General features: G+C 40.0%; 3 long non-coding RNA genes across 3 annotated transcripts; all 3 read right to left on the reverse strand.

Moving 5' to 3' along the window:
• Nucleotides 1-541: 541 nt before the first annotated feature.
• On the reverse strand, nucleotides 542-1,730 carry LOC139153321 (uncharacterized). The gene is made up of 3 exons (XR_011556792.1): nucleotides 1,401-1,730; nucleotides 855-968; nucleotides 542-651 (listed from the first exon to the last, which is right to left on the reverse strand). It is a non-coding gene; the product is annotated as an uncharacterized lncRNA (long non-coding RNA).
• A 5,062-nt stretch (nucleotides 1,731-6,792) lies between these two features.
• LOC139153322 (uncharacterized) lies at nucleotides 6,793-10,177 on the reverse strand. Its single transcript, XR_011556793.1, has 3 exons — nucleotides 10,106-10,177; nucleotides 9,231-9,257; nucleotides 6,793-6,813 (listed from the first exon to the last, which is right to left on the reverse strand). It is a non-coding gene; the product is annotated as an uncharacterized lncRNA (long non-coding RNA).
• Nucleotides 10,178-39,777: 29,600 nt separating this feature from the next.
• Nucleotides 39,778-42,329, reverse strand: LOC139153731 (uncharacterized). Its single transcript, XR_011556875.1, has 3 exons — nucleotides 42,243-42,329; nucleotides 41,517-41,543; nucleotides 39,778-39,816 (listed from the first exon to the last, which is right to left on the reverse strand). It is a non-coding gene; the product is annotated as an uncharacterized lncRNA (long non-coding RNA).
• Between the last annotated feature and the right edge of the window lie 29,760 nt (nucleotides 42,330-72,089).

Genomic DNA, 72,089 nt, shown 5'->3' on the forward strand with positions numbered 1-72,089 from the left:
GGAACTCATTACTGGACTCAATTGTGTCAACCCCTAACCCCCAACATTTCTCCCTTAGACTCCCCATGATTGACCTCTCCAGGTTCCTAAGAGGCCTGTAAGGGGCGTACATAAGTGCACTAGTGTGCCTTTCGTCCCCTGTCCAATTGTCTTCCTTTCTTTCACCTATCATATATATTCTCTTCCTTTCATATATCCTCTCCTCTAAGTTCACTTTTACCCTTATATATATTATCACATGTCTATTTTTCTTCCTATGTATTTGTGTATTGGATGAATGAATGAATGAATGAATGAATGAATAAATAAATAAATAAATAAACAAATAAACAAAAATAAGGTAAGTCCTGTCTGCATTTAAGAGTTAGAATTCAAAAGCTCTAAATCCCATCCACATCATTCCTGTTTCTCCACGACAGTTGAGTGACACCATCAATAGTGGGGATAAAACTTGGTTTCACTCTTCTAGGTAAACAGACATTTAAACATAAGCTTCCCTGCAGACCCTGGTTAAGGTCACCCATGAATCCACACCAGCTACCTTGACAAGTGAGACAGTAGCTGCTGTTGCTGCTTGAGGCTCCATCACTTCAAAATAATTTCTTTCCTCTTTCTTTTCCCTGAGCTGCAATTGTTCCTGGGATGATGATGCTTCCAAGGGAGAAATAATAATAAAAAAGAAAGGTTAAAATGGCTTATTTCCCTCATCCTCACATATTCTTTCCCCCTTTCTCCCAAGTCTGGCTCTCCTTTCCTGCCTTCCCAGAGAATCTCTCAGTTAACATCTCCAACCACCTCAAGAGCCATCTAGACCTCCAGGTAAGGGAACTCTTAAACCTAAATGCTTCACTTACTGCTCTTCTTCTTCCAGCAATAAAAAGCAAACAGAAAAGGCAAGATTATTAAGATTATAAGAGGAATCGCCATCCAGAAATATCTCTGTATAGGATCTGAATCTTGGGTCCAAACTGGTTTGAATAACAAAGAAGAAAAAATAGTTTAGTAATTCTCGACAGAATATTTTTACACTTCCGGTTCTTGAAGGTTACATTTACAAATGAAACAGACCCCACCCCCCTTTTTAAATCAAGCTCAGTTCTGTATTTTTCATGGACGTCTCTGTGGAGGTAGTTAACAATCCCACAGAACCTACAAAAATGTAATTTTGTAATTATAGGTGTATATTTTTAGATGTATGCAAGATATATGCATTGATACTTGTATGAATATACAATGGAAAGAAAATGTAATAAATGTAATAAATGTAATAAAATGTAATAAAATTACAAAAATGTAAAATGTAAAATGTAAAAAAATCTCATTTGCTTTTATCCCAGACTTTGTCCTTCCTAGTTTAGCCTTTCATGGTGGTCTCAAGATTTAACCAAATCTCTTCCTACCTGGCTCAACTGCAATGTTCACCACTTGACTCAAAGAAGACATGACCCATCGGTCGTGTCTCTTTTCTTCATAACTGCAAGCAAATTCCCCACTGTGGTTGAATGAGGCATGTGGGATTCTCAGAGAGGCCCTTTGAAGAGGATCTATGGGTTCACTGGAGGGTTCCAGGAGACCTTCTTCATTGGAGGAGATCTCCACCCCATCCTTGTAGAAATGGAACTTCTTCTCTGCATTCTCTCCTTCCGTTGAGCAGAGGAAGACCAAGGGGTCACCTTCCTTCACCCTCCGGGACATCGGATCCACTTTCAGCACTGGGGAAGGGAGGCCATCTGCATAAAATGTTCAGAAGGGAGAGATATTAATCTCTATTTTGAAGCAGAGGAGTTTCTTCAAATCATCCAGAGTAACTCCGTGTATCATTTTTATCAGGGAAAAGCCGTGATATTTCAGGTAATGGATGTTAAAATGGAAAATAAGGAAGGAGAATGAATTTGACTTTAGCTTAGAGTAAAAAGAGCAATAGTAATAGCTTTTCTCCAAGACTTCTTTGTCCTTCCTAGTTTAGACTTTCATGGTGGTCTCAAGATTTAACCTGGTTTGATTGAGATGATCTCAGGATTTAACCAAATCTCTTCCTACCTGGCTCAACTGTAATGTTCACCACCTGACTCAATGAAAACATGACCCATCGGTTGTGTCTCCTTTCTGTATAACTGCAAGCAAATTCCCCATTATGGCTGATTGAGGCATGTGGGATTCTCAGAGAGGCCCTTTGAAGAGGATCTGTAGGTTCACTGGAGGATTCCAGAAGACCTTCTCTGCTGGAGGTGATCTCCACCCCATCCTTGTAGAAATGGAACTTCTTCTCTGGGTCGCCTCCTTCCATTGAGCAGAGGAAGACCAAGGGGTCACCTTCCTTCACCTTCTGGGACAACGGATCCACTTTCAGCAGTGGGGCAGAGAGGACATCTGCACAAAATGTTCACAAGGCTTATATTAATGCATGCAGAGGAGTTTCCAGAAATCATTCAGAGTAACTCCATGTATCATTTCTATCAGGGAATAGCAGTGATATTTCAGATAATGGAAGTTAAAATGGAAAATAATGAAGGAGAATGAATTTGACTAACTTAGAGTGAAAAGAGAAATAGTAATAGCCCTTGGACCTATATACAGCTTTACAGTGCTTTACAGTCCTCTATAAGCAGTTTACAAAATCAGCATATTGTCCCCAACAATTTGGGTCCTCATTTTACCCACCTCAGAAGAATGGAAGGCCGAGTCAACCTTGAGCCGGCGGGGAGATTTGAACTGGCAATTTGCAGTCAGTCAGCAGAAATTGCCTGCAGTACTGCACTCTGATCACTGTGCCACCGTGGCTCAAAATAACACAAAGACTTCCCCTTCCCCTTTTCATAGAAGACTGGACCAAGACTGGCGGTTTTGGACTCCCTGATTTCAAACTCTACTATCAAGTGGCTATAATAACTTGGCTCAAATAATGGATTTCATTAAAAAATAAAAGACTTCTCTTGCTTGAGGGACATGACCTACACATGGGTTGGCATGCATTTCTAATAAATGGAAAGGATAAAACTCATGCATATTTTAAAAGACATAAAGTTAGAAATGTAATTTATGAAATCTGGACAAAAATTTAAAAACACCATTATCCTCAAGTCCCAGGATGGTTTTCAAAGTATGAAGGCTAAGATGCACCCCAATACGACAGATACTAAAAAACTGGTTACATACTATGAAATATTAGATGAGAGAGGAGAACTTAAAACAACTATACAATTAAATAATGCTGGAATAAAGATTGGCTGGTGGCCATTTATGCAAATAAAGACAAGATTTGAGGAAGATAAAAGGAAAATAGGAATACAAAAAAGGAAATCAGAATTAGATCAGATAATATTAGGACAAGATAAAAAATGATATCTAGAATATATATTTTTTTTGTTAAAATATAAGATGTAGGATCATATCTAAAAAGGAACATCTATAGCTGGCATAAAAATTTGGGATACAATATAAACTTAGACAATTGGGACACAATATGGAATAAAAATTGCAAACTAACTAAATCTGTTGCATACAAAGACAATTTGTACGAAATGTATTATAGGTGTCACCTTCCATCAGCACGACTGGCGCAAATGTATCCCACACTCAAACCGAATTGCTGGAGATGTAATGAGAAAACAGGGACTTACTTTCTCATGTGGACATGTCCACACATCAAGAAATTTTGGAATAAAGTACAAAATTGGTTAAAGGAATTGTCAAAACTCGAAATTAACAAAAAGCCAGAAGCATTCTTATTAGGCATTATTGATCAAAAGATGAAAAAAACCCAGTATTATTTAACATTGCACATATTAATGGCAGCCAGAATTTCAATTGCACAACACTGGAAACAAAGAGAACTACCAGATGATTCTATTTTAATAAAGAAAATTATGGACTGAAGCAGATATGCTGATGTTTAAAATAAACAATAAGGAAGACTCAGAGTATTATAAAATTTGGAACAATTTTTATGAGTGGTTAGAAATAAGAAATAAGAAAAGAACAAAATTGATATATAAATATGAGTTAAATATAAAATAAGAAAAGATGAAGTTACCTAACTTTCAAAGATAAATTATAAATAATTTGATTTGTATGAATTGTGATATAGCAATGTTGATTGATCTTAGGTGGTTGAAAGCATAACAAATATGCAAATGAATTAAATAACTGAAATTAACTTTTTTCAAAATATCATCATTCGTAATAGGTGTAAAATCATTCGTAATAGGTGTAAAATAGTAGGCGTTATGTTTAATAGATGTATATACAATAATTGATTGAATTGATTTTTCCGCCTTTTTTCTCTCTTTTTTCCTTTTTATGTACATGTCTGTGTAAAACTGTTTGTTTTAAATGTTTATATGTTTTGTTTTTAATGTGAATATTTCAATAAAAATTATTTATTTTAAAAAAGAATTCATTATCTTTATCTTCCCATCAACTGAATCTTCCAATTGAAGAAAAGCAAACTTCTCTATTATTATTATTATTATTATTATTATTATTATTATTATTATTATTATTATTATTATTATTTAGATTTGTATGCCACCCTTCTCCGAAGACTCGGGGCGGCTCACATACAGTACAGTACAGTAATATACAGTACAGTACACAAAATAAAGTATATAGGTAGCTAGGTATGAAGCATACAGGACTCAAAAAGGTTTAGTTGTTTCTGTAACTGCTCACACAATGTTGTTGTGACACTATTGTCCCATATATTTTTCTCAAGGAAAGAACATCCTGCTAACCATTTTCTTACACAAGGTGTTATTTATTTAGCGATGAGTTGGCTTGTTTGGTCTTTTGTTTACTAGTATTTCATGCTTGTCTCAACCAAACCCAAATCTCCTCCTACCTTGCTCAACTGTGATCTTTATCATCTGGCTCAAAGAAGATCTGACCAATCGGTTATGTCTCTTTTCTTCATAACTGCAAGAAAATTCCCCATTGTGGCTGTACAAGGCATGTGGGATTCTCAGAGAGGCCATTGTGGGCTTACTGGAGGGTTCCAGAAGACCTTCTTCGCTGGAGGTGATCTCCTCCCCATCCTTGTAGAAATGGAACTTCTTCTCTGACTTGCCTCCTTCAGCTGAGCAGAGGAAGAACAAGGGGTCACCTACCTTCACCCTCCAGGACAACAGATCCACTTTCAGCACTGGGGATGGGGGGCGATCTGCAAGAAAGGTTCACAAGGAGCAGAAGTTATTGTCTCCTCTGAAGCAGAGAACTTTCTTGAAATAATCCACATTATTTACTTGAAACTAAGACACCATTTTTGGGAGACGACACAATGACAGGGTTTTTTTTAAAAATGGAAAAGAAGAGAAGCGAATCAGTGGGATTCAAAACATTTTTTATTTAAGTAAAAGGGAAAATAAAGAAATATTCATTAGACAAGAAACGAATTTAGAGAAGATATTAAGGGAAAAGAGCAAGAATATAAAAGCACAAACAAGTAATATGTATAGAGAATTATTACAAGCAGAGGAACAAGTAGATTGACGAGATACTGGCAGGATGAATTAGAAATTGATGAATGGGATATGGAAGGTATAATTGAAAATATTAAAAGAATTAAAAACACAAGAATAAGAGAGATGAGAAGAAAAATATTACATAAATGGTATTATACACCAGTACAATTAGCACGCTTTCAAACAACGAGGAAAGGAAATTGTTGGCATGGCTATAAGGAAAAAGGAGTATTTATGCATATGTTTTGGGAATGTAACAAAGTTCAAAAATTTTGGAAGCAAATTCAAATGGAAGTGAATAAAATTATGAATGGTAATTGGAAAATAACCAAGGAAGCAGCATTATTGATAAAAAATAGTGAGGTAAAAAGGATATGAAGAAATTAAAACTGCAGCGATAGAAAGCGCCCAGGCAACCACAGTGCTTGGGTGGAAAGACGATAATAAATGGACGATAAAAAATTGGTGCAGGTACATGGTGGACCACATTCACTTTGAAATTATGGAAATCAGATTTCATAATTATAATGAAGAGAAATTAGCAGCAACATTGAGGCGGTGGGAGAAGCGATGCAAATGTAAAAAATAAAATTCAATCACTTTATAATGAATGAACAATGTAACCCAGAGACGAAGCAAATGAAGGATAAAAAATTGAATCTTCCCTGGTGAAGGGAATTTTTATTTTTTTTTGTATGGTTATGGTACACTTTTATGTTTTATGCTTTCATTTTGTTTTTTGTAAAACATTTTTAAAAATCAATAAAAATTATATATATATATATATATATATATATATATATATATATATATATATATATATATATAGGGATTCAAAACATTTTACTACTGTTCTGTGGGCATGGCTTGGGGGGGCTTAACAGGGAAAGCTGTTATTTAGTGATGGGATTGCTTGTTTCTTATTTTGTTTGCAGCCATTATTTTAAAAGTCGACTATACAGTTTGAACATTATGATCCCCTGTGATATGAATATTTTGGGGTAATAAATATTCATCTTACCAATCACTGAAAAGGCCAGCTGGTTACTTTCGGGAGAATAAGGTGAATCACTAGGTATTTTCTTGATTCTGCAGATACAAATTATTTTTATTTGGCGAAAGCTCAGATTTTCAGTCCTGAAGTTGAAGGTGTTTTCAAAAAGTAAGTGATGTCCAATGGGTGAACGGGATTGATCCCTACAAAGGAAAAGGAACTTTATTCTTTGAGATGTTTCAGGACTCCACGACTCAGGGAGGGAGCATTTCAAGGGAATTTCTTCTCCTTTAATAATAAAGTTGTGTGGAAGAGAGGAGGAAAGGCTGGGGGCTGGTAGCCATGAATATCCCCGTGAACCTGAGAAAAGAAAGAGACGCCATTGAGTCCTTCCCTCTGATCAATGCCTGGAACCAAATCTCTTCACCAGAACATCTAACCTGATTCCCAGAATGGCTCCCATCCATAATCTGCTTTGGGGGTCCCTGATCTGTTCTGAGGATTCATTGCTTCCTCTTACTAGGATAGAAATTGGACAAACTGTCTGTCTCTGTGGTTACCCCGGCTCTATGGAACCAACTCTCTTCCCCACCCACAATGTCTGTACTATTCCTTTATATTATTTATTTATTTCTATTTATTTATTCATTTTGTCCAATACATAATACACATTGAAGAGAAAGATATGTAATAATATAATTAAAGAAAAGAATAGAAGAAAAGATATAAAAGTATAGGTGAACATATTTGAAAGGAAGAAAAGATAAATGAGATAAGGAGAGACAATTGGACAAAGGACGGAAGGCACACTGGTGCACTTATGCACGCCCCTTACTGACCTCTAAGGAACCTGGAGAGGTCAATTGTGGATAGTCTAAGGGAAAAATGTTTGGGGTTAGGGGTTGACACTACTGAGTCAGGTAATGAGTTCCACGCTTCGACAACTCGGTTGCTGAAGTCATATTTTTTACAGTCAAGTTTGTAGCGGTTAATATTAAGTTTGAATCTGTTGCGTGCTCTTGTGTTGTTGCGATTGAAGCTGAAATAGTCATTGACAGGTAGAACATTGCAGCATATGATCTTGTAGGCAATACTTTATACTTATAGTTTGTATTAACATAACAAACATACAAACTATAACTCTATACTTGTATGACAAATATATAAAAATAAAATAAATAAAAATAAAATATGTGTGTTATTTGATACGATTATATGGTAGGTTTTATAATGGGGTTTTATAGTGGAGTGTTTATACTTTGGTATTATATTTGATTTCTTACTATTGTTGTTGTATTGCATCTTATTCTGTTGTAAACCACCCAGGGGCCCAAGGGGATTGGTGACATAGAAGTCGAATCAAATAAATATATAAATAAGGGAGCAACACTGCAAATGAAAGATTCTCCTACCCTTGATGACTTGGATGAAAGTCCATCCAAGATTTCAACCCTCCCTGATCTTTTAGGACCTTTAGGATTTTCCTTTCAGCTCTCTTTGCTTTGCAGACCCTTCTTCATTTTATATTGGGAGATATTACTATGATTTGTTCTGCTGGGCTTCTCGGCACGAGCCCTCAATTAAGTTCAAAGGTAGGAATTCAGACACACACAGTTGTAAGTCAATAACAATGTTTTTTATCGAAAGTAAAAGAGGAGCCGCACACACATTTAGTCAGGCAAAATGCTCACCTTCAAATCAACCGCCTTAAGTGCTGTGAAAAACAATAAACAAACACAAAGCAGATAACAAGCAGCTGTGAAGACGTCACAGCCACTCTCCTTTAAGAATTCGCGAAGTCACAAACGTGACTATGATTTAGTTCAAAAGTCCTAGAAACAGTTCAAAGAGAGTCCTTGTAGAATCCTGATACAAAACACACGCCCTTCTTTACCAAACAGATAAACTCCCACACCCAGAGGCCAAAAAGCTGACTATTTAACAGCAGCCCCAATTAGTCTAATTACACCCAGCCACAGGTGATCTCCCTTATTTCCTGTAGTATTTACGCAGTTGCTCTTTCCTAGACATTGCCTTGCGCCTGTGTACATCAATGAATGTCTCTTTTTCCGAATCCAATGATGATAATGATGATGAGTCACTCACGGGGCAACTCTTTAATGGACTGTCTGCCATTACCCCCTCTGAGGATCCCATTTCACTTCTACTATCTGCTTCAGACACTTCGCTGTCAGAAGCAGTCGGCAATAAAACTGGCCTCTGACCCTGGGAGGATTCACCCACATCCACCCCCACAGTCCTTGGGGCAGGAGCTGGCCCAGAGCCAACAACAACATGATTATATCCTCTGAAACCTACATTATGTAGTGGACAAAATAAATAAATAAAATAAATAAGAGGTTGAGGTGGAAATTTTTAGAAAAGTCCATCTTAGACTCAAAAGGCATGCGAAGATAATGATTTTTAGGGTTTTATGGTTAAAAAAAGCTATTCAGTTTGGCAAACCAAAGGTTAAATGATCTTGTGTTGACTCTTTGTGGAAACTTAATGATATATCTCCATAAAGGGAGGCATCTCAACAGAGTGGATCATGGTCATCTGCAGATGCCTTCTGAGGAAGCAACAAGGACTGGATTTGCCCATTGCACTAACCCACCCAAGTGGAAAAGAACAGCAGAGTAGCTGCATCCACAGAGATGGACTTCTCTCCTTCTAAACCACTCTTCAGGATGTTGGTTTCATTGGACTTCTTCCCTCCTTCAGAAGCCACAAAACTCACAGTGAAGACATAGAAAGTATGCATGAGGGTCTCTTACCTGGTCCCAGGAGGATCCATGAAAGGACTGAAAGAGAGAAGGAGAGAAGATGGAATTAAGAGAAGCAGAGATGATCCCAGGCTGGGCAAGACTTTCATTCTCAGGTGAATCTTCTTCCATGATTGGGTGCAACAGGTGAGGTGCTGCCATGAAGGAGGAAGAGGAGGAAGGGTTTTTCCTATACCCATGTTCTGGCTATTGAGGGAGGTGGGTCATAAGAGTCCCTTTTATTCGTATCTACATGAAGTAGATACGAATAAAAGAGAACATTAGGACAGAAACCGTAGGAGTGTTGGTGCACTTATGCACACCCCTTACAGACCTCTTAGGAATGGGGTGAACTTACTAAGGCTGGAATTATAAAGAGATATGGAAACCTTCAAGGATCCAAGGGGGCTTTCTCTCCAAAGTTCAGCTGTTCTGATCTCGTCAGTTCTCAGTCATTTTGAGAGCAGTTGGAGGGAGAAAAGGGAGACCTCTTATATTCAAAACGCTTCACTGTGACCCACAGGATGATCCCTTTCCTTGCTCATCCTTCCCCCAAATTCCTATCTCTTTTATTGACAGTGGAGCTGCAGTTTTGGGTCTTGTCTTGAGTGTTTCTGAAGGTGGGAAGAAGGAGACTGCTCTCCATCCTCCCAAATGCCCTTTAATGGAGATGGCTCTGAATCATGAGACCTGGGGACAGACAAAATGGGGAGGAGAGGCAGGAAAGTGCCCCATTGCTCAAATGATTCCTCCCCCGAGGAAGAAGAAAACCCAGATTTCTGAGAAAGATCTAGGATAAGAAAAGAGTGTGGGAGTAAAGCAATCCACTCAGTGGAGGAGAAGAGCCGGATTGAGATGGGAAGTAGAAGGAGGAGGAGGCCCCAAACCTGTCATCCAAGGGATGGTCCCCATCTTCTCTTCAGGATTCCTGGGAAAGTGGTCTTGGCTTCCGTCACTCTAATCTTCCTTCCCCAGAGAGACGAAGAGCTGCAGATTCTCTTGAGTTAATCCTCCAACTCAAAAGCCAAAGGAGGAACTGCGTCATCCCCACCAAGGACATCACACCCACGTTCCCCAGCTCAAGACGCAGCTTCGCTCCCCGGCCTTCTTCACCACACCAAAGCCTTTCTCAGCAGCAGAGCACTGGCCGCATCCTCCCGGACTCTCTGACTCAAGAGAATTGAAAATAGCAATAACCATCTAGTGATGTGAGGTTAAGAAAACAAAATTACGAAGTAAGTTTACTCAGCAGCAGGGTCTAAATGCCTCCTGACATGTTCTGGTTCCTCTTCTTATCGTGAGCCACAGAATTTCTGCATTGGAGCTATAGGCACGTAGAGCAAAACAAATGATAAAGTATGAATTATTTCTGCCTTCTGCCGCACGAATCCCAGTGACCACTTAGGTCCCACAGAGTGGGCCTTCTCCGGGTCCCGTCAACTAAACAATGTCGGTTGGCCGGACCCAGGGGAAGAGCCTTCTCTGTGGTGGCCCCGACCCTCTGGAACCAACTCCCCCCAGAGATTAGAATAGCCCCCACCCTCCTTGCCTTTCGTAAGCTCCTCAAAACCCACCTCTGCCGACAGACATGGGAGAACTGAGATATTCTTTCCCCCTAGGCTTCTACAATTTATGCATGGTATGTTTGTATGTATGATTAGTTTTATAACAAGGGTTTTTAGCTGTTGTAGTATTGGATTTTTACATTCTGTTTTTTGCCACTGTTGTTAGCCGCCCCGAGTCCACGGACAGGGGCGGCATACAAATCCAATAAATAAATCAAATAAATAAATAAATAAATAAGTTATGGAAAGTTTAGATTTGCAAAAGAGCAGTTTGTTGTGCCAAAACAGTTCTGAAAATTGCTTTTTGAGTCTAAACTTCAGAATGGTTATCCTTATTGTGAGCTGCCAGAAGGGCAACCATGTTCTCATTTCAATCAATCAATCAACCAATTCACCCATCCATCCATCCATCCATCCATCCATCCATCCATCCATCCATACCGTGTTTCCCATATTACTTCCTGTTAACTGGGACATAGTGCATTCCACCCATTTATTTGTTTATTTATTGGATTTATATGCCGCCCCTCTCCGTAGACTCGGGGCGGCTAACAACAGTAACAAAAACAGCATATAATCCAATATTAAAACAGTTAAAAACCCTTATTATAAAACCAAACATACATACAGACATAGCATGCATAGAATTGTAAAGGCCTTGGGGGAAAGAGGATCTCAGTACCCATGACTTCTCTGGTTCTTCTGGGGACCATTAATCTGCAGAGGCCTTCATTCTCCCCCATGGACTCATCCACAACTCATCCACAACCAGACCAGTGGTGCTTCTCTGTTCTGGCTTTTATTTTGCTTTATCTCTGATATTGAGCTTTACTGAAGAACCCAACTCCAGTCATCAAAAAAATAAATAAAAATAAGGGCAGAAAAAGGGATTGTGGACTTAATAAAAAGAAAACTTATTTCTCTAAGAAAATGTGATGATGATGATGAGGGGTCATCAATGAAGAGACTCAGAAACACCCCACAATCTAAAGAAGCACGTATAGAAAGTGCCCAAGTGGTAATAGTTTTAGGTTGGAAGGATGCAACAAAATGTACAATACAAAATTGGTACCGGTAAATGGTGGAACACATTCAGTTTGAAATTATGGATGGATATGGTTTGTTTATTTATTTACTTATTCATTCATTCATTCATTCATTCATTCATTCATTCATTCATTCATTCATTCATTCATGAGGTCTTTTTCTGCCGTCAGTCTTTTATGTTTCTATTCATTCATTCTTTCATTCTTTCATTCTTTCATTCATTCATTCATTCATTCATTCATTTATTCGATTTTTATGCCGCCCTTCTCCTTAGACTCAGGGCGGCTTACAACATGTTAGCAATAGCACTTTTGAACAGAGCCAGCCTATGGCCCCCACAATCCGGGTCCTCATTTGACCCACCTCGGAAGGATGGAAGGCTGAGTCAACCTTGAGCCGGTGATGAGATTTGAACCGTTGACCTTCAGATCTACAGTCAGCTTCAGTGGCCTGCAGTACGGTACTCTACCTGCTGCGCCACCCCGGCTCTTTAATGAAAATAAACTGAAAGAACTGATGGGAAGATGATGCAGGATTGATATGGTTAGTAGAAATTGAGAACAAGGCATAAAGAATAAACTGGAATCACTCTATAATTTGTAAATATTGTAATGTTCTTGGTTTAAAATGATATAAAAAAGGTATACCCTCATGTTGGTGGAGGGGTCTGAATGAATGATGTTGGGTGGTGGGAGCACGCATCACTGTGCACTGTGTTTTATGTAGTTCGTATCTGTTATTATTAAAAAATTAATAAAATTTATTTTTTAAAAAAGAAGCACCACACCACTAAAAAGTCCCGAACTTCCCTTCATATTGAGAGAGTCAGATGTGAAACCTCCAAAGGACAAAGACTTTTTTATACGATTGCAAGATTCAAGAGTCGTTTCAGGGTTGGTACTGTCCCTGGTCTAGTCCTCCCTGCAGCTCTTTGATGCATCAGATGTTCCTCTCTCTATGTCCACATCAAGATCTTTTTTTGCTTCTATTATTGGCTTTTGGCTGAAACAAGGATGGAACTGAAAGACCTCAACCATTGAGATCCAGAAAAACCAACCAATCAAAACCCATTGGGCCATATAGGAGAAAGATTAGCTTGTCCCTATATTTTAAAATACCAAATATGAAAAATATTTTTTAAAAGCATGTTATTGAAATCTTCCAGAAAGCCAAACTATACTGAGATAGAACTGAGACTCTGTTAACATATTAAAATTTTGTAGCTGCTCTCACTTTCCTCTTTCATAAATTATCATTTACTAAATAATCATCAGGCTGAAGTTTCCAAGCTTCGTGCTGTTGTAAAATGGAATGTTTGCAACTGTCATTTCTTCCTAGTATATAGTGTGGGGGTGGAGATTTGCTTTGAATGTAGCAAATAGATTGGGTGATTATGTTTCAGTGATCTGATTGGTTGGTGTAATCATAATTATTAGAAGGATTGACATGGTGATTTTTATGAAGTGTTTTTTGTTTAATGCTGGTTTCCAAATTTCAAAATTCCAAATTCATAATTATTAGAAGGATTGACATGGTGATTTTTATGAAGTGTTTTTTGTTTAAGGCTGGTTTCCAAATTTCAAAATTCCAAATTCATAATTATTAGAAGGATTGACATGGTGATTTTTATGAGGTGTTTTTTTTGTTTAAGGCTGGTTTCCAAATTTCTGGTAGGCGGGACGTGTCATCTCTTTTATTTATGCAAAGGGGGCTCCTCTCAATTTCTATGGCTTCTAGAGCAATTCTTCTATATAAATTCTCTGTTTTGTGAAGTAATTTAGTTTTTTCAAAGTCAATTTCGTGCCCTGTTTTTTTAATGTGCTGGACAAGGGAGGAAGTCTTTTCTTCTTTTTTAACTGCATTCACATCTACATACATATACCCGTGAAAATTTACGAAAACAAATATATATATATATATATGTATGTGTGTGTGTATATATATATATATATATATATATATATATATATATATATATATATATATATATATATATATATATATACACACACATACATACATATTAGAAATTGGAATTTAATTGGAAATTAAATGTATAAATTACAAATATAATATATGATATAAATGGTAATAATAAGGATATCTTTTATTTACATAGTTTGAGAAATATATTATTGATACAAAGAATTTTAGGTATTACTATGTATAATACTATCACTTCCCCAAACTCCTTGATTTTGTATCCTTTCCCCTTACCTTTTTTCTCTTCCTGTTTATACTTCCCTTCCCCCCTTTTTATTAATAAATAAACTTTTTTTTTAAAAAAAATGTAGCTGGAGCTGTGAGGTTTGTACAGAGAGCAGAACACACATTTATAGTTGATTGATTAAAGAGCGCTGGCTTTAATGAGGCAATCTGCGCTGTGATTGGTTCCTGGGGTGTGGAGGGGGAGGTTCTCTGCTCTCCTTGCTTTACCAACCCTTATCCATTTTATACTGGGAGAATGTGGTCCATCTTAATAGGGACCTGAACAGAAGGATGTTTAGGGTTACACGGTAAAAACAGCCAATCATTCTTCAATTTGGAAAAAATTACGAAACCAAAGATTAGATGATAATGCATTGGCTCTTCATGGAAACTCAGTTATGTGTCTCCATGAAGGGAAGCACCTCAACAGGGTGGATCAGAATCATCTGCAGATGCCTTCTGAGGAAGCAACAAGGACTGGATTCGCCCTTTGCACTAACTAACCCAAGTGGAAAAGAACAGCAGAGCAACTGCACCCACAGAGATGGACCTTTCTCCTTCTGAATCACTCTTTGGGCTTTCAGTTTCATTGGACCTCCTCCCTCCTTCAAAGGCTGCAACAATCACAGTGAAAACAAGGAAAGTCTGCATGATGGTCTCTTACCTGCTCCTAGGAGGATCCATGAGAGGACTGAAAGAGAGAACGAGGGAAGGTGGAGTTAAGAGAAGGAGAGATGATCCCAGGCTGGGCAAGACTTTCATTCTCAACTGAATCTTCTTCCCTGATTGGGTGCAGCAGATGAGATGCTGCCCAGAAGGAGGAAGAGGAGGAAGGGTTTTTCCCCACCCACGCTCTGGATATTGAGTGTGGTGGGACATAAGAGTCCCCAAACCTTATTTTTCAAGCATGTATTAGATAACAGATGTAAGTATGAACATGGTTATTAACACATGAAATGGATATGAATAAAAGGGAACATAAGGACAGGGGACGTAGGAGCATTGGTGTGCTTATGCATGCTCCTTACAGACCTCTTAGGAATGGAGTGAGATTATTATGGCTGGAACTATGAGCAGATCTGGAGACCTTCAGGATCCCAAGAAGGTTTTCTCTGCAAAGTTCAGCTGTTCTGATGTCCTCAGTGATTTGAGAACAGCCAGAGGAAGAAAAGGGAGGCTCCTTATACTCAACACCCTTCACTGCGACCCTTTGCTCATCCATTCTCCCAAATCCCGATCTCTTTTTTTGACAGTGAAGCTGCAGTTTTGGTCTTGCCTTGAGTGTTTCTGAAGGGAGGAAGAGAAACTGCTCTCCATCTTCCCATATTTATTTATTTATTTATTTGATTTCTCTGCCGCCCAATCCCGAAGGACTCAGGGCAGCTCACAACAATATAAAAATTACAAAGCCAATAAAAAGAAGTCAAATATAACAACTAAATTATAAAATCTTAATTAAAAACCATAATCCCGTTAACATGCATACATACAAATCCCCTTTTGTTCAGATGGCTCGGAATCATGAGATCTGGGGGTCCAAAATGGGGGGGGGGGGGAGGAAATTGCCCCATTGCTCAAATGATTCCTCACCGTGGAAGAAGAAAACCCAGATTTCCTGAAAATGATTTAGAATAAGTAAAGCACTCCTCCTTTCAGGGAGGAGAAGAGCCAGGTTGAGATGGGAAGTAGAAGGAGGAGGAGGCCCCAAACCTGTCATCCAAGGGATGGTCCCCATCTTATCTTCAGGATTCATGGGAAGCCGGTCTTGGCCTCCGTCACTCTCTTCTTCCTTCCCCAGAGAGACAAAGAACTGCAGATTCTCTTGAGTCAATCCTCCAACTCAACGGCCAAAGGAGGAACTGCGTCATCCCCACCAAGGACATCACACCCACGCCCCACAGCTCAAGATGCAGCTTCTCTCCCCGGCCTTCTTCACCACACCAAAGCCTTTCTCAGCAGCAGAGAACTGCCCGCATCCTCCTGGACTCTCTTGGACCAAAGAGAATTGAAAATAACATTTACCATCTAGTGAACTGTGAAGTAAAAAAACAAAATACCCAAGTAGGTTTACTCAGCACCAGGGCTTAAATGCCACCAGACATGATCGTCTCCTCTTCTTATCCTGAGCCACAGATTTCTATAGTGGAACTATAGACACTAGAACAAAACAAATGATAAAGTATGAATTATAGAAAGTTTTGATTGGCAAAAGAGCAGCTTATTCTGCTAAAACAGTTCTGGAAATTGCTTTTTGAGTCTAAACTAGAGAATGGTTATCCTTATTGTGAAGTGCCTGAAGAGCACTCAAACCATGACATCATTTCAACAAAGAGAAATAAATAAACAAACACATACATACATACATACATACATACATACATACATACATACATGTTGTGGTTGGCTCTGGCCCAGCTCCTGCCCCAGGGAATGTGGAGGTGGATGCTGGGGAAACTTCAACATGTCACAGGCCTGTGTTATTGCCGACAGAGTCAGTTCAGAGTTTAGTTTCCTCGGACGAAGAAGAAGGTGGGAGTGACTCGGCAGAGGAGGGCTTGGCACACAGCCCAGGCAGTCAATCCCCCTTATCTTCCATTGATTCGGATGAAGACGTCTTGGACCCACGCAAGCGCAGAATTATGCGTAGACGAGACCAAGTAAGGACATATTACAGGAGATAAGAGCGGCCACCTGTGTTTGGGTGGGGCTCCAGTAATTAGGGCTGCTGCTATAAATAGCAGCATGTGGGTTTGGACATTGTGGAAGAGTATCTGATCGCAGTTCATCAGGAATCGTGTGTTGCTGTTTTTCTGGGCTTTGCTTGTTGCTTTTCCATGCCATTGAAAACAAAGCAGAGCAACGTGTGCGTGTGTCTCACTTCATTGGAAGAAGAAGGGGTGTGAAGTTTCTTCACAGCTGCTAGCTAAGTACTTAATGACTGCTTAAGGGAAATTGTACAGACTACCCGGTTGTTTTGGGACGAGTGCTCTTTGCAATACAAAAAGAGTGCTTAGTTTATTTTGAATTTTGTGATAAAGAACATTGTTTTGTGTGTGTCTGAAATAATTGTACCCTTGAATTTTCGCGAGGCTCCTACCAGAGAGCCTGGCAGAACACCTACATACATACATACCATGTTTCCCTGAAAATATAAGACTCCGTCTTATATAATTTTGAACCCTGAAATAAATGCTTGGCCTTATTGCCATGCACTCAAAAACCTGATTGGGCTTATTATCAAGTAATCCCTTATTTTAGGAGAAACAGGTTACATACATACATGCACATATACACACATACATGATTTTAAATAAGGGCAAAGAATATCATGCACTTCTCAATTAACACCAATAGCTCCCTCCAAAATATCAGGCACAAAGTTTATTTTGGCTTGATATTCAAGGTAAAATAAATAAATGCATTACCCCCAAATTATTCTTTGATTAAATCTATGATTCTGCTCTTGAACTGCACCAGCAAATTTACAATTATAGGAAGAAGGGATTCATTCCACTATTAAAGGCATATTATTTCAGTACCGTGTTTTGTTCTAGTGCAACCTGAGATACTTTGCTGATTCTGGTTGAGTTGTTGTTTTATTTGTATTGCTTTAGTTTATGTTGCTGACTTGTATTGACGTGTGTCAGTTCTTGTGCATGTCCCAGAATCTTTAATGATTCTTGTGCCTGAGAAATATTGCAGTAGAAAGATCACAAAGTGTGTCTACTTTTGAGCTTTTATTTTCTCTTCTCTCTGAATCTTTACTGAAGATCCCATAATCGGGATCCCCATACACCATCCATCCATCAAATACTGAAGCAGAACAAAAATAATAGTGGGGCTAAGAAAAAGGAAGTGTGAAATCTTTGTGAAAATGTGACAATGGGGGGAAGTCATCAGCTAGGAGACTCAGCTAGCATTGAAAGGAAACTGCCTTTAAACCATGATGACGAACCTATGGCATGTGTGTCACAGGTGATACACTGAGCCATATCTGAGGGCACACAAGGAGTTGCTCTGTCACTTCCAGTGTGCCTGCATGCACTGGCCAGCTGATTTTTGGCATTCCAGAGGCCCCTGGTCTTCCCTGGATTCACCCTCCCCAGGCTTCAGGAAATCCTCCAGAGCCTGTGTATGGTGAAAAACGGACACATCGGGCCTCCCAGAAGTTTAGAAAAGAACTTCCGGTTGGGCTGTTGAAGCTGTTTTTTTGCCATCCACAGACTCCAAGGGCTTTCCTGAAGCCTGAGAAGGGTGTAAAACGGCCCAACGGGGCTACCAGAAGACCGGAAGCTTCATTGAACTCTGCACACATACGCAGTGGGAAAACACAGAGGAATTGTGCACACGTGCATGAGGAGGAGAGCATTGTATTATGGGTGTGGGCATGCACACATGTACTATGATTTGCGGCATACAAATCTAATAAATAAATAAATAAATCATACACACATGCACCATTTTGGCATTTCAGCAAAAAAAAAAAAGGTCATCAATGCCCTTTTGTGCACCTTAAAACCAATAATATTCTGAGCATAGACTGGTTACAAGTGGTGTGCCACAAGTGTCTGTTGTGGGTCCTATTCTTTTAAATATGTTTGTGAGTGATATAGGGGAAGGTTTGGTAGGGAAGGTTTGCCTATTTGCCGATGACTCTAAAGTGTGCAATAGGGTTGATATTCCTGGAATATGGTAAATGATTTAGCTTTACTAGATAAGTGGTCAAAGCAGTGGAAACTGCAGTTCAATGTTTCCAAATGTAAAATAATGCACTTGGGGAAAAGGAATCCTCAATCTGAGTATTGTATTGCTGTGAGCCGCCCCGAGTCTGCGGAGAGGGGCGGCATACAAATCTAAATAAATAAATAAATAAATAAATAAGTTCTGTGTTAGCAAAAACTTCAGAAGAAAAGGATTTAGGGGTAGTGATTTCTGACAGTCTCAAAATGGGTGAACAATGCGATCAGGTGGTAGGGAAAGCAAGTAGGATGCTTGGCTGCATAGCTAGAGGTATAACAAACAGGAAGAAGGAGATTGTGATCCCGCTGTATGTAGTGAGACCACATTAGGAATAATGTGTCCAGTTCTGGAGACCTCACCTACAAAAAGATATTGATAAAATTGAACGGGTCCAAACACAGGCTAAAAAAATGGTGGAAGGTCTTAAGCTTAAAACTTATCAGGAAAGACTTAATGAACTCAATCTGTATAGTCTGGAGGACAGAAGGAAAAGGGGGGACAGGATCGAAACATTTAAATATGTTAAAGGGTTAAATAAGGTTCAGGAGGGAAGTGTTTTCAATAGGAAAGTGAACACAAGAACAAGGGGGCACAATCTGAAGTTAGTTGGGGGAAAGATCAGAAGCAACGTGAGAAAATATTATTTGACTGAAGGAGTAGTAGATGCTTGGAACAAACCTCCAGCAGACGTGGTTGGTAAATCCACAGTAACTGAATTTAAACATGCCTGGGATAAACATCCATCCATCCTAAGATAAAATACAGGAAATAGTATAAGGGCAGACTAGATGGACCATGAGGTCTTTTTCTGCCATCAATCTTCTATGTTTCTGTTTCTAAAAAATGGGCACCATCTTCCGTATTCTGTCCATCATCAAATAAGCATAGACAGAAACAGCCCAACTGGGAAAGAGTCCTGTATTTTCTCTTGACACTGAGAGAGTCAGATGTGAAACCTCAAAAGGAGGAAGGATCCACACAAGGGAAAGATTAGATTTCCTCTTTATATTGAAGATGTACCAGTTCTAGACAAATCAAAATCAAAAAAGTATATTATGAAGAAAAGATGTTATAATGGAAATATTCCCAGCAGCCTCAAATCTACACCAAGATAGAAGTGACATTCATAGAATAAGATCATGTCCAGAATTTTGCTCTATTCGATGTGTTTTCTCTTCTCCTATGAATTGAAGCTGAACTGCAGCTCATCCCTTCTTGAAGGGTGATGTCCTTGTCTTGGCCTAATAAGAGACTGGAGCAGGAGAGACACATTTTGCTGCAATCAAGGATGACTTTGCTGACTCCTTTTGGGTTGGAACACAATGTCACTGTACAATATCCCCTCTTCTTCCTGTGGTGGAAGACGGTTCTTGCTTACAGAAGAGGAAGGAGATGGAATGAAGGAGTCCTGGATGCAGCTGTAGGTGGCCTCAGAGTCCTGGGAAAGAGAGGGAATGAGAGAACATTGCTCATATTCCATCATTTTGCAACATTTTTAGAAATAAATCATTTATTTATTTATTTATTTATTTATTTATTTATTTATTTATCCAATACACAAATACATAGGAAGAAAATAGACATGTGGTAATGTATATAAGGGTAAAAGTGAACTTAGAGGAGAGGATATATGAAAGAAGGAATATATATATAAGTGAGAGAAAGGAAAGACAATTGGACAGGGGACGAAAGGCACACCAATGCACTTATGTACGCCCCTTACTGGCCTCTTAGGAACCTGGAGAGGTCAATCGTGGAGAGTCTAAGGGAGAAATGTTGGGGGTTAGGGGTTGACACAATTGAGTCCGGTAATGAGTTCCATGCTTCGATAACTCGATTGTTGAAATCATATTTTTTACAGTCAAGTTTGAAGCGGTTCGTATTAAGTTTGAATCTGTTGCGTGCTCTTGTATTATTGCAGTTGAAGCTGAAGTAGTCATTGACCGGTAGGACGTTGCAGCATATGATCTTGTGGGCAATACTCAAATCGTGTTTTAGGCGCCATAGTTCTAGGCTTTCTAGGCCCAGGATTGTTAGTCTATTTTCGTAGGATATTCTGACTCCTCTGCTGCAGCCTGAAAGATTGCCCAGCAAAGAAAGGAAGGATTTACCTTCGGCATCAGAGCTGACCCAACCAAATTCCCCATCTCAGATTGCTGAGGCTGTTGAGATGCTATGAAAAGAAACTCACCTTAAAATTTTGCTCCAACAGTTGATTAGAAGAAAGTTTAATATCCATTAAGTTACTTAGTATTCTTAAATTGATCTTTCATTTCATAGGTTTGTGTGAGGTTTAAGGCCAATAAAATATATTGGGCACAAAACACGAGTTGTTAAAATGAAGGGGGAAAAAGAGAATTATCCTTCCCCATCTTTGAAAGAAATATCAAGAGGTACTACACTGCCTAAATTCTTTGGGTGAAATCAAATAAGCAAAGAAACAAAGACCAGATGTTCACAGAGATCAAGACAAGTAGACCTTCGGAAAGTAAATTCTGCTCGAATTGAAGGATTAGAGTCCAGCTATCTACTAATAGTATACCAATAAGTTTCAGGCATTCTGAAGCCAAACTGTATCACACTTGTCTCTACACAACGACAGTTGGATGACTCCAGAGGACACCAAAGGTCATTAGAGGGGATTTCCTGAACCTGATTTCACTCTCCAGGGTAAACAGAACTCCCATGTAGACATTGATCAAAGTCACCCATGAATCCTATCAGGTACCTTGACAATTGAAGATGCAGCTGCTGTTGTTGCTGGAGGTTCCATCATTCCAAGAACTTCTCCTCCTTCTTTCTTTTCCACAAGCTGAAACTGATCATGCGATGGAGATGCTTCCAAGGCAGCAAAAATAAATAAATAAATAAATAAATAAATAAATAAATAAATAAATAAATAAATAAATAAATAAAAAGAAGGTACAAACTAGCTTCATTCCACCATCCTCCCATATTGCCTTCCCATCCCTCTCAAATCCAGACCTGGTTCCCCTTTGCTGCCTCCCCAGAAAGTCTGTGTCAACATCTTCAACCACATCAGGAGCCCCCTTTGAGTCCAGATAGGGATCCCTTGAACCCAAACCCTTCACTTACTGCTCTTCTTCTTCCAGCAATAAAAGGCAAATAGAACCAGTAGGATTATAAGAGGAATCGCCATCCAGGAATATCTCCATATAGGATCGGAATCTTGGGTCCAAACTGGTTTGAGTAATCAACAAAAAAGATGATTTAATATTTCTTGACAGAACATTTTTTACCCTGCCTGTTCTTGGAGGTTTATATTCTATTACATCTACATATGAAACAGACCCCTCCCTTTTTTATGAAGCTCTGGATTTTTCTCTGTGGAGTTTTCTTAACCCCAGAACTATTTGCATTTCTCTATGTCTCCCTTTGTCCTTCCTAATGTACCTATGGTGATAGGATTTCCTGATGGTCTCACATCCAAGAATTCATTCCATCAGTCCTTCCCTCAACTGGCTCACCTGTGACATTCATCCCCTGGCTCCAAGAAGAAAGGATCCAGAGCCCATTTATATGTTCCTCATAACTGCAAGCAAATTCCCCACTGTGGTTGAAGGTGGTATGCAGGATCTTCAGGGAGCCATTTAGAAGAAGATCTGAAGGTTCACTAGAATTTTTCAGAGGTCTTTCAGGGCTGGAGGTGATCTCCACCCCATCCTTGTAGAAATGGAACCTCTTCTCTGATTTTCCTCCTTCAGCTGAGCAGAGGAAGACTAAGGGGTCACCTTCCTTCACCCTCTGGGACACTTTCAGCACTGGGGATGGGGGGACATCTGCAAGAAAAGTTCACATAAATTATTGTCTCCTTTGAAGCAGAGACGTTTCCTGAAATCATCCACATTATTTCTTTGAAACTAAAATACCATTTGCAGGGGACAACATAGTGACAGGGTTTTGTTTTGTTTTTAAAAATGGAGTTTTAAAATGAAAACAAGAGAAAAGAATCGGTGATGGGATTCAAAACATTTTACTACCTGTTCTGTGAGTGTGGCTTGGTGGGCCTGGCAGGGGAAGGTTATTGCAAAATCCCCATTTCCTCCCCACCCACTAACCTCCTTTCCAGCTCTTTTGTCCCTGTGCAGGGAAACAAAGGTTTACCCAGCTGATCATCTGGGAGGCAACAAATAGATTGATTGGAAGTCCCAGCCGTACAGGATAGGCCACCTTGCAACCTCCTGGGAGCAAAAATGAGCTGCAGGGTGCTGCGCCCACACCTCATGCCCCGTTTGAACTTTGCCTGGGAACCAAAATCTGGCAGGTGGTGACTCCTGGAAGGGTCAGGCATAGATGTGGATGGTCAGACCTGGTATTTGTCAGTTCTCCGAACTAGTTAAAATTTCTGCTACAGGTTTGCAAGAACCAGTTCAAACCGGCTGAAAACCACCTCTGAAGAGAATGAATTTTACTTTACTTCAGAGTGAAAAGAGTGAAGATGAAATATGTAAGTATTTAGGGAAGTATATGAGAGATGAGGGCCTTGTTGCTTCTGTAAATGCTCCCAAAATACAGTAATACCTCATGATACGAACTTAATTGGTGCAAGGAGGAGGTTCGTAAGACGAAAGGTTCGTAAGACGAAACATTGTTTCCCATAGGAAACAATGTAAAGTCAATTAATCTGTGCAACCATAAAACCCCCCGCACAAAAAAAACGGCTTTCGGCGACTGCTGGGAAGCCGCGCGGCTGTTTTAAAAGGTGACAGCCGGCCTGAGGGGCTTGCCAACACCCCCCCGAACCCGGGTTCGGGGTTCGGGGGAGTGCTGGCAAGCCCCCCCAGGCCGGCTGCGACCTTTTAAAACACCCGCGCCGCTTCGCAGCTGTCTCCTGAAGCCGAACGCTAAAGCCGAACTTCCGCGTTCGGCTTCGGGAGACAACTGCGAAGCGGCGCAGGTGTTTTAAAAGGTCGCAGCCAGCCTGGGGGGCTTTCCAGCACCCTCCGAACCCCGAACCCGGAAGTTCGGCAAAAGTTCGGTGTTCGGGGGGGGGGGGTTGCTGGCAAGCCCCCCAGGCCGGCTGCGACCTTTTAAAACACCCGCGCCGCTTCCCAGCTGTCTCCTGAAGCCAAACGCTAAAGCCGAACTTCCGCGTTCGGCTTCGGGAGACAGCTGCGAAGCGGCGCGGGTGTTTTAAAAGGTCGCAGCCGGCCTAGGGGGCTTCCCAGCACCCCCCCGAACCCCGAACCCAGAAGTTCGGCAAAAGTTCGGGGTTCGGGGGGTGCTGGCAAGCCCCCCAGGCCGGCTGCAACCTTTTAAAACACCCGCGCCGCTTCGCAGCTGTCTCCTGAAGCCGAACGCTAAAGCCGAACTTCCGCGTTCGGCTTCGGGAGACAGCTGCGAAGCGGCGCGGGTGTTGTAAAAGGTCGCAGCCGGACTGGGGGGCTTCCCAGCAACCTCCCGAACCGAACCCGGGGTTCAGCAAAATTTTGCCTCTTCTTACGAACTTTGTTCGAGTTACGAACCGGCGTTCGGGAGGCTTCTGGGAAGCCCTGCCGCTCGGCTGTCACCTTTTAAAACAGCCGCACGGCTTCCCAGCAGTCTCCGAATGCTGGTTCGTAACTCGAAAAAAGTTCGTAAGAAGAGGCAAAAATTTTCTGAACCCCGGGTTCGTATCACAAGTTGTTCGTAAGACGAGGGGTTCGTATCTTGAGGTACCACTGTATTGTCACAACTTCAGTATCCCATTTGGAAGATATATTTCACATTAAAGGCTATCCTGTCTGTATTATTATCAGAAGGAATTTTTTGTCCACCAATGGATTTGCTTGTTTGGGGTTTTGTTCCCTGAATTAATTTTTGAAAGGTTTATTGTGCATTTTCACATTTGAAGCATTAGCACTGCCTTGGACGTTAATACTTCCAGGTAATGAATATTCGTCTTACCGATGGAGAAGACCAGTTGGTTACTTTGAGAAGAAGGAGGCCATCCTCCAGGTGATTCCTGGTACCAGCATAGACATTTCATAATTATTTGATCAAAGTTCAGATCTGCAGTCCTGAGTTTGAAGGTATTGGTACTGAGATGTTCATATGTGACTGTTAAATTGGATTCATCCTTGCAGTAGAAAATGAAGGATTCTGCCCTATTTTTTTCCGGGAGGGAACATTTCAAGGAGATCTCTTCTCCTTTCATAACGACGCTGTATAGAAGAGACGAAGAGAGCCTGGGAGCTGGGAGCCATGAATCTGTCCATGAACAGAAAGAAAGAAAGAAAGAAAGAAAGAAAGAAAGAAAGAAAGAAAAGACATTGAATTCTTCCATCTGATGATTCCTGGAACCAAAATTTTACACCAACCCCAACCCCTTCTCAACAGGGTTCCCGTCCATAAACTACTCTTGGAATTCTTCACCAACTTGGTCTTCTCCTTGCAAGGACTGAAGATGGATGGAAAAGGGACTTGAGTCAAAAAACTAAGGATTTGTAGGTTTTGAAAAAAAAATGGATATAAAATGTAATAGCTTAAAAATAACATAAATATAATTTTTGCAATATTGTAAATTGTAAAGTCTTATTTTTTATATTTTAATATTAGTATAAGTATTTGATATTTTTATAGATAAGAAAATTAATTAACATAAAGAATACAGAGTTAAATCTAACAAGAACATAGTATATGTATGTTATTTCATTTCACTCATTTCATTTCATTTATTTAGATTTGTATGCCGCCCCTCTTCGCAGACTCGGGGCGGCTCACAACAAAGTGAAAAACAATTTACAACAAATCTAGTTATATTTCTGCATTGATCTGACTATAATTAGTTTTCTTTTTTTTGTATTAGTTAGACTTCTGTGAAAAAAGGAGCAATGGTAGCTCATTAAATTTTAAATGTTGTTTGTGTTTGTCCGTCTAATGAAAAATAATTTTAAAAATATTCCCCCCCAAAAAGGAAAAGGGACTTGATTTAATCTCCCAAAGTTATGAAACATGGAAGAAGCCATCCTGTGCGATTGGCCTAGCACCCATGTCTCTCCGTTCTCTTTGGACACCTGAAAACCAGGTCAGGACCTTCCTGGGCTCATCTCCTCTGACCCCCCTTCCTGATGGGCCCACAGAGGACTATATGAGAATGGAGAAGGCACAGTTGTTTCTGCAGCTCCTGTTGTCAGAGCTATAATATTCCCCCGGGGAAATAGATTTCTCATTAAAAGATGGCCCTCCTAGCCATTTTTAACATTATTTATTTATTTATGGATGGATTCACTTGTTTAATGTTTGGTTCACTGAATTAATTTTAGAAAGGCTTATAGTGCATTTTATCGGTTGAATTCTTTTTTTAATGTTAACATTTCAGGCAATAAATATTCATCTTACCAACTAATGTGAAGACCAGCTGGTTACTTTGAGAAGAAGGAGGCCATCGTCCACCTCTTTCGAAGAACCTGCAGGTACATTTTATTAGCTCTGAGTTCAGACCTGCAGTTCTGAGATTGAAGGTGTTTTTAGCAGCATATTCATTTGTGATGGTTACATTTGATTGGTTCTTGCAGGAGAAAAAGAAAGATCCCATCCGAGATTGTTCTGGGAGGGAGCATTTCATGGGGATCTCTTGTCCTTTAACAATGACAGAGAGTTGAAGGGATGACAGAATGGGGGCTGATAGGCTGGAATCTTCCTGTGAACCTGAAGAAAGAAAGAGAAGCCACTGTGTTCTAGTTGAAGCTTGTACAGTGATACCTCGTCTTACGAACCCCTCGTCATACGAACTTTTCGAGATATGAACCCAGGGTTTAAGATTTTTTTGCCTCTTCTTCTGAACTATTTTCACCTTACGAATCTGCCACCACCGCTGGGATGCCTTGCCTCCGGACTTCCGTTGCCAGCCGAAGCACCCATTTTCATGTGGGTGGGATTCCCCTGAGGCTCCCCTCCATGGGAAACCCCACCTCCGGATTTTGTGATGCTGCAGGGGAATCTCAGCAGGGGAATTCCACCAGCGTGAAAACAGACGCTTTGGCTGGCAACACAAGGCCGGAGGTGGGGTTTCCCATGGAGAGGAGACTCAGGGGAATCCCACCAGCACAAAAACAGGTGCTTCAGCTGGCAAAAGGGGTGACTTTTGGGCTTGCATGCATTAGTCGCTTTTCCATTGATTTCTATGGGAAACATTGTTTCATCTTACAAACTTTTCACCTTACGAACCTCATCTTGGAACAAATTAAGTTCGTAAGACAAGGTAGCACTGTACATGCTTTTCTCAGTCAGATAAAACTCCACGCAAATGGGTAAATCATACAGATTACATTTACATTTATGTTGTGAGCCACCCCGAGTCTTTGGAGAGGGGCGGCATACAAATCTAATAAATTAATAATTTAAAAAAACCAAAATCCATTACTATTAAAACTAAAACAACCAGCAAAACCAAAAACATAACTATTAATAAAAATAGGTGAGGGCTGGGTATTTTTTAATCTGTTAGTATTTAAGTGCTTTTACCATATGCTTTAAATCAAGAGTCACTTCTCTCTATGTTTCCCTCTCTTTCCTGTCATTTTCTGCCTCAATCATTTTCTCATTCCTCTTTTTTTCCTCCCCTTTTTTCTATCATTTCCCTCTCTTCCTTCCACTCTTCTCTCTCTCTTGCTTTCTTTCTCTCTCTCTTACTTTCTTTCTCTCTCTCACTCTCCTTCACTCTCTTCCTTCCTCTTTCTCTTGCGCTCTATCACTCTCTCTCTTCCTTGCTCTCTTCTCTCTCTATCTTTCTTTCTCTCTCTCTTCTCTCTTGCTTTCTTTCTCTCTTTTTCTCTCTCTCTCCCCCTCTTGCTCTCTCTCTCTTTTTCTCACTTTCTCTCTCTTGTTTTCTTTCTCTCTCTTGTTTTCTCTCTCTCACACTCTTTCTCTCCCTTGGTCTTTCTCTCTTGCTATCTCTCTTTCTCTCCCCCTCTTCCTCTCTCTCTCTCTTTCTCACTTTCTCTCTATCTTGCTCTGTGTTTTGCTCTCACTGTCTCTCATTCTCTCTCCGTTCTTCTCACAGCAAAAACCAGCGAAGGTGATTTTCAATGTCGGGCGCGCAGGGACATGTGCTCCCCATTCCCCTGCCAGCCCGCCTGGAACATTCAAAATAAGAAAAACTTTTGCCGGCCTCCGCTGTGAAAATGCCTGCCCTGCCTCTACTGCAGCCCCCTCGCTGACAGCCTGGGACGAAAGCGCTCTTGGCGAAGGGACTGCGAGAGGGGCAGGGCAGGTGTTCCCAAAGCGCTCGGAGCGGCTAGTGGCCGGATGAGGAGGACAAGAAGCCGCAGCCGCCGCCACTGCTGCGGGAGGTGCCATGCCCCAAAGCGGGAAGTGGAGGAGGAGAAGGAGAGGCGGATCAGTTGGGCGGGGGGCAGTGGCGAGAAGCCACGGTCGCAAGGGGGCTGGAGGCACTGGGGGGGCATGGCTCCTTGCATGCCCTTGGCAAAGGGTTTGTGTGGGGTGTTTTGGGGTGTGCGCGTGCACGTGCGCAGCTTAGAGAGTACACTGTTGGAGAGCATGGCACAATTATACCCAGCTGCCTAGGTATAGCTCAAAGGCAAATAAGGGGCGTGCATAAGTGCACCATTGTGCCTACCATCCCTGTTCTACTGTTCTATTGTCTTCTAACATTACTTTCTGTCATTACTTATCTAATGTTTTATTTGTACCAATTACCATCCTATAATTGCTTGACAAATAAATAAATAAATAAATAAATAAACAAATAAATAAATAAATAAATAAATAAATAAATAAATAAGGTCTTTTTCTGCCATCAATCTTCTATGTTTCTATTAATTATTAATTAATTAATTAATTAATTGAAACATAATTACTTAATTTTAAAAAATAAAGTAAATAAACTCACAAATGAAATCACATGTCATGGACTACCTTACCCAAAGTGTAATTTGTAGGTGAGACAACTGGATCAGGTAGGGCATTCCAGATTTTGACAACTCTCTTACAGGAATCAGGTTTTTTACAATGAAGTTTAAAATGATGTACATTGGGTTTAAAGAAATTGTTAACGTGTGTATTACTGCGATTAAAACAAAAACCGTCATTTACAGATTAAAGCATTGCTACCTATAATTTTGGATGCACTACTTAAGTCTGACAGCAAGTCACACACTTCTAAGTTTCCAAACTGAGTATTTCAAGCCTAGTAGGATAAGGAATTCTATTGGGTCCAGAAGAGTAGAAAAGAAATACAAAAGGAATTATTCTGAACCCGCTCGATTGTACTGATGTCAGATATATGGTGGGGATTCTTAGATTCACCAGGATCATGGCCATCAGCACATCTAACAATCCTGGGTCTAGAAAGCTTAGAACTACGGTGCCTAAAACACAATTTAAGTATTGCCCACAACATCATATGCTGCAACGTCCTTCCTGTCGGCGACTACTTCAGCTTCAACCACAACAACACAAGAGAACACAACAGATTTAAACTTAATATTAACCGCTCCAAACTTGACTGTAAAAAATATGACTTCAGTAACCGAGTTGTCAAAGCGTGGAACTCATTACCAGACTCCATAGTGTCATCCCCAAACCCCCAACACTTTACCCTTAGATTATCTAGGGTTGACCTATCCAGATTACTAAGAGGTCAGTAAGGGGCGAGTACAAGTGCACTAGAGTGCCTTCTGTCCCCTGTCCTATTGCTCTCCTATATCTCCTATTCCTTTCTTCTATTCCTATATCTTTTCTTCTATTCTTTCATTGATATGTTCTGTTACTATATCTTCTTTTCTTTCTTAGATATATTTTACTATGAGTATCTCCTCTATAACCTTCACCATGTATTTTACTATGTGTATATAGATATATACCCACTAAAACCCTCATTGTGTATTGGACAAAATAAATAAATAAAATAAATAAAATAAAAATCTGCACATCTCCTGAAGAAGCCACGAGGACTGGGTTCACCCTCTGCACCAACCCAAGTGGAAAAGAACAGCCATTCAGCCACATGCCCAGAGGTGGGTTTTTCTACTTCAGCCCCTCTCTCTTTGCGGTTTCAGTTTCATTTCACGTTCTCCCTCCTTCAGAGTCCTAAACAATCACAGTCTACCTTTTTATGAACTTGAGGAAAGTCTGCATGAGGGTCTCTTACCTGCACTCAGGAGGATCCTTGTAAGGACTGAAAGAGAGAAGGAGGGAAGGTGGAGTTAAGAGAAGGAGAGATGATCCCAGGCTATGCAAGACTTTCAGCCCCATCCTCAACTAAATCTTCTTCCCTGAATGGATGCAGCAGACAAGATGAAGAAGGAGGAAGAAGGCCTCTTCTCCCACACATGTCCTGGCCATTGGGAATTGTAAGTTCCCAAACCATCCTTGTCATGGCTGGAACTACCATTAAGAACAGAAATGGAGTCCAGGAGGACTTCCACCCTGAAGTTCAGCTTCAAGTCTCAATTATTTGAGAGGAACAGGAGAAAAGGGAGGCTTTTTGTACTCAACTGTGATCCACAGAATACCCCTTTTCTTTGCTCATCCATTTCCCCAAATTCCAATCTATTTGATTGACAGCGAAGTGGAGGTTATGGGTCTCCTTCTGGGTTTTTCTGATGGGAGGGAGAGAGACTGCTCTATATCCCCTCTCCCAATGTCCTTGAATTCAGATGGTTGTGAATCAAGAAAACTGTGGATAAAATTCTTTGGGGGGAGAGGCAGGAAAGTGCCCCATTGATAAAATACTTCCCACTAAGAAAGAAGAACTTTAGTATTTCCTAAGAAGGACGTAGAAGAAGAAGAAAAGGAGCTAGGAGTAAGACAATGAGCTCTTGGAGAAAAAGGATCAGATTTAGATGAATAGGAAGAAGGAGGAGGAGAACCCAAACCTATCATCCAAGGGATGGTCTCCATCTTCTCTTCTGGATTCCTGGGAAGCTGGTCTTGGCCTCTCCGTCACTCTCTTCTCCCTTCCCCAGAGACATTCAGAGCTGCAACTTCTCTTGAGTCAGTCCCCCAAGGCAATGGCCAAGGCAGGAACTGCGTCACTCCCCCAGCCCAGCTCAGCTCCCCAGCCTTCTCCACCACACCAAAGCCTTCCTCTATGCAGCTACTCTTTGTGCCCACCCTCCTGGCCTCTCCTGCACCCAAAGAGAATTTGAAATAAAAACCCTTCTGCTCTTTTGCAAGGCCTCAAAGCCATCTCTGCATTCCGGGCTCGATCAGATCCACTTCTGGTCTTAAGCCAGGCTTATTGGATTCACAGGCAGATAGAATAAAATGAATGATAAAGGAATGAATTATGAAAAATCTAAATATGAAAAGAGCAGTATTCTCTGGGGGGGAAATGAAATTGTTGTTCGGGTGAAAAACACCAGAAGTACTACCTTTTTGTGATTGGTTTGAAGCACACTAAAACTTTCATATTAGTTCAATAAAGAGTTAAAATTTGTTCCTGGGAAGTATATTATATATCTCGAACAACTGGGGAATTGAGGCACAAAATATCCCAGACTAATAAATCAAAAGAAAAGAATAGTTTTAAATGATTTTACCCAGTGTAGATTGAAGGTGGGCATCCAGAAACCATTTTTGATAAAACCTCTGGATCTGCTCTTGAATTACATTCTGGATTTTACAATGGTAGGAAGAGGAGACCCCATTTTGAATGGAATCATTCAAAATCAGACCAGGAGAAATTCAGAAATAGAGGCTTTCCCGTGGTGCTTCTCTGTTTTGGCTTTTATTTTGCTTTATCTTAATGATAAAGCAAAATAAAACTTAATGAACTCAATCTCTATAATCTGGAGGACAGAAGGAAAAGGGGGGACACGATAGAAACATTTAAATATGTTAAAGGGTTAAATAAGGTCCAGGAGGGAAGTGTTTTTAATAGGAAAGTGAACACAAGAACAAGGGGACACAATCTGAAGTTAGTTGGGGGAAAGATCAAAAGCAACATGAGAAAATATTATTTTACTGAAAGAGTAGTGGATCCTTGGAATAAACTTCCAGCAGACGTGGTGGATAAATCCACAGTAACTGAATTTAAACATGCCTGGGATAAACATATATCCATCCTAAGATAGAATACAGGAAATAGTATAAGGGCAGACTAGATGGATCATGAGGTCTTTTTCTGCCATCAGACTTCTATGTTTCTATGTTATCTCTGGCATTGAGCAGTTGCATTGCAGTCATCAAAATAACATGCAGTCATCAAAAAAAAAATTAAGGGCAGAAAAAGGGGTTGTGGAGTTAATAAAAAGAAAACTTTTTTCTCTAAGAAAATGTGACCATGGGGGTCATCAGTGAGGAGACCCAGAAACATCACATAAGCAAAGAGCTTGAATCTTCCCTCCATAGTGAGAGAGTCAGATGTGAAACCTCCAAAGGACAAAGACTTTTTTATATGACGTTCAGGGTTGAAGAGACGTTCAGGGTTGAAGAGACGTTCAGGGTTGAAGAGACGTTCAGGGTTGAATATGGTCCCTGATCTAGTCCTCCCTGCATCTCTTTGATGCATCAGATCTGCCTCTCTGTGTGTCCACATCAAGGTCTCTTTCTTTGGCCTCTGTTAGGGTTTTTTGGCTGAAACAAGGACGGGACTGAAAGACCTCAACCATTGAGATCCAGACAAACCAATCAATCAAGATCCATTGGACCCTATTGGAGAAAAATTTGATTGCCCCTATAGATTTAAATGCCAATTTTGAAAATGATTTTTTAAAAAGTATGTTATGAAGAGATGAAATTATAATTGACATCTTCCTAGACGGCCAAACTATACTGAGTTAGAATTGAGACTCTGTTAAAATATTAAAATTTCATAGCTGGAGCTGTGGGGTTTGTGCAGAGAGCGAAATTTAGGGAGCAGATAGAGTTTGAGAAAATAATAAGAGAGAAAAGTGAGGGTACCAAGGCGCAGGCCAGTAATATATATAAGATGTTAGTGCAGTCAGACAGGTATGTGATCCAAGGATTGACTAAATGGTGGCAAAATGAGATACAGGTAGAGGCACAAGAGATGAAAAATATAGTAGAGAATATAAGGAAAAACTTACATAAGTGGTGTTAAACATCCGTTCAACTCGCATACTTTCAGCAGAATGTTAAAGGTAATTGTTGGCATGGGTGCCAAGATAAAGGAGTGTTTAGAGTGACTGACGGCAGAATAAGACCTCATGGTCCATCTAGTCTGCCCTTATACTATTTCCTGTATTTTATCTTACAATGGATCTATGTTTATCCCAGGCATGTTTAAATTCAGTTACTGTGGATTTACCAACCACGTCTGCTGGAAGTTTGTTCCAAGGATCTACTACTCTTTCAGTCAAATAATATTTTCTCATGTTGCCTTTGATCTTTCCCCCAACTAACTTCAGATTGTGTCCCCTTGTTCTTGTGTTCACTTTCCTATTAAAAACACTTCCCTCCTGGACCTTATTTAACCCTTTAACATATTTAAATGTTTCGATCATGTCCCCCCTTTTCCTTCTGTCCTCCAGACTATACAGATTGAGTTCATGAAGTCTTTCCTGATACGTTTTATGCTTAAGACCTTCCACCATTCTTGTAGCCCGTCTTTGGACCCGTTCAATTTTGTCAATATCTTTTTGTAGGTGAGGTCTCCAGAACTGAACACAGTACTCCAAATGTGATCTCACCAGCGCTCTATATAAGGGGATCATATGCGTATGTTTTGGGAATGTCCAGCAATGCAGAATTTTTGGCAAAAAGTGCAAGAGGATATTTATAGGATATTAAATATAAGATGGATAATTACTAAGGAAATTGCAGTATTAGTTAAAAGTAATGAGATGGGAGAATTCAGAGAAATAAAACAAGCAGCGATAGTAAGCGCACAGGCGGTAATAGTCTTGAGTTGGAAGGACGCGACAAAATGGACAATGCAAAATTGGTATAGGTACATGGTGGGCCACATTTATTTATTTATTTATTTATTTATTTAGATTTGTATGCCGCCCCTCTCCGCAGACATTCAATTTGAGATTATGGATAAAAGGATAAATTTGATTAATGAAACTGATTTGCGACAACTGATGGGATGATGGGACAAGGTAAGATGGTATATGGCGATTATGATCCGAGACCAAGCCATAAGAAACAAGTTGGAATCACTTTATAATATGTAAATAAATATTTCGCTCTTGTGTTAAAATAGTCTATACAAGAAACACCCCTGATTGGGGTACGAATGTTTGTCTGGTGGTGGGCATAATCACTGAGCACTTGTTATATGTTGTGTGAGTGTTGTTTTATATTATAAAAGCAATAAAAAATATTTATTAAAAAAAAGAGAGCGAAATTTATACTTTTTAAATTGAAGAGTGCTGGTTCCTGCATGAGGCAATCTGCGCTGTGATTGGTTCCTGGAGTTGGAGGGGGAGATTCTTTTTCCCCGCCTTTTTCTTCTGTATGCTCTATGATTTACCTCACAAAGGTCCTGTTGAGCCTGACTAACTTTTTCGCTGTGTATATTCAGGGAGTCCTCAGTTTTCGACCACAATAGAGTCCAAAATTTCTGTTGCTAATTAAGACACCTGTAAAGGGAACTTTGCCCCATTTCACGACATTTATTTATTTATTTAGATTTATAAATTTTGCCACATTTATTAAGTGAATGGCTTCAGTTATTAATTTAGTGAGAGGATTTTTTTAACTACATCTGGCTTCCCCATTGACTTTTCTTGTCTGCAGGTCGCAAAAGGGGGTCATGTGACCCCGGGACACTGCCACCATCAAAAATATGAGTCAGTTCCCAGGGGTATGAATTTTGATTGGGTAACCATGGGAATGCTGCAATAGTCATGTGTGGAAAATAGTCATGAGTGCTGTTGTGACTTCTAATGTTAATTAAACAATCTTTTTTTTTTTTGTCAAATACTACCTGTAGTTTTAAAACATATTTATATAAAACTACACATTTGTTTCAGGGTCTCTGACTTGTGCACTGGCTGCACAATTACTTGAGAGACTCATAGAAGAAAATTATGCCCAGGATTTTTCCCAATTTGATGTGTTTTCTTTTGTCGCAAATTGAAGCTCAGCTGCACCTTATCCTCTTTCTTAGTGATGTCCATGTTGAGGCCTAATAAAAGACAGGATGACTTTGTTCCTTCTTTATGAGTTGAGACGCAAGGTTATAGTACAATGTCTTCTCTGTTTTCTCTTGGGTAAGAAGATCCTTCCTTGTTGGTCCAGGAGAAGACGGAGTGAAGAATTCCTGGATGTTGCTGTAGGTGGCCTCAGAGTCCTGGAGAAAGTGAGGGAAAGAGAAGACATTGTTCATCTACTGGTGGATAAGGAAGCCATTGAGAACATGGCATTTCTCCACTTTTTTACACCATTTTTAGAAATAAATAAGCTTGATATACCGGTATATTTGTTACAGCCTAGAAAGATTGCTAACCCACTAAGGCAAAGAAGGACTGACTTTTGGCATCAGACCTGGCCCAGTCTGGTGTTTTGTCTCAGATTGCTGATGGTCTTGAGATGCTCTTGACAATCTCACAAGCACATTTCCCTAAACCTTTCCCTCCAATATTAGAAAAATCTTTAATGGCTTCTAAGATTATTATTATTATTTATTAGATTTGTATGCCGCCCCTCTCCATAGACTGGATACTTAGTGTTCTTGAATATATTTTTCTGTTTGTATTTTTCTGTGGGCTTTAAGACCATTCAATTTTATGGTCAATTTATAATTTGTACTACAAGGTACTAAGATGCCTTAATTCTTTGCTTGAAATCGAACAAATAATAAAACTAAAAGCAGATATTCACAGAGATCAACTTTAACTTATGGAAGGTAAATACTGCTTGAAATGGTTAAAATTCAGCTGTCTACCCACATCACAACCTCATGGTTCAGGCACTCTAAAGCTCATCTGGGTCTCTCTTGTCTCTACACAATGATAGTGTCAGGTCAAAAGCCATCATGTTGAGTTAGAGGCTTTAGCCTGCCACAGTAACACAGTATAAGAGAAATTGGGAGGGATAGTTGAAAGAGTGAAAAGTTATTAGCCACAACAAATTCCTTTCTTAGAGTCCAAGGTCATATTTTGTTCTGTGTCAACTGAACAAAAGAAGAAGTCATTGAATCCCTGCACTCGAACTGGTCTTCATGATGAACCTGTGGGTGTGGGGATGTGAGGTGAACCTTAACCTGGGTGGAAAGAAGTTAGTATCAGGTTGGCAGTTATGTGACCAAAATGGCTCTGTTAATAAATTGAACCTTGAGAGAGGGAATTGGAGTAGAACCTGATTTATTTCTCAGATGCTATTTGGGGCATCGACAGACAGTTGGACGAATCCACAGAAACCTGTAAGTTATTAGTGGGAATTTAAGGAATATTACTTTATTCTCCTTTGTGAAGAGACCTTTCCTCTGGACATGATTTAAGTCACTCATTATTCCCACCACCTACCTTAACAGAGGAGGGTGTAGCTGCTCTTGCTGCTTGAGGCTCCATCATTCCAAGATTACCTCCTTCCTCTTTCAGGTCTGAAAGCTGAGATTGCTCCTTGGATTGAGATGCTTCCACGGCAGCAATAAAAATAAAGACAAACATGAAATGGTTTATTTCCCTCTTCCTTGTGTATTGTCTCCACCTCTCTGTCAAATTCAGCCCTTGCTCTCCTTTCCTGCTTCTCCAGAGAATCCCTCAATCAACATCCCAACTACATCAGGAGCCATCTAGGACTCCAGATAAGGGAACCCTTGAACCCAAACCACATCACTTACCGCTCTTCTTTATCCAGCAATAAAAGGCAAATGGAACCAGCAGGATTGTAATAGTAATCCTTATCCAGGAATATCTCCATATAGGATCTAAATCTTGGTTCCAAACTGGTTTGAGCAACAAACAAGAAGGAGGATTTAATATTTCTGCACAGAACTTTTTTTTTACCCTACTCTTCTTGAAGGTTTAAATTCTATTAAATCTACACAGATTCTTCCCTTTTTAAAATGAAGCTCTGGATATATCACGGATATCTCGGTGAAATTTTCTTAACCACAGAAACCATTTGCATTTCTCTATTTCTCCCTTTGTCCTTCCTAATCCTACGGTTTTAGGATATCCTGATGATCTCACATCCAAGAATTCAATCCATCAGTCCTTCCCCAACTGGCTCACCTGTGACCTTCACCCTCTGGCTCCAAGAAGAAAGGATCCAGAGCCCATTTATATGTTCCTCATAATTGCAAGCAAATTCCCCACTGTGGTTGAAGGTGGCATGCAGGATCTTCAGGGAGCCGTTTAGAAGAAGATCTGAAGGTTCACTGGAATTTTTCAGAGGTCTTTCAGGGCTGGAGGTGATCTCCACCCCATCCATGTAGAAATGGAACCTCTTTTCTGATTTGCCTCCTTCAGCTGAACAGAGGAAGAACAAGGGGTCACCTTCCTTTACCCTCCAGGACAACAGATCCACTTTCAGCACTGGGGATGGGGGGACATCTGCAAGAAAGGTTCACAAAGAATGTAAGTTATTGTCTCCTTTGAAGCAGAGAAGTTTCCTGAAATCATCCACATTATTTCCTTGAAATTAAGACACCATTTGTAGGAGACAACACAGTGAATTTTTTTTAATGGAGTTCAAAATGGAAAACAAGAGAATGGAACCAGTGATGGGATTCAAAACTTTTTACTACCTTTTCTGTGGTCGTGGCTTGGTGGGTGTGGCAGGGGAAGGTTACTGCAAAATCCCCATTGCCTCCCCACCCCACTAACTTCCTTTCCAGCTCCTTAGTCCCTGTGCAGGGAAACCAAAGAATACCTAGCTGATCATCTGGGATGCAGCAAATAGATCGACTGGATGCCCAGCCTTACAGGCTAGGCCTCCTTGCAGCCCCCTGGGAGCAAAAAGAAGCTGCAGACTGCTGCGCTGCACCTCATGCCTTTTTTTTGGGCTAGTGGGCTTCCCTGTACTTAGCCTGGGAGTGAAAATGGGGTACGTGGGGATTCATGAAAGGGGTGGGGCAGCCATGGATGGGGCCGGTCAGAGCTGGTATTTACAAGTTCTCTGAACTAATTAAAATTTCTGCTATGGGTTCGAACCATTGAGAACCAGTTCAAACCGGCTGAAAACCACCTCTGAAGAGAATGAATTTTACTTTACTTCAGAGTGAAAAGAGTGAAGATGAAATATGTAAGTATTTAGGGATGTATATGAGAGCTGAAGGCCTTGTTGCTTCTGTAAATGCTCCCACAATGTTGTCACAACTTCAGTATCCCATTTGGAAGATATATTTCCCATTAAAGGCTATCCTGTCTGTATTATTATCAGAAGGAATTTTTTGTCCACCAATGGATTTGCTTGTTTGGGGTTTTGTTCCCTGAATTAATTTTTGAAAGGTTTATTGTGCATTTTCACATTTGAAGCATTAGCACTGCCTTGGACGTTAATACTTCCAGGTAATGAATATTCGTCTTACCGATGGAGAAGACCAGTTGGTTACTTTGAGAAGAAGGAGGCCATCCTCCAGGTGGTTCCTGGTACCAGCACGTACATTTCATAATTATTTGATCAAAGTTCAGATCTGCAGTCCTGAGTTTGAAGGTATTGGTACTGAGATGCTCATATGTGACTGTTAAATTGGATTGATCCTTGCAGTAGAAAATGAAGGATTCTGCCCTATTTTTTTCCGGGAGGGAACATTTCAAGGAGATCTCTTCTCCTTTCATAACGACGCTGTATAGAAGAGACGAAGAGAGCCTGGGAGCTGGGAGCCATGAATCTGTCCATGAACAGAAAGAAAGAAAGAAAGAAAGAAAGAAAGAAAGAAAGAAAGAAAGAAAGAGAAGACATTGAGTTCTTCCCTCTGATGACTCCTGGAACCAAAATTTTACACCAACCCCAACCCCTTCTCAACAGGGCTCCCATCCATAAACTACTCTTGGAATTCTTCCCCAACTTGGTCTTCTCCTTGCAAAGACTGAAGATGGATGGAGAAGGGACTTGAGTCAAAAAACTAAGGATTTGTAGGTTTCGGGGGAAAAAAGGATATAAAATGTAATAGCTTAAAAATAACATAAATATAGAGTATTTTTGCAATATTATAAATTTTAAAGTCTTATTTTTTATATTTTAATATTAGTATAAGTATTTGATAAAGAATACAGAGTTAAATCTAACAAGAACATAGTGTATGTATGTTATATTTCTGCATTGATCTGACTATAGTTAGTTTTCTTTTTTTTGTATTAGTTAGACTTCTGCAATAAGAGGAGCAATGGTAGCTCCTTAAATGTTAAATGTTGTTTGTGTTTGTCCGTCTAATGAAAAATAATAAAAAAAATATTCAAAAAAAAAGAAGAAAAGGGACTTGATTTAATCTCCCAAAGTTATGAAACATGGAAGAAGCCATCCTGTGAGATTGGCATTCAGGAAGCCTAGCACCCGTGTCTCTCCGCTCTCTTTGGAGACCTGAAAACCAAGTCAGGACCTTCCTGGTCTCATCTCCTCTGAGCCCTTCCTGATGCGCCCACAGAGGACTATATGAGAATGGAGAAGGCACGGTTGTTTCTGCAGCTCCTGTTGTCACAGCTATAATATTCCACTGGGGAAATAGATTTCTCATTAAAAAAGGGCCCTCCTAGCCATTTTTAACATTATTTATTTATTTATGGATGGATTCGCTTGTCTGATGTTTGGTTCACTGAATTAATTTCAGAAAGGCTTATAGTGCATTTTATCGGTTGAATTCTTTTTTAAATGTTAACATTTCAGGGAATAAATATTCATCTTACCAACTAATGTGAAGACCAGCTGGTTACTTTGAGGGGAAGGAGGCCATCGTCCACCTCTTTCGAAGAACCTGCAGGTACATCTTATTAGCTCTGAGTTCAGACCTGCAGTTCTGAGATTGAAGGTGTTTTCATCGAGATATTCATTTGTGATGGTTACATCTGACTGGTTCTTGCAGGAGAAAAAGAAAGATCCCATCCGAGATTCTTCTGGGAGGGAGCATTTCATGGGGATCTCTTGTCCTTTAACAATGACAGAGAGTTGAAGGGATGAGGACAGAATGGGGGCTGATAGGCTGGAATCTTCCTGTGAACCTAGGAAAGAAAGAGAAGCCACTGTGTTCTAGTTGAAGCTTGTACATGTGCGGGGGGTGTTTTGGGGTGCGCACGCGCGCAGCTTAGAGTGTACAGTGTTGGAGAGCATGGCACAATTATACCCAGCTGCCTAGGTATAGTTCAAAGGCCAATAAGGGGCGTGCATAAGTGCACCATTGTGCCTACCATCCCTGTCCTACTGTTCTATTGTCTTCTATCATTACTTTCTGTCATTACTTATCTAATGTTTTATTTGTACAAATTACCATCCAATATTTGTTTGAGAAACAAACAAACAAACAAACAAACAAACAAATAAATAAATAAATAAATAAATCAGGTCTTTTTCTGCTGTCAATCTTCTATGTTTCAATTAATTAATTAATATTAATTAATTAATTGAAACATAATTAATTATTTTTTTAAAATAAAGTAAATAAACTCACAGATGAAATCACATGTCACGGACTACATTACCCAAAGTGTAATTTGTAGGTGAGACAACTGGATCAGGTAGGACATTCCAGATTTTGACAACTCTCTTACAGAAATCAGGTTTTTTACAGTGATGTTTAAAACGATGTACATTGGGTTTAAAGAAATTGTTTACGTATTACTGCGATTAAAACAAAAACTGTCATTTACAGATTAAAGCATTACTATGTATAATTTTGGATGCAATACCTAAGTCTGACAGCAAGTCACACACTCCTAAGTTTCCAAACTGAGAATTTCAAGCCTAGTAGGATAAGGAATTCTATTGCGTCCAGAAGAGTACAAAAGAAAGACAAAAGGAATTCTTCTGAACCCGCTCGATTCTACTGATGTCAGATATATGGTGGGGATTCTTAGATTCACCAGGATCATGGCCATCTGCACATCTAACAATCCTGGGTCTAACAATCCTGGGTCTAGAAAGCTTAGAACTACGGCGCCTAAAACACGATTTGAGTATTGCCCACAAGATCATATGCTGCAACGTCCTACCGGTCAATGACTACTTCAGTTTCAACCGCAACAACACAAGAGCACGCAACAGATTCAAACTTAATATTAACCGCTCCAAACTTGACTGTAAAAAATACGACTTCAGTAACCGAGTTGTCGAAGCGTGGAACTCATTACCGGATTCCATAGTGTCATCTCCAATCCCCCAACACTTTACCCTTAGATTATCTACGGTTGACCTATCCAGATTCCTAAGAGGTCAGTAAGGGGCGAGTACAAGTGCACTAGAGTGCCTTCCGTCCCCTGTCCTATTGCTCTCCTATATCTCATATTCCTTTCTTCTATTCCTATATCTCTTCTTCTATTCTTTCATTGATATGTTCTATTACTATATCTTCTTTTCTATTATTCCTTAGATATATTTTACTATAACCTTCATCATGTATTTTACTATGTGTATATATATATATTTACCCACTAAAACCCTCATTGTGTATTGGACAAAATAAATAAATAAAATAAAAATCTGCACATCTCCTGAAGAAGCAACGAGGACTTGATTCACTCCCTACACCAACCCAAGTGGAAAAGAACAGCCAATCAGCCACATGCCCAGAGGTGGGTTTTTCTACTTCAGCCCCTCTCTCTTTGGGGTTTCAGTTTCATTTGACCTTCTCCCTCCTTCAGAGATAGTAACAATCACAGTCTACCTTTTGATGAACTCAAGGAAAGTCTGCATGAGGGTCTCTTACCTGCTCCCAGGAGGATCCATGAAAGGACTGAAAGAGAGAAGGAGGGAAGGTAGAGTTAGGAGAAGGAGAAAGGATCCCAGACTGTGCAAGACTTTCAGCCCCATCCTCATCTGAATCTTCTACCCTGAATGGAGGCAGCAGACAAGATGAAGGAGGAGGAGGAAGGCCTCTTCTCCCACACATGTCCTGGCCATTGGGGATCATAAGTTCCCAAACCTTCCTTGTCTTGGTTGGAACTACCATTAAGAACAGGAAAGGACTCCCTCACTGAAGTTCAGCTTCAATTCTCAATTATTTGAGAGGAACTGGAGAAAAGGGAGCCTTTTTGTACTCAACTGTGATCCACAGAATTCCCCCTTTCTTTGCTCATCCATTTCCCCAAATTCCGATCTATTTGATTGACAGTGAAGTGGAGGTTATGGGTCTCCTTCTGGGTGTTTCTGATGGAAAGGAGAGAGACTGCTCTGTATCCTCTACTCCAATGTCCCTGAATTCAGATGGTTGTGAATCAAGAAAACTGTGGATAAAATTCTTTGGGGGGAGAGGCAGGAAAGTACCCAATTGTTAAAAATACTTCCCACCAAGAAAGAAGAACTTTAGTATTTCCTAAGAAGGACGTAGAAGAAGAAGAAAAGGAGGTGGGGGTAAGGCAATGAGCTCTTGAGTACAGGAAAGAAAAAGGGTCAGATTTAGATGAACAGGAGGAAGGAGGAGGAGGACCCAAACCTATCATCCAAGGGATGGTCTCCATCTTCTCTTCAGGATTCCTGGGAAGCTGGTCTTGGCCTCTCTATTCTTCCTTCCCCAGAGACATTCAGAGCTGCGACTTCTCTTGTGTGAGTCCCCCAAGGCAATGGCCAAGGCAGGAACTGCGTCACTCCCCCAGCCCAGCTCAGCTCCCCAGCCTTCTCCACCACACCAAAGCCTTCCTCTGTGCAGCTACTCTCTGTGCCCACCCTCCTGGCCTCTCCTGCACCCAAAGAGAATTTGAAATAAAAACCCTTCTGCTCTTTTGCAAGGCCTCAATATCATCTCTGCGTTTCTGCCTTGATCAGCTCCACTTCTGGTCTTAAGCCACACATAGTGGATTCACAGGCAGATAGAATAAAATGAACGATAAAGGCATGAATTATGAAAAATCTACATGCGCAAAGAGCAGTATTCTATTAAAAAAAATGGGAATGGTTGTTTGTGTGAAAAACACCAGAATTACTACCTTTGTTATGATAGGTTTAAAGCATACTAAAACTTTCATATTAGTTCAATAAAGAGTTAAAATTTGTTCCTGGGAAGTATATTATATATTGATTGATTGATTGATTGATTGATTGATTTTGTCCAATACACAATGAGGTTTTTAGTGGGTATACACATAGTAAAATACATGATGAAGGTTATAGAGGAGATACTCATAGTAAAATATATCTAAGAAAGAATAGAAGAGAAGATATAGGAATAGAACATATCAATGAAAAAATAAAATAAGAGATATAGGAATAGAAGAAAGGTATAGGAGATATAGGAGAAGAACTTTGGAATTGAGGCACAAAATATCCCAGACTAATAAATCAAAAGAAAATAATAGTCTTAAATGATTTTACCCAGTGTAGGTTGAAGGTGGGCATCCAGAAACCATTTTTGATAAAACCTCTGGATCTACTCTTGAATTACATTCTGGATTTTACAATGATTTTCAAATGTTTCAAATGTAAAATGTAAATGTTGCATTTCCAAATGTAAAATAATGCCCTTGGGGAAAAGGAATCCTCAATCGATGACTCTAAAGTGTGCAATAGGGTTGATATTCCTGGAGGCATCTGTAATATGGTAAATGATTTAGCTTTACTAGATAAATGGTCAAAGCAATGGAAACTGCAGTTCAATGTTTCCAAATGTAAAATAATGCACTTGGTGAAAATGAATCCTCAATCTGAGTATTGTATTGGCAGGATTTAGGGGTAGTGATTTCTGACAGTCTCAAAATGGGTGAACAGTGCAGTCAGGCAGTAGGGAAAGCAAGTAGGATGCTTGGCTGCATAGCTAGAGGTATAACAAGCAAGAAGAGGGAGATTATGATCTCGCTATATAGAGTGCTGGTCAGTGTTCCCTCTAATTTTTTTCCGGTGTGGGCGGAAAAGTATAGTGTCTGAGCGGGAGTCCCTTCAGGACTGGGTGGCATAGAAGTCTAAATAGATAGATAGATAGATAGATAGATAGATAGATAGATAGATAGATAGATAGATAGATAGATAGATAGATAGATAAAATGTGGGTGCACACTATCACGCGTACGCGAGTTCTGACATCCATAATTCACTCCAGCTCCTTTCTCTCTCCTCCTTCCTCTCTCATCTCTTTCCTTTCCCTCCCTCTCTTTCTCTTTCCTTTCTCTCCCTCCCTCTTTCTCTCTATCTTTTCTATATCTCACTCTTTCTTTCTCCCTCCATCATTCCCTCTTTCTCTCCCTCCTTTTCTCTCTTTCCTTTCTCTCCCTCCTTTATATCTCTCTTTCTTTCTCTCCCTCCTTCATTCCCTCTTTCTCTTTCCCTCCCTCTTTCTCTCTATCCATTATATCTCTCTCTTTCTTTGTTTCTCTTCCTCCTTCATTCCCTCTTTCTCTTTCCTTCTACTTCACCTGGTTCAGCAAGGAGTCTTTGCCCAATGTTGCCAAGGAAGTTTCTGGTAGGAATTTCCGCCCCGTTAGGCCTCTGCAGGTCCTTAGTTATGTTGAATTTGAATATTTAAATTTACGTATTTAAAGTTCGTTATTTAAATTTATGTTAATTTAATAAAATGACACTTATTTAATCCACAATATGTTCTCAGCATCTTTACTCCGCTTCCGGGGCAAATTGTATCTGTTTGAGGCCAGGAGGAGCCAGGCACCCTAACCCAAACTCTTGGCATGAGTGATATCAAGTTGGCCACCTTTAAGCCACCCCCAGATGACATGATTGTCAAGCCACTCCCACCTGGTCACATGGCCAGCAAGCCACACCTACAATGTGAGAGTAAAAAAATTTGCGGTCCTTCATTGCATAGAAATCAGTGACAAGGACAGTTGTCTTCCTGTTAAAACAATGTCTATTTATTGTATGGCAAATTTACCTCAGATTTTGATAAATAAAACAAGAGATAAAAATACAAAATGTGAAATAGAAAGTCTAAAATATTATAAATATATACCGAGATTACAGGTATAATTTTTTGTTTTGTTTGCCACAGCCAGAAACTCAACAAAATCTCCATTCTAGGTTCTGTTTTGGCACTCTGTCACTATTTATTTATTTATTTATTTATTTATTTATTTATTTACTTACTTACTTACTTACTTACTTACTTACTTACTTACTTACTTACTTACTTACTTACTTACTTACTTACTTACTTACTTACTTATTTATTTATCTATCCATCCATCCATCCATCCATCCAATACATAAATACATAGGAAGAAAATAGACATGTGATAATATAAAAGAGGGTGAAAGTGAACTTAGAGGAGAGGATATATAATAATAATAATAATAATAATAATAATAATAATAATAATAATAATTTATTAGATTTGTATGCCGCCCCTCTCCGAAGACTCGGGGCGGCTCACAACAACGATAAAAACAATATTATACTGGCACAAATCTAATATTAAAATATGAAAGGAAGAGAATATATATGATAGGTGAAAGAAAGGAAAGACAATTGGACAGGGGACGAAAGGCACACCAGTGCACTTATGTACGCCCCTTACTGGCCTCTTAGATGCTGGAGAGTTAAAATAAAGAAAATCCACAGCAAACTTTTTACCAAAAACGAAACTGTCATCAACAAGGCCGAGTCCTGTGGTTTACCTAGTCGCTGAAGTATATAACAATAGAGAGAGAGGTGGGGAATTTTTGTTTCTCGATCTGAGGCAGGTTTTTTTTTTAAACAAGACAACGGTTTATAGTAAGTAAGTTAAGTTAAAGTGAAATTCATTTTCCTCTCTTGTTTTCCACTTTTAAATTTATTTTACAAAATATCACTGATGCTGATTTGAGGAAACTTCTTTGCTTCACAGTAGACATTAATATATCTCCTTTGTGAACCTTTTGTGCAGATGGCCTCCCTTCCCCAGTGCTGAAAGTGGATCCGTTGTCCCGGAGGGTGAAGGAAGGTGACCCCTTGCTCTTCCTCTGCTCAACGGAAAGAGACAATGTAGAGAAGAGGCTCCATTTCTACAAGGTTGGGGTGGAGACCACCAGCAGAAATGAAAGTCTTCAGAAAGATTCTAGTGATTCCTCAGATTCTCTTCAAAGGTCATCTCTGAGAATCCTACATGCCACATTCAACCACACTGGGGAATTTGCTTGCAGTTATGAAGAAAATATAAATGGGTGCTGGGTTCTTGGAGTCAGGGAGTGAAGGTCATAGGTGAGCCCATTGGAGGAAAGATGGATGGGATGAATTTTAGGTTGTGAGACCACCACCACACTAGAAAGGACAAAGAAAGACAGGTGGAAAGGCAAATGGTGTCTGTGAGGTTGCAAACAAAATTCCCTGGTGAGGTCCATGAAAAATCCAGTGTTTGCTGCAATAATAATAATAATAATAATAATAATAATAATAATAATAATAATAATAATAATAATTTATTAAATTTGTATGCCGCCCCTCTCCGAGGACTCGGGGCGGCTCACAACAACAGATGGTTATTTCAATTATAGATTTAATAGGATCCAAACCTTGATGAACAGGATATGTCTAAGACATTCTGATAAGAAATATTAAATCATTCTCCTTTGTTATTGGTCAAACCAGTTTGGACCCAAGATTCAGATCCTATATGGAGATTTATTTTATTTTATTTTATTTTATTTATTTACTTACTTACTTACTTACTTACTTACTTACTTACTTACTTACTTACTTACTTACTTACTTACTTATTTATTTATTTGATTTTTATGCTGCCCTTCTCCTTAGACTCAGGGCAGCTTACAGCATGTTAGCAATAGCACTTTTTTTAAACAGAGCCAGCCTATTGCCCCCACAATCCGGGTCCTCATTTGACCCACCTCGGAAGGATGGAAGGCTGAGTCAACCTTGAGCCGGTGATGAGATTTGAACCGCTGACCTTCAGATCTACAAGTCAGCTTCAGTGGCTTGCAGTACAGCACTCTACCTGCTGCGCCACCCTGGCTCATATTCCTGGACAGCGATTCTTCTTATAATCCTGTTGGTTCCTTTTGCCTTTTATTGCTTGGAGAAGAAGAGCAGTAAGTGAAGCGGTTTGGGTTCAAGGGTTCCTTTACCTGGAGTCCCCGATGGCTCGTGATTGTTGTGAGTGTTCCCTGTCAGCCCTTGGAATTGTCAGATTCATAAGATGAAGACGATGTAGAAGCTATAAATTACCCTGATTTAAGAGATGTGCAGGAGGCTAGGGATGATGAAAATGAAAATGAAATAGAACAGCCATCTGATGAAAGTATGAATAGTAATATTTCTTCAGATAACGGGGATATAGAAGGGAGTCCCTGGTTAAGTGAAAGTTAAGAAGGTCAGAGAAAAGAAAAGATGAACTTGGAGGGAAGAGGTTTTAATATGCTATTCAGAGTGTGTAAATTAATTAATTACATCACATACGGAATTGACTGGAAGAGATGAATGCTTTTCTTCAAAGTGCTATAAACAAGATGGATGCATTTGCCGTTTCTCCAGAGAAGTGAGTTTTATATTGCATGATAAAATTGTTTTTAATAGCGTGAACCTGATCCAGAGATAAGATGTTTTGAAGTAGACAGCCTGTTCATTTAGAAAGAATTACAACTCTGTAGTTTTAGTCTGTGAGATTGGAATTGCCGATCAGTTTCCGTTCACAATTCAAAGTGTTGGTTATGACCTACAAAGCCCTTCATGACATCGGACCAGAATATCTCCGGGACCGCCTTCTGCCGCACAAATCCCAGCGACCAGTTAGGTCTCACAGAGTTGGCCTTTTCCGTCAACTAAACAATGTCATTTGGTGGGACCCAGGGGAAGAGCCTTCTCTATGGTGGCCCCAAACCCTTTGGAACCAACTCCCCCCAGATATCAGAGTTGCCCCCACCCTCCTTACCTTTTGTAAGCTCCTTAAAACCCACCTCTGTCGTCAGGCATGGGGGAATTGAAATTTTCCTTCCCCCTAGGCTTATAAAATTTATGTATGGTATGTCTGTATGTATGATTGGTTTCTTAAATTGGGATTTTTAAATTAACTTAAATATTAGATTTGTTTACATTGTATTATTTTGTTATTAGCCGCCCCGATTCTATGGAGAGAGGCGGCATACAAATCTGATAAATAAGTAAGTAAATAAGTAAGTAAGTAAGTAAGTAAGTAAGTAAGTAAGTAAGCAAGCAAGCAAGCAAGCAAGCAAGCAAGCAAGCAAGCAAGCAAGCAAGCAAGCAAGCAAGCAAGCAAGCAAGCAAGCAAACAAATAAATAAATAAATAAATAAATAAATAAATAAATGACGAATGCCAATGTGGAAGAAAAAATAAATAAGGAAATGTTTTGAAAATTACAAGCCTGCAGCTCATATTCTTGGAGCAGCCAGCCAGGTCCCAGACCAGGTCCAGAACAGTGATGTGGTTGGAGATGTTGACTGAGAGATTCTGGGGATGCAGGAAAGGAGAGACAGGCCTGGATTTGAGAGGTCTGGGAAGATTATATGTGAGGATGGTAGAATAGTATATCCTTATTTTTATTATTCTCTTGGAAGAATCTCCAACCCAGGGACATCTGCAGCCTACAGAAAAAGACAGAGGAAAGAAATGACGGAGGGATGGAGCCTCAAGCAGCAACAGCAGCTATTCCCTCACCTGTCAAGGTAGAGGATGGGATTCATGGATGACTTTAATCTGGGTCTTCAGGGAAGAGACTCATTGACACTGACAAGTGAAGCTGGGTTCATCGGATCCTGACTGATGGTCTCCTCCAACTTTCGTTGTATAGAGAGACGTGAGTGGTGCAGATGGGCTTTAGAGTGCCTGAACCATGCTGTTGTAATCTTAGTAGATACCTGAACTCTAAACCCTGAAATTGAAGCTGAGATTTACCTTCTTTAAGGCCACTTGTATGGATCTTTCTGAACATCTTCCCAAAGTGCCTTCACCTGATGGGTTGGCAGCCTTTCTTGACTGTAGCAGACCAGTCAACTTTATTTTTTTCTAAAGATCTGCAAACTGATGGAGAAACCCCTTGCTCTCAATAGGCTCCTCAGCTCAGAAGATTGAATATGTGGCCAGTATCCATTCCTTCATTAAATCTCCCCAGAACTCTGAGATTACCTACAGCTGCACCCAAGACTCCTGGACCAACAGGGAAGAACCATTTTCCACCACGGGAAGAAAAGGGGATATTGCACAATGACATTGTGTCTCAACTCAAGAAGAGGGAGCAAAGTCATCCCTGATTCCAGCAAAATGTGTCTCTCTTGGTCCAGTCCCTTATTAGTCCTAGACATGGACATCACCCTTGAAGAGACCATGAGCTGCAGCTGAGCTTCAATTTACGGTGGAAGAGAAAACACATTGAAAAGTGCAGAAATCTTCAGCACCATCCTGTTCTATGAGTCTTAGTTATGTCCAGATAAACAAACAAACAAACAAACAAACAAACAAACAAACAAATAAAAAACCCACCCTGTTTTGCCTCAGAGAATTTCAAAATAAAATACTGTACTGTGTGTCTATAACAGTGAGCTCATAATACGGCAACTCTTTCAATATCAAAATGCCACTTAGTTGAGCTAGTTTCAAACTAGATTTTGATTTTCTTTCTCTCTTCCTTACTCCCATTCTTTTTCTTTCTCTTTTCCTTCCTCTCTTTTTTCTATCTGTTTCTCTCTCTTCCTCTCTTCCTCTCTCTCTCCTTCCCTCTCACTCTTTCCCTCTCGGCTTCTGGGCAGGTTTGGAAAACTCTGAGTTGATGATGATTTTTAAGTGAGCGATTGCTCACTGCTCAGCTTAGAGGGAACTATGCTTGTAGCCTGTCTTTGGACCCATTCAATTTTGTCAATATCTTTTTGTAGGTGAGGTCTCCAGAACTGAACACAGTATTCACCAGCACTCTATATAGCGGGATCATAATCTCCCTCTTCCTGCTTGTTATACCTCTAACTATGCAGCCAAGCATCCTACTTGCTTTTCCTACCGCCCGACCACATATTTATGATGGTCGCAGTGTCTGGCGTCACATGATCCCCCTTTGCAACCTTCTGACAAGCAAAGTCAATGAGCAATTTAGCAACAGAAATTTTGGTTGAAAGTTGAGGATTTCCGGAATATATACAGCAAAAAAAGTTAGTCAGCCTCAACAGGAGCATTGTGAAGTAAAACACAGAGCTAACAGAAGAAAAAGGTGAGGGGAAAGGGGGGACCCCCCTCCACACCCACTGCAATCAATCACAGAGCAGATTGCCTCATACAGGATCCAGCATTCTTCAACTAATCACTATAACCGTATCAATGTGTCTCTGCACAACCCCACAGTTTCAGCTATGAAATTAATACCTTAACTGAATCTCAGTTTTATCTGCATATAGACGAGCTTGCATGGAAGGTTTCCATTATAATTTCTTCTCTACATAACTTGCTTTGAACAAATCATCTTCATAATTGGTATTTTAATCTATATGGTCAATCTAACCTTTCTCCTATATGATCCAATGGATCTTGATTGATTGGTTTGTCTGGATCTTGACTGTTGAGGTTGCTCAATTCCATCCTTGTTTCAGCCAAAAACCTCTAATAGAAGCCAAACACAAACCATGGTTTTGTCTACTTCAGAACTGGTACTTTAATACATTGGGGGCGATAGTCTAGGCAAGGCGATAGTAAGAAAAGCCAAGAGAGATTTTGAGGAGCATATAGCAAAGAATATTAAAAATAATAACAAACCTTTTAAGGCAGGATCCCAAGCAGAAAAACAGCTGGGCCACTCAATGACAATGGTCAGAGGGGGATAATCAGAGGAGAGAAGGAGATTGCTGAGAGGCTAAATATCTTCTTTGCCTCCATTTTCACTGAGGAGGATAGAGAGCACTTGCCTGCCACTGAATTAGTTTTCTCAGGGAGGAAATTAGAAGAATTAAACCAGATAGAGATAAACAAGGAAGATGTTCTTTATAAACTAAATATCAATAAATTGCTGGGTCCAGATGGCATCTACCCTAGAGTTCTCAAGGAGCTCAAGTGTGAAATTGCCGAACGTTTAGCTAAAATACCTGTATACAGTGGTCCCTCGATCATCGCGAGGGTTCCGTTCCAGGACCCCTCGCGATGATCGATTTTTCGCGAAGTAGCGGTGCGGAAGTAAAAACACCATCTGCGCATGCGCAGATGGTGTTTTTACTTCCACCGCCGCCCGCCCTTCGCCCGCCCACCCCGTTGCTCGCGCCTGGGGTTTCCCCGCGCGCGTGCCGCCCGCCCGCCCACCCCATTGCTGGGGCCGCTTCCCAGCTGGGAAGCGGAGCTGGGATGTCCCCAAGCGCGCGCGCGTTGTTGGGGCGGCTTCCCAGCTGGGAAGCAGAGCTGGGGTTTCCCCAAGCGCGCACCGCCCGCCCGCCCACGCCGTTGCTGGGGCCGCTTCCCAGCTGGGAAGCGGAGCTGGGATGTCCCCAAGCGCGCGCGCGTTGCTGGGGTGGCTTCCCAGCTGGGAAGCAGAGCTGGGGTTTCCCCAAGCACGTGCGCACCGCCCGCCCACCCACGCCGTTGCTGGGGCCGCTTCCCAGCTGGGAAGCGGAGCTGGGGTGTCCCCGCGCATGCCGCCCGCCCGCCCACGCTGTTGCTCGCGCCGCCGCTGGGGTCTTACCGGGGCAAGAGGGGGAAGACCCAGGGAAGCCGCCCAGCAGCTTATCTGCCCGGCGGGAAACTCCACCATCTACGCATGCGTGGCCATAGGAAAAAAGGCACGCATGCGCAGATGGTGTTGTTTACTTCCGGGTTGAAAACTCGCGATATAGCGTTTCGCAATACTCGAGATCGCGAAACTCGAGGGATCACTGTATAATCTTTCTCTAAGATCAGTACCTGAGGATTGGAGGGAGGCAAATTTAACCCCAATCAAAAAAGGATCCAGGGCTGATCCAGGAAATTAATAATATAATAATAATAATAATAATATAATAATAATAATAATAATAATAATAATAATAATAATAATAATTTATTAGATTTGTATACCGCCCATCTCTGAAGACCAGTCAGTTTGACCTCAGTTCCAGGCAAAATGATGGAAACCATTATTAAAGATAAAATTACTGGGCACATAGAAAAACAGGCATTGTTGAAAGAAAATCAACATGGTTTCTGCAAAGGCAAATCATGTCTTACTAACTTGTTAGAATTCTTTGAGGGTGTAAATAAACCGATAGATAAAGGGGACCCAGTTGATATTGTATATCTTGACTTTCCAAAGGCTTTGACAATGTCTCTCACCAAAGGCTCCTAAAAAAGCTCTTCAGCCATAGAATTAGAGGACAGGTCTTGTCCTGGATTGGTAACTGGCTAAATTGTAGGAAGCAAGGGGTGGCAACAAATTGACAATTCTCTGGATGGAAAGAAGTGAGAAGTGGTGTACCCCAAGGTTCAGTTTTGGGACCTTTACTATCCAGATTCCTAAGAGGTCAGTAAGGGGCGAGTACAAGTGCACTAGAGTACCTTCCGTCCCCTGTCCTATTGCTCTCCTATATCTCCTATACCTTTCTTCTATTCTTATATCTCTTCTATTTTTTCATTGATATGTTCTATTCCTATATCTTCTTTTCTATTCTTTCTTAGATATATTTTACTATGAGTATCTCCTCTATAACCTTCATCATGTATTTTACTATGTGTATATAGATATATACCCACTAAAACCCTCATTGTGTATTGGACTAACTAACTAACTAACTAACTAACTAACTAACTAACCAACCAACCAACCAACCAACCAACCAACCAACCAACCAACCAACCAACCAACCAACCAACCAACCAACCAACCAACCAACCAACCAACCAGATAGATAGATAGATAGATAGATAGATAGATAGATAGATAGATAGATAGATAGATAGCTAGATAGATAAATAAATAAATAAATAAATCTTCCGTTTCTGAGTTCACTTTCTGGTCTGGTTTCGAATGAGTCCATGAGGGAGAATGAAGGTCTCCATAGATGAATGGTGGGTGGGGTCCCTTCTTCCTATCATTGTAAAATCCAGAATGTAATTCAAGAGCAGATCCAGAGGTTTTATCAAGAATGGTTTCTGGATGCCCACCTTCTGTCTACAATGGGTAAAATCATTTTTGAAAACTATCTTTTGAGTTACTAGTCTAGAATATTTTGTGCCTCAATTCCAATGTTCTTCGTGATATATAATACACTTCCCAGGAACAAATTTTAACTCTTCACTGATATGAGATGAAAGTTTCAAACCCATCACAAAGAAGATACTAATTCTGGTGGTTTTTTGACACAAACAACAATTTTATTTTCCCCCAAAGAATACTGCTTTTTGCATATTTCCATAGTTGATGCTATTAGCATTCGTTTTATTCTATCTGCCTGTGAATCCACTAAGCCTGGCTTAAGACCAGAAATGGAGCTGATCAAGGTAGAAATGCAGAGATGGTGTTGAGGTCTTGCAAAAGAGCAGAAGGGTTTTTATTTCAAATTCTCTTTGGGTGCAGGAAAGGTCAAGGGGGTGGGCACAGAGAGTAGCTGCACAGAGGAAGGCTTTGGTGTGGTGGAGAAGGCTGGGTAGCTGAGCTGGGCTGGGGGAGTGACGCAGTTCCTGCCTTGGCCATTGCCTTGGGGGACTGACTCAAGAGAAGTTGCAGCTCTGAATGTCTCTGGGGAAGGAAGAAGAAAGTGACGGAGAGGCCAAGACCAGCTTCCCAGGAATCCAGAAGAGAAGATGGAGACCATCCCTTGGATGATAGGTTTGGGTCCTCCTCCTCCTTCTTCCTATTCATCTAAATCTGACCCTTTTTCTCTCCTGTATCCAAGAGCTCATTGCTTTACTCCCACCTCCTTTTCTTCTTCTTCTACGTGATTCTTGGGAAATACTAGCTTTCTTCATTCTTGGTTGAGAATCATTTGAACAATACAGATATTTTCTTGCTCCACTCCATAAATTGTATCTGAAGCTCTTTTGACTCAGAACCGTCTCAACTCAAGGACATTTAGGTTGAGGGTGCCAAGCGGTCTCTTTCCCTCCCATCAGAAACATCCTGGAGGAGACCCAAAAACTCCTCTTCACTGTTAATAAAATAGATATGAATTTGGGGAAGTGGATGAGCAAAGAAAGAGGGTCATTCTGTGAATGTCAATTGAGTATAAGGTGCCTCCCTTTTCTCCCTCTCGTTCCTCTCAAATGATTGAGACTTGAAGCTGAACTTCAGGGTGGAAGTCCTATGGGATTCCATTTCTGTTTTTAATGGTAGTTCCAACCATGGTAAGGATGGTTTGGGAACTTATAATCCCCAATGGCCAGGACATGTGTGGGAGAAGAGGCCTTCTTCCTCCTCCTCCATCTTGTCTGCTGCATCCATTCAGGGAAGAAGATTCAGTTGAGGATGGGGCTGAAAGTCTTGCATAACCTAGGATCCTCTCTCCTTCTCTTAACTCCACCTTCCCTCCTTCTCTCTTTCAGTCCTTTCATGGATCCTCCTGGGAGCAGGTAAGAGACCCTCATGCAGACTTTCCTTGAGTGCATAAAAAGGTAGACTGTGATTGTTACTGTCTCTGAAGGAGGGAGAAGGTCAAATGAAACTGAAAGCCCAAAGAGAGAGGGGCTGAAGGAGAAAAACCCACCTCTGCGCATGTAGCTGATTGGCCATTCTTTTCCACTTGGGTTGGTGCAGAGAGTGAATCCATTCCTCATTGCTTCTTCAGGGGGCATCTGTAGCTGGCCATGATCCTGGCAAATCTATATAGTTTCCTTGTGAAAAATGTCAACCTCAAGTTCTTCTCCCCAGTATAATGTGGAACATGGTCTACCAACCCCAGAGAGCATGCATGTAGGGAGTCCTGAAAGATCCGGGTGGGATGAAACCTTGGATGGACCTTCATAGAAGCCTAAGATAAAGAGGCCAATCAGAGATGATTTTTAGAGGGGACTGATAAATTTGGGGTCTGGTTTTAGATGGTTGAGAGCAGGATGAAGGTTTGATAGAAATATTAATGCTGAACTCTTGTAGGAATAGCAAAATGTATCTTAATGAGAAGCTGTAGAGATTGCAGCTCTTATGGAAGTTCAAAGCATCATATTGCTAATTAGAGCTTATAAAACTGATATTACACAATTCCTTATGCTACTAGGCTCAAAATTCTCAGTTTGGATAACTTCGAAGGGGGTCACTTGCCATCAGACTTAGGTACTGCATCCGAAGTTGTACGTAGTAATGTTTTACTGATAAATCATGGTTTTTGTTTTAATCACAGTAATACACACATGAACAATCGCTTTAAACTCAATATCTATCATTTAGGTAAAAATATGATTTATGTAAAAGAGTTGTCAGTCTGGAATGCCCTATCTTCATACTTTCAGTTGCAAATTGACCTGCGGACCTTTCTTCATACTTAAGTGCTTGGAAGAGGGGACGTGCATAAATCCACATTTGTGCCTATCATCCCTGTCATTATAATTTTTTTCTTTCTTTTGTTCTTGTTTCTCTTTGACAAATTCTAATAAATAAATAAATAAAACTTCAAGCACAGGAGAAGTTCAGTTCAGGTATTGAGGAGAATAGCATTCATTTTTCCAGGCAGATGAGGGGGGGGGATCTGAACTCTGAGAAGCAGAGGAATGATATCAATTGGGAGTTAAAAGTGGAAATGATATCAGAGAAGCATTGGAGGATCTGGGCATGCTTAACCCTGCTGCTCTGTTCAAAACCACTACCGGTATATACTTGTACTGTTTACGAGTCTGTGTGACTTGCACCAAAAATTCTTTATTTTAAGTGCTTATATTTGGTCAATTTGAAAACTTCTTTCCCTTGGAAACTAGGTTGAACATTTCTGCACACAATGAAATGAAAATTGAAATTAAAAAAATAATGCTTATTGGTTTATTTTGCTCATAAAAGCCCGCCCCCTTTTTTGTGAATTTATTTTAAATTTATAGATAGTTTTGCCTGCAAACAACGTACAATTTTACTACATTTGGTGTGGAATTACTTGTTCGAACATTTCTGAACATAATGATATGAAAATTGAACTGAAAAAAATGATGCTTATTTGTTTATTTTGCTCATAAAAGCCCCCCCCGTTTTTTCAAGCATGTCATTTTATAAATTTTTCTAGACCCCTAATACCAAATATTTTCAATAACTTTGGCATTGAATTACCAGTTTGAACATTTCTGAACATAATGGAATGAAAATTGAACTGAAAACATTGATGCTTATTTGTTTATTTTGCACATAAAAGTCTCCTCCCCCGCTGTGTTCAATTATTTCAATTTATATAAAAATGATGCTGTTAATTTCAAAATTGCATACTTGTTTTTAGTAAAATTGATTTCTTTCATAAAATTAGTTGTCTGGCTATCATGTGCTTGCTTTTCAAAAGGATATTCCAAATATTTCTAGCCAAATCTATATAAAAAGTGAAAATAATGGCACACAGCAAGGCCGAGGGAATGGCCCATTTGTGAGCAAAATAAACAAATAAGCATAATTTTTTTCAGTTCATTTCTATTTTTCTTAGGATCAGGAATGTTCAATTTAGTATATCAAAACTTTTGGGGGGAAATTTCTTAGAGATTAAAAAATATAAACTGACACGAAATGCTCAAAAAATGGGGGGGGGCTTTTAGATCAAAATAAAAATATAAGCATCATTTTTTTCAGTTTTTCATATCATTATGTTCAGAAATATTCAAACTAGTTTCCCAGTGAAAAACATTTTCAAAAAGACCAAATTTAAGTACCTAAAAATATATTTTTGGTCCGGGTTGTATACGACCAGAAACAGACTCAGTGTGAAGTTTTTTTGGCCAGAAAAATATTTTTATGATGATCAGCAATGTTAAATTGAGTAAATGAATGCCTAAGATATTAAAAATATTTCGAGTTTGGAGCCTAAAAAAAATTTAAAGTGAAAATGGTTGCAAGCAGCCAAGGAGGAGGAAGCCTTATTTCTGATTTTAAAAAACCAATAAGCATCATTTTTTCCATTCATTTATATTTTTCTTATGATCAGGAATGCTCAAACTAGTAATCCCACACCAAATTTAGTAAAATTGTACACATTTTTCAGGCTAAACTATCTATAAATTGGAAAAAAAATCACAAAAAAGGGGCGGTCGGGCTTTTATGAACAAAATAAACCAATAAGCATTATTTTTATGTCAATTTTCATTTCATTGTGTGTAGAAATGTTTAACCTAGTTTCCAAGGGAAAGAAGCTTTCAAATTGACCAAATATAAGCACTTAAAATAAAGAATTTTCAATGTAAGTCACACAGACTCATAAGCTGTACCAGTGTGACTTTTTTTGCCAAGCAAAAACTAAGCCCCCAACCCCCAAAAAATTTCTTATAGAGAGAACCCCTGAAATGATGAAAAGTCATAAAATTTCAAGTTTCAGAAATGCAGGGAAAATTTTTACAGGGTCTCAAACTTCGATTTCGTGTTGCACAGACTCAAACAGAACAGCAGGGTTAATAACATCTTTGCAGAGAAAGCATGTAGTTCAGTTAGAACTGTAGCATTGGGGGTTTGGTGTTCTCCAAAATAGATGGTTTTCTTCCGTTACTTGGTCCCATCATCAGTGATGGTTCTTGAAGCACAGCATCTTGCCCGACCAGCTCTGCTCTGATCTTGCAATGCAAGAAAACCATCCACCCATAACAACATTGAGCACCCAACAATCAAGTGGACATCAAAGAAAAGAGCCATGTTGTTGTTGTTCTTGTTGTTCTTGTTCTTCTTCTTCTTGTTGTTGTTGTTGTTGTTGTTATTATTATTATTATTATTATTATTATTATTATTATTATTATTAATTAGACTTGTATGCCGCCCTTCTCAGAGGACTTGGGGCGGCATACATGTGTGTATATCCATGGTGAATATCAAACAGGTCTCCTCCTTCTGGCTGCTGCCATTGTAGGACTCAAACGTAGGAAAGTGGTTCATTTATAGTGTTGGTTCCTTTTCCTACACATTCTGTTCTTGCAAGAATTCTCGAAGCATGTTCTGGTGCAGCGATCTGGGTCCAAGAGTTGATGAGAAATGAGAACTCAGTGTGTGCTGATAGATTAAAGGGATATTTGGCTCTGTTTAAGTGCTGTTTCTTTAAGAGATTGCATTAGGGGAGTGTAGTAACAGATTGTACTCTGGGTAATGTAATCCATGGCATTTGTAATCCATGACATTTGACCTCATCTGTGTGTTCTTATTGGCCACTGAGCTATACCTAGGCTGCTGGGTAATTGTGCCATGTTTAAAGTCTTAACAAAGGTCCATGCAACAGACTGCAGATGGGAAAAATTAATCTCTTTTCACCTACCTGTAATGGGACAGATTAGATACGAGCTGCTCCACATGCGAGTATTCCAAGTTACGAGCTGAGACGCGAGCAAAATTTCTGTTCGACACCCAAGCTCAAATTCAGGATACGAGCCGAGCGTCCACTAGGTGGCACAAGAATTCCATGTTTCCAGTTATCTCGGCGCGAAAAGCAAAGTCTAAAGGCATTCGTTCGAGATGCGAATTGATCGACATACGAGCTCGGGTCTGGCACGAATTAAACTCGTATGTCGAGGTACCACTGTATAGATATAAGATCTGAGGAATTTCATCTCTTAGTAAGCCTACAATAAGGCAATATTAGACAATAAATGTAATCTGTACAATTTATCCAACTGCATGGAGTTTTATCTGATTGAGAAAAGCATTTACAAGCTTCAACCGGAACACAGTGGCTTCTCTTTCTTTCCTCAGGTTCACAGGCAGATTCCAACCTATTGGCCCCCATTCTGTCCTCATCCCTTCAAAACTCTGTCGTTGTTAAAGGACAAGAGATCCCCTTGAACTGCTCCCTCCCAGAAGAATCTCGGAAGGGATTTTTCATTTTCTACTGCAACGATCAGTCAGATGTAACCATCACAAGTGAATCTGTCAATAAAAACACCTTCAGTCTCAGAACTGCAGATCTGAACTCAAAGCTAATAAAATGTACATGCAGGTTCTTCAATAGAGCTTGGCCCACTTCTCCTCAAAGTTACCCGCTGGCCTTCACATTAGTTGGTAAGATGAATATTTATTGCCTGAAATGTTAACATTTAAAAAAATATTCAACTAATGAAAGTGTACAATTAGCCTTTTTAAAATTAATCCAGTGTTCCAAACATCAAACAAGCAAATCCATATACAAATAAATAAATAAAAGGCTAAGAGGACCATCTTTTAATGAAAAATCTATTTCCCCAATGGAAAAAGATTGTTGTAAAATAACTCATTCACATGACTGAATTGATTTTAAGACCTCTTTGCTTCAGTTGTTAAGTGAACAGATGATTCTCTGTGGACTCAGTTTTTCTGAAAACTGGAAGTCAGTGCTGGTTTTTGGTACAACCGTTGTAAAATGTGGCGATGCAACCGTGGAACTCTGCAAACACCAGTGTTCTTTGGTCTCTGAGGTTCAATTTTTATTTATTTATTTATTTATTTATTTACTTACTTACTTACTTACTTACTTACTTACTTACTTACTTACTTATTTTTATGCCGCCCTTCTCCTTAGACTCAGGGCGGCTTACAACATGTTAGCAATAGCACTTTTTTAACAGAGCTAGGTTATTGCCCCCACAATCCGGGTCCTCGTTTTACCCACCTCGGAAGGATGGAAGGCTGAGTCAACCTTGAGCCGGTGATGAGATTTGAACCGCTGACCTTCAAATCTACAATCAGCTTCAGTGGCCTGCAGTACAGCACTCTACCTGCTGCGCCACCCCGGCTCTTTCTTATGTGGCTGTGGCGGAGGGATTGATCATTGCCATTTTGAATCTGGGTCATAAGTAGCCCCAACATAGCTCAGAAGCCAAGCAACTGGTTAAATCAAGGAATACGTACACTTCATAAGTTTATCTATTTCATCTTCTGTGCATTTTATAGAGACTTGCTTCTCTGTTATTTGAACATTTGAATGATAAAAATGTTATAGATACTCTGACAGAAAGATACTCGGAGATAATGATTGGATGGATCAGTCTTGTATTACTTCCTAGCTATTATGGTTTATGTATGGTCTGTTTGGTTGTGTGATTGTTTTTCTTTTTATAATAAGGGTTTTAAATTGTTTTTTAACATTAGATTTGTACATGGTGTATTGTTGTTGTGAGCCGCTCCGAGTCCTCGGAGAGGGGCAGCGTACAAATCTAATAAATAATAATAATAATAATAATAATTATTATTATTATTATTATTATTATTATTATTATTATTATTATTATTATTATTATTATGTCAGTACAACACAGCCAACGAGATCACTATGCTGGATTTCGTATTTCATCACCAGGCGGGCGCTTCCCAAGCACCTAGGACTGTGTGATGTAGCGGCGAATTATGTTTGCCGATCCCAGCAAAGCGGCCTTTTGCAATTGACAGATGGAGATTTTGTCAATTCCGATGGTTTTCAAATGTCCGCTGAGATCCTTTGGCCCTGCGCCCAGCGTGCCAAGGACCACTGGGACCACTTTCACGGGCTTATGCCAGAGTCGTTGCAGCTCGATTTTTAGATCTTCGTATTTCACTAATTTCTGTAGCTGCTTCTCCTCAATTCTGCCGTCCCCTGGGATTGTGATGTCGATGATCCATACTTTCTTTTTCTCCACAATCAGGATGTCTGGTGTGTTATGCTTCAGAATTCGGTCAGTCTGAAGTCGGAAGTCCCACAGTAGTTTTGCTTGCTCATTTTCGACCACTTTTTTGGGCTTATGATCCCACCAGTTCTTTGCCACTGGGAAATGGTAGTTCCGGCACAAGTTCCAGTGGATCATCTGTGCCACAGCATCGTGTCTATGCTTGTAGTCAGTCTGTGCGATCTTTTTGCAACAGCTGAGTATGTGATCGATTGTTTCATCTGTTTCTTTACAGAGTCTGCACTTTGGATCGTGTGTTGATTTTTCAATTCTGGCTTAGATAGCATTTGTTCTAATGGCCTGTTCTTGTGCCGCCAGTATTAGTCCTTCTGTCTCCTTTTTGAGTGTTCCACTTGTAAGCCATGACCAGGTCTTTTCTTTATCCACTTTGCCTTCAATCTTTTCCAAGAACTGTCCATGCAATGCTTTGTTCCACCAACTGTCCATACGACATTGAGTTACATTTTTTTTGTACTGGTCCTTAGTTTGCTTCATCTTGAGAAGCTTTCTATTGTTGACCTCCATCAACACTGACTCTTTGCTCCCCTTCACATGGTCAGCTAATGCATGCTTCTCTTCTTCTACTGTCTGCTTCACTTGCAAAAGTCCCCTGCCGCCTATTTTCCTTGGTAAGTACAGCCTGTCAACGTCACTGCGGGGGTGTAGTGCATGATGGATCGTCATTAATTTTCTGGTTTTCCTGTGCAGGTTGTCCAGCTCTGCTTGAGTCCAGTTCACTATGCCAGCTGTGTATTATTATTATTATTATTATTATTATTATTATTATTAATATTATTATTATTATTATTCCTGTTAACTGGGTCACAGCATATTCCACTCATGATTTCTCTGGCCCTTCTGGTTCCAGGCAATTTAGTGGTTTCTAGAAGTTCAGTGAGTCAATGATGGGAGGCCTATCATTCTCTGGGGGTCCATCAGGAAGGCCTCCAGCTCAGAGGATCTGAGCCCAGAAAGGTCCTGACCTGGTTTTCAGGTCTCCAAAGAAAGCGGAGAGACACGGATGCTAGGCTTCCTGAATGCCAACCTCACAGGATGACTTCTTCCATGTTTCATAACCTTGGGGGATTAAATCAAGTCCCTTTATTATTGTCTATCTTCAGTCCTTGCAAGGAGAAGATCAGGTTGGTGAAGGATTCCAAGAGCAGTTTATGGACGGGAGCCCTGTTCGGGAAGGGGTTGTTGTTTCTGGTGTAAAGTTTTGATTCCAGGAGTTGATCAGAGGGAAGAAATCAATGCCTTTTCTTTCTTTGTTTGGGTTCATAAACAGATTCATGGCTTCCAGCACCCAAGCTCTCTTCATCTTTTCCATACACTGTCATGAAAGGAGAAGATATCTCCTTGAAATGTTCCCTTCCAGAAAAATATTGGGCAGAATCTTTCATTTTCTACTGCAAGGATCAATCCAATTTAACAGTCACATATGAACATCTCAGTAACAATACCTTCCAACTCAGGACTGCAGATCTGAACTCACATCAAATTAAGATACAATGTCTATGCTGGTACCAGGAACCACCTGGAGGATGGCCTCCTTCTCCTCAAAGTAATCAGCTGGTCTTCTCCATCAACGGTAAGATGAATGTTCATTACAGTACCTAGAAGGATATGTGTCAAAGGCAGTGCTAAAACTTCAGATATGAAAGTGCACAATAAAAAATTAATTCAGAGAACAGAATCCCAAACAAAACTAATCCATTGCTGGACAAATAATTCCATCTGGCAAGAATACAAGGAAGAGAGCCCCCAATGGGAAATATGTCTTCCAAATGGGATATTAAAGTCATGACAACATTGTGGGAGCATTTACAGAAGCAACAATGCCTTCAATGCAGTAGGAAAAGCAAGTAGGATGCTTGGCTGCATAGCTAGAGGTATAACAAGCAGGAAGAGGGAGATTGGGATCCCCTTATAGACAGCGCTGGTGAGACCACACTTGGAATACTGTGTTCAGTTCTGGAGACCTCATCTACAAAAAGATACGGATAAAATTGAAAGGGTCCAAAGACGGGCTACAAGAATGGTGGAAGGTCTTAAGCATAAAACGTATCAGGAAAGACTTCATGAACTCCATCTGTATAGTCTGGAGGACAGAAGGGAAAGGGGGGACATGATCGAAACATTTAAATATGTTAAAGGGTTAAATAAGGTTCAGGAGGGAAGTGTTTTTAATAGGAAAGTGAACCCAAGAACAAGGGGACACAATCTGAAGTTAGTTGGGGGAAAGATCAAAAGCAACATGAGAAAATATTATTTGACTGAAAGAGTAGTAGATCCTTGGAACAAACTTTCAGCAGACGTGGTTGGTAAATCCACAGTAACCGAATTTAAACATGCCTGGGATAAACATATATCCATTGTAAGATAAAATACAGGAAATAGTATAAGGGCAGACTAGATGGACCATGAGGTCTTTTTCTGCCATCAGTCTTCTATGTTTCTATGTTTCATCTCTCATATACTTACCTAAATGCTGACATATTTCATCTTCACTCTTTTCACTCCAAAGTAAAGTAAAATTCATTCTCTTCAGAGATGGTGTCCGGACAGTTCGGACTGGTTCTCATGAACCTCCAATGGAAATTTTAACTAGTTTGGAGAACTGGCAAACACCACCTCTGACCGGCCCCAGCCATGCCTATACTGCCCCTTCAAGGAGACCCCACGTGCACCACTTTGGTTCCTAATCAAAATGCAGGGAAGCCCACAAGGCCCAAAATGGGGAGATACATAGCCTGTAAGGATGGGGCATCTAATTGCTATATTTGCTGCCTTCCAGATGAGTATTCTTTTGTTGCCCTGCACAGGGGAACCAAGCTGGAAATGAGGTTAGTGGAATGGGGAGGGAATGGGGATTTTGCAACAACCTTCCCCTGCCAGGTCCACAGAACAGGTGGGTCTATGACTTTTCACCTCTTCCTGTTGGCCTGCCAGATTCGTGTCCAGTCTTTCGCCTCCCATTCCGGAGCAGGTAATAAAAAGTTTTGAATTCCAGCACTGATTCTCTTGTTTTCCATTTTAAAATCAATTTGTTTTGTTGTTTTTTAAAAAAATCTTTCACTATGTTGTCTCCTGCAAATGATGTCTTAGTTTCAAAGAAATAGCATGGATGATAGCAGGAAACTTCTCTACTTCTAAGTATAGAAGCTAAGAGGGACGTCCTGGAGAATAATAAAGTACAGGAGATGGAAAGAAAACTCTATGTGTTCTTCTTCAATGACGAAGAACAGTTGAAAAACATTGTGGAAACATTGGAGCAACGGGTTGAGGCGCAACCCAATCTTTAAAGATTATATGTTAAATTACTAACATAGATTGGGGTGGGTGGGTTGGGGGGGTGCTATAGATTAATTTTTTTGTATTGGATTTTAAACAAAATTGTTGTAGCACTAGGAAGTTTAAAGGAAACCTCTATTTGTCAATACTTATTTAGCAAACTAGATATACTATATTCTTGAGTTTAAAGTAAAAATATAATCTAAAAATATGAAAAAAGTAACTCCAAATAGACTTATGGCAAGAATTCCTAGTTTATTACACTAAGTAGGAGGGCCGTGTAGAATATTAATTCATTAGCCAATACTTTTTCTATTAGTTTTTTAATTGTTATATTTAGTATATTTCTCATTAACATTTCATCCTGATTAGGCAAATATTCTGAGCTACCTTCCTCAACCTGATGCTTTCCCATAGTGTGATTAGAAGAGTTGTGGACTATGAAAAGCTATTCTTACAGGATAATTAAACCTGCATTTCTTGCTTTTAATAATGGGGGTTTTAGTGTTTTTTAAATTATTAGATTTGTTCTTACATTGTCTTTGTTATTGTTGTGAGCCGCCCCAAGTCTATGGAGAGGGGCGACATACAAATCTAAATAATAATAATAATAATAATAATAATAATAATAATAATAATAATAATAATACAATACCTTATGTTCTTTGTAAGTCTTTCTTGCAGGTGTCCCCCCATCCCCAGTGCTGAAAGTGTCCCGGAGGGTGAAGGAAGGTGACCCCTTGTTCTTCCTCTGCTCAGCTGAAGGAGGCAAATCAGAAAAGAGGTTCCATTTCTACAAGGATGGGGTGGAGATCACCTCCAGCCCTGAAAGTCCTCTGAAAAATTCCAGTGGAGCTTCAGATCCTCTTCAAAATGGCTCCCTGGAGATCCTGCATGCCACCTTCAACCACAGTGGGGAATTTGCTTGCAGTTATGAGGAACATATAAATGGGCTCTGGATCCTTTCTTCTTGGAGCCAGGGGGTGAATGTCACAGGTGAGCCATTTGGGGATTCTTGGATGTGAGACCATCAGGAAATCCTATCACCATAGCCAGATTAAGAAGGACAAAGGGAGACATAGAGAAAAGCAAACGGTTTCTGTGGTTAAGAAAACCACAGAGACATCTACAAAAAATCCAGAGCTTCATTAAAAAAATGGAGGAATCTAGTTCATATGTAGATTTAATAGAATACAAACCTCCAAGAACAGGCAGGGTAAAAAAAATGTTCTGCCAAGAAATATTAAATGATCCTTCTTGTTGATTACTCAAACCAGTTTGGACCCAACATTCAGATCCTATATGGAGATATTCCTGGATGGCGGTTCCTCTTATAATGCTGCTAGTTCCATTTGCCTTTTGTTGCTGGAAGAAAAAGAGCAGTAAGTGAAGGGTTTGGGTTCAAGGGATCCCTATCTGGACTCAGAGGGGGCTCCTGATGTGGTTGAAGATGTTGACACAGACTTTCTGGGGAGGCAGCAAAGGGGAGCCAGGTCTGGATTTGAGAGGGATGGACAATATGGGAGGATGGTGGAATGAAGCTAGTTTACTTCTTCTTTTTACTTTTATTGCTTTCTTGGAAGCACCTCCATCGCACGAGCAGTTTCAGCTTGTGAAAAAGAAAGAGGAAGGAGATGTTCTTGGAATGATGGAACCTCCAGCAACAACAGCAGCTACATCATCAACTATAAAGGTAGCTGGTGGGATTTATGAGTGACTTTGATCAATGTCTATATGGGAGTTTTGTTTATCCTGGAAAGTGAAACCAGGTTCAAGAAATTCCCTCTAATGACCTTTGGTGTCCTCTGGAGTCATCCAGCTGTCATTGTGTAGAGACAGGAATAATGCAATTTGGTTTTAGAGTGCCTTAAAACACATTGGTGTAATATTAGTAGATAGCTGAATTCCAATCCTTCAATTCAACAGAATTTAGTTTGCGAAGGTTCCCTTGTCTTGATCTCTGGGCACATCTGATCTTTGTTTCTTGCTTATTTGGTTTCATCCAAAGAATTTGAGCAATGTAGTACCTCTAGATAATAATAATAATAATAATAATAATAATAATAATAATAATAATAATACATCTTAAATAGGTTCCAAATGGAATCTAATTTGCTCATACACCTTTAGATAAAGAATTTTAAGATTGTATAGTTGTACAGTTAGTTTGGTGTTAAATGTTTAGTAGCTGGTAAGAATTTTAAAAGTTGATAGATTAGAAAAAAGAGAAAAATAAGGTAGAATATATAGATGGAAAATGAGATTAGGTGTGAATGAATATAAGTATCAATCAAGGTATTCAAAACAATGTTCTTTATAATGAAAATTCACTTAAACCAAGCCCTCTTTTGGTATAGCAAAGAGCCCTCGTCTCCAAACAAACTGGTAATTTGTACAAGTCCCTTATCAGTTCTGTGATACTTAGCTTGCAGCTGTGAGGCAATTCACAGTCCTCCTTCTTTCACAAAGTGAAACACACTTGGCTCTGGTTTAGTTTCAAAGCGGGGAAAAATCAGCACAAAAAAGGTCAAAGTCAGTAAAGCAGTCACGAAACACAACGATCAGATAATCCTCCACAATGGCCAAACCCACAGGCTGCTATTTATAGCAGCCTCACTAATTACCCCAGCCCCACCCAACCACAGGTGGCCTCATTTTCTTTGATAATAATCTCTCAGTTGTTGTTGCCTATGCATCGCTCTCCACATGCGTGGCTGTATCATTTACTCTTGTTCTGAATCCAAGGAGGAGCTAGATAATTGATCTCCTTCTGAGTTGCCACACTCTCCTCCTCCCTGTCACTCATGCCTTCTTGGTCAGAGGAGCCTTCATCATCAGATTCCACCAGAGGAAAAACAGGCCTGCAGCATGTGGATATCTCCCCCACATCCACAGTCCTTGGGGCAGGAGCTGGACCAGAGCTAACCACAACAAGTTGTAAGCAAAACGACATCAGCAATCTTAATCAGCCACCTTTCTCTTGCCTTAACATGTTCCAAATTCTTCCCCCCCTTTGTAGTTAATACCCAATGTTATTCCTTCTATTCTGCTCTTACAAATTCTGAAGCCAGAGGCCAGCGAGGCTTATTTTGCTCCATTCTAATATAGTACTTTCGCCTATCCCAGCTAATTAGTTCTTAGTAACTGCCACCATTTTTCCAGTAATAAATCACCGCCTTTTAAATGTGCTGGCACAATCCAATCCAAGGGCAATCACTAAATCCACACTACAAAGGGGACACCTTCTGTTGCAGTCCAAAATACCGAAATCACTCACAATCTTTCATAGTTTCAGTCCCAAAGTGCTTTAGTTGTTACCACGACTTCCATGAATGAGTCAGGAACGTTGTGCTTCCGGATCTGTCAAAAGACCGATCTCTTTGAATGTTGACCAAGAGGATTTCCCCACTTCCTGGGGGCCCCGTCGGCCACCCCCTGGTGCGCTGAAGGTTCCTCTTCAAAACCGTGGGCTCTCCGGGTCCATGGTCACCTGAATCAGCAGTCAAAAATACTCAAAAAGCCGAAACAATCCCGGAGAGACCGGGAATTGCCCGACACCAGCACAACATCACAGCCGGAAATCTATTTAAGTAGGTATTAAACATTCCTCAAATCAAGTGTTGGAGGCAAAGTTTTAGGGACGGTTCCTGTGAATTTCTTCTTAGGAGCATCTCAACAGCCTCAGGAATCTGAGATGGCAAATTTGGTTGGGTCAGCTCTGATGCCAAAGGCCAATCCTTCTTTTCTTTGCTGGTCTGGCAATCTTTTGAGGCTGCAGCAGATGAGTCAAACTGACTTATTTCTAAAAATGTTGCAAAATGATCAAGGAATCCATAATAATAATAATAATAATAATAATAATAATAATAATAATAATAATAATAATGCGGAGAGGGGCAGCATACAAATCTAATAAATAAATAAATAAAAATTATTATTATTAATAATAATAATAATAATAATAATAATAATAATAATAATAATAATAATTTAGATTTGTATGCCGCCCCTCTCTGAAGACTTGGGGCGGCTCACAACAACAATAATAACAATATTACAATGGAAACAAATCTAATATTAAAAAACAACTAAAAAACCCATCATTTAAAAACCATGCAACACACCTCATTCTCCAGAGGTTCCTGAGTTGAAGGCAAATTGAATGTTTGCGCAATGTATTTTCTTTTCTTCTCTTTCCCAGGACTCTGAGGCTCCCTACAGCTGCATCCGGGACTCCTTCATTCCGTCTCCTGCTGGACCAACAAGGAAGAACCACCTTACACCACTGGAAGAAGAGGGGATATTGTACAGTGACATTATGTTCCAACCCAAAAGCAGGCAGCAAAGTTATTCCTGATTGCAGCAAAATGTGTCTCTCGTGTTCCAGTCTCTTATTAGGCCTAGACAAGGACAGCACCATGAAAAATGGATGAGCTGCAACTCAGCTTCAATTTATGGCAGAAGAAAAAGGATATCAAATAGGGCAAAATTCTGGACATGACCTTATTCTATGAACTTCATTTCTATCTTGGTGTAGATTTGAGCATCTTGGGAATATTTCCGTTACAACATCTTTTCTTCATAATGTATTATTTTGGTTTTGACTTTTCCAGAACTGATACATCTTTAATGTAAAGAGGAACTGTGATATTTCCCCTGTATGGTCCAATGGATATTAATTGATCAGTTAGTTTGACTGTTGAGGTTTTTCAATTCCTTCCTTCACCATGGTTCACCTAGAAAATTTGCTAAGGGAAGCCAAAAAATAGACCTTGTTTGGTCACAGAGAGAGACAAAGAGACAGAACTAATGCATCAAACGACTGCAGAGAGAACTAGACTGGTACTTTAATATCCCGGGGAAAGATATTTTTTAGGGTGGGAATTTGGTCCAATGGATCTACTTTGTTGAGGTCTTCCACATTAAACTTTGACTAACACATTCTTTGGCTCAGTCTTTGTAAAGAGCAATGGCTCATCCCCAAAATTCACTAATCGCAACTCAAACACTCACAATGACTTAACCCAAATTGACTTCACAGTAAACAACATTGGAAAAGCACTACATGACTTTAAACCTTCCCTATTAATTGGGCCTGATGGTTTATGTGCATACGTCCTAAAAAAGCTCTCCATAGCCATAGCTTAACCACTAAGCATAATCTTTGAAAAATCATTCAGGATCAGCTCACTTCCAAAACTATGGTCTCACGCAATGGTCATCCCCATCTTCAAAAAAAGAGATCCCCGTCTAGTTGAAAACTACAGACCAATCTCACTATGCTATGTTACATGCAAAGTCATGTTTAAGGCAACGATCTAAGCATAACCCATAAAATCATCTGCTACAACAACCTTCCTGTCAATAACTATTTCAGCTTCAACCACAACCACACACGAGCACACAACAGAAACAAATTTAAAGTAAACCACTCTAAACTCAACTGTAGGAAATATGATTTTAGTAACCAAGTAGTTGTTGCATGGAACTCACTACCAGACTCTGTAGTATCATCACCTAACCCCCAAAACTTTACGCTTAGACTATCCACTGTTGACCTCTCCTGATTCCTAAGAGATCAGTAAGGGGCGTGCATAAGTGCACCAGAGTTCCTTCCGTCCCCTGTCCTAATGTTTCTCTCTTACTAGTATCACGTATATAAACATTGTTACATCTTTGTATATCACCAATACATACTTGGCAAAACAAATAAATAAAAATAAATACCGTAGATTCCATACAAAAAACCCTTAAGAGAGTCCAAAAAAAGAATGCTTGATTCGGACAGAAAGAAAGAGACAGGACTGAGACATAGAACAACTGGAGTGAGGCTTCATCCAGATGCCTTTATTCCACATAGAAACATCTGCAGAATCTTCCAGCTTATAGGAGATCCTTCATCCTTTTGGGGTTTCACATCTGAACCCCTCAACATCGAGAGAAAATCCAGGACTCTTTCCTAGTTGGGCTGTTTCTGTCCATGTTTGTGTGATGACGGGCAGAATATGGAAGATGGTGTCCATCCTTTAGGGCTTTTTCCTTTGAATACTAGCTGAGTCTCCTAGCTGATGATCACTCCTCACTGTCACATTTTCCCAGAGATTCCATAGAAACATAGAAGATTGATGGCAGAAAAAAAACTTCATGGTCCATCTAGTCTGCCCTTATACTATTTCCCATATTTTATCTTAGCATGGATATAAGTATATCCCAGGCATGTTTCAGTTCTGTTACTGTGGATTTACCAACCACATCTGCTGGAAGTTTGTTCCAAGCATCTATGACTCTTTCAGTCAAATAATATTTTTTCACGTTGCTTTTGATCTAACCTCAGATTGTGGCCCCTTGTTCTTGTGTTCACTTTCCTATTAAAAACACTTCCTTTCTGAACCTTATTTAACCTTTTAACATATTTAAATGTTTTGATCATGTCCCCCGTTAGGCGCATGGGCCACTACATATTCTCTTCTCATTCTCTCACTAGGTCTCAGATCCCAGCCAGGAGCTCTCGCTCTGGCTTCTGTGAACTGAAAGTGCAATTGAAAATGACTTCCCCCTCCTTTTTTCTCCTTCCCAGCCTAGTTCTTCCCCAGCCTAATCTGTGAATGGTCTGTGTTTGAATTCAAATTGCCAATGAAATTGTCCCTTTCCTACCTTTCTCCTCCTCCCCAACCTCTGAATTCAAGAAATAGAAAATAGAAAATGGCTAAAAAGCATTACCTTTCTCTCCTTCTTCTCTCACTAGGTCTCAGGTCCCAGCCAAGAGCTCTTGCTCTGGCCTCTGTCAACTTTTCCCTTTTCTTAAACAACCACTATTATTTTTTGTTCTGCTTTTGATGGATGGGTGGTGCATGGAGATCCTGATTCTGCGATCTTCAGGAAACATTAACATTAGAGAAAAGGCAAAATAAAAGCTAAAATATAGACACACTTTGTGATCTTTCTACTGCAATGTTTCTAAAGCACAAGAATCTCGAAAGCTTCTGGGCCAAGCCCAAGAATGGAGACACATGTTAATACAATTCAGCACCGCAAAATAAAGCAATACAAATAAAACAACAATCCAACAACAATCAGCAAAGTATCTCAGATTGGATTAGAACAAAATGCGGTGCTGAAATAATATGATTTTAATAGTGGAATGAATCGCTTCTTCAAATAATTGTAAATTTGCAGGTGCAGTTCAAAGAGCAGAATCATAGATTTAATAAAAGAATGGTTTGGGGGTGAGGCCACATTATTTGTTTGTTTGTTTGTTTGTTTGTTTGTTTGTCTGTCTGTCTGTCTATTCATTCATTCATTCATTCATTCATTCATTCATTCATTCATTCATTCATTCATTCATTCATTTATATGTCACCCTTCTCTGAGGATTCAGGGTGACTCGCAATATATATATATTTTTAAAAACTAATTCAAAAGTCCAATAATTAAATATTTATTTATTGTCTTTATTGAAACGGTTTGAATGCTCTTCAGGCACTTCAAGTAAGGGTAGCCATTCTGATGCACAGATTGAAACAGAAATCTCCAGAACTGTTTTAGTAGAATGTACTGCTCTAAACTTTTAAAAATTCTTAGTTTGCCATTTGTTTTATTCTATAGCTCCATTGTACAAATCTGTGGCTCAAGATAAGAAGAGGGGCCAATCATGTTGGGTGGTGTTTAGGCCCTGCTGCTGAGTAAACGTACTTGGGTATTTTGTTTTTTTTACCCTCAAACTTCACTAGATGGTTAATGTCATTTTCAATTCTCTTTAGGCAAAGAGAGGCCAGAAGGATGCGGGCAATTCTCTGCTGCAGAGAGAAAGGCTTTGGTGTGGTGAAGAAGGCTGGGGAGCTGAGCTGCGTCTCGAGCTGGGGGGCGTGGGTGTGATGTCCTTGGTGGGGATGACGCAGTTCCTCCTTTGACCGTTGAGTTGGAGGATTGACTCAAGACAATCTGCAGTGCTTCTGTTTCTCTGGGGAAGGAAGAAGAGAGTGACGGAGGCAAAGACTGGCTCCCCAGGGATCCTGAAGAAAAGATGGGGACCATCCCTTGGATGACAGGTTTGGGGCCTCCTCCTTCTTTTACTTCCCCTCTCAATCAGGCTCTTCTCACCTCTGGAGAATTGCTTTGCTCCTACGTTCTTTTCTTATTCTACATCTTTCTCAGGAAATCTGAGTTTTGAGCAATGGGGCATTTTCCTGCCTCTCCTCCCCATTTTGTCTGCCCCCAGGTGTCATTATTCAGAACCATCTAAACTAAACGACATTTGGAAGAATGGAGAGCAGATTTTCCCTTCAGAAACACGAGACCCCAAACTGCAGCTTTGGAATTTGGAGATAGGAATTTGTGGGAATGGATGAGCAAAGACAGGGGCCATCCTGTGGGTTGCAATGAAGGTTGTTGA

Source organism: Erythrolamprus reginae, chromosome Z, assembly GCF_031021105.1.
Source record: "Erythrolamprus reginae isolate rEryReg1 chromosome Z, rEryReg1.hap1, whole genome shotgun sequence".
In the NCBI taxonomy this organism is placed as follows: Eukaryota; Metazoa; Chordata; class Lepidosauria; order Squamata; family Dipsadidae; genus Erythrolamprus; species Erythrolamprus reginae.